Below are 68,283 nucleotides of genomic sequence, written 5' to 3'. Positions count from 1 at the left end.
ATGTCAGCATAAGAAGCAAAACCTAAATTCTTGCCTCACCCCCCCACGTGAGCCTATGTTGCTATATTTCAGTATGAGAAATTTCAGTTATAACTTTAGATTTCACTCAGGGGGTCTCCAGTTATGATCAGTAAAATGAATTTCAACAACAGATACAACAGCAGCAGATAAAAATTAAATGTAAAAATGGAACACAACTTCCTGCATCATGCACACTTTTCCTTCTTTCTCTCATTATTCACCTACCAGTACTACATACAGTACATGTCTTATGTAAAAACCCACATTTGCATCTGTGTGTATCCCATGCCATTGTGGGTTGATTGCAGTGGAGGAAGAGGGTAAAGGTAAGCAATTTTCTTCGAAGGACCGATCACAATGTATAAAATAAATGAATATTGAAATCTATAGAAGAGTGGTATGCTCCAAAATATAACAGTACTATTAGCTCTGGTTACATTTGAAAAAAAAAAAACAACACAGGCATAAAGGAAAGCAAAATCCAGTGTGGCATGTTTAGACCACACAGGAATGGTGTCTGCACTGGGGATTTTCAAAGATGTGGACAGGGAAGGTAAAAACTTCTCAGCAAGCCTTGTAAGTCAGGGGAAGTTGCAGATAAACAGTGCTAACAATTTTAAAGCTGGTACTGGCATGCTGTATCACTTTCACAAGCATCGTAGCATTACTGCTAAAATGCTTTATGGGAGGTTGGGCCTATAGATGCCTCCTCTTTCTAGCAAGTGACTGAACAGCAAAGCATTAAAAAAATTACTTACACTGGTTTTATATAATGCAGATGAGGCTGGCCTTTCTATTGTGTGTCAGCATAAAGAATTCTAGCTGGAAGGGTTGATTGTTGTTGGGGCTGTGGGGGGAGGAAGATTATAAAAACAGAGCAGTTATCATTACCATTGTGCAATGCAAGTGGCACAGGTAAATGGAAGTTATTAATAAACTGACAAATACAAAAGGCCTAGGCACTTTGAAAACATGAACAGTTGCATTGTAATTGCTGGTCTAACACAATTACATAAGTGACTGTAGAGCTGTTCAAAGATGGGCTTCTCAGTCTGGGCTCCTGGATGAAAGGCAGGAAAAATTGCTTTGTCTATGAATAACTGTTCTGCCCATAACTTTGTCTCCAAAGACATTAGGAAAAAGTGATGGATAGAGTTCTTTTCATCCAACTTTTTGTATCTCTGTGTTGTAGCCACTAGGTAAAGGAATCATTCACGCTACCAAGACAAATTAGAGATCAAGAATGATTTGAGAGTTTTTTATTAAACTTGGAAGTGAACAGATTTCTCACACAAATGTTCTCTGTTACAATGCAAATGGCAGAAGTTGCCTGGAGAAATATGTTAACTGGTTTTATTGCCTGCCTTGATTTTGCAGTTGGTATATCATCACTGGAACCTCAGCAATAAGATGATGAACCTTGGCCAAAATGGAGGTGTGATGGTCCTATTATGCACTAAAAAGGAGATGGAGGTTTTTGAGAGAACTAACACTCAGATTACATCAACATGGGTAATTATACTCAGGCATGAGAGATGTCCAGTGACACTATTAGTCTTGACAAAATTATAGGTGTGAAAACCCAGAATGGAGAAGAAAAGGAAGGTAGAAGCAGCAAATGATATGGAAGTACCTACATCTTGCTTTTCAACATTTTCTCTGTAGTTAACACCAAGGTACCTTGCTCTGATGTCCCTGACAACCTCTTTGAGTGCACAAGTGCGCTACAACCTTACTTACATGTGCATGTACAGATAATAACATGGCTATGTGGAAGATAACCAATTTCATCCACCTGAATAAGTTGCATAGTATTACTATAGCACTGCATTTTGTATTAAAATAATATAGTAAGTAAATTAGGCAATTTGTTTCTGATTTGGTTTCATGTTGGGTTCCTGTGCATTCATTGTGGCCTTCCTTGAGCATCTGTGGACCATCTTGCACTCCAGGGGCCACGTCCACATGAACATAAATAGTTGGTTCCCTGGGGACAACTAGCAGTGACACACCTTGTGCTGCCACTAGTCCCTGGGGAATGCCTATGCCATGTACCCTCTGGCATGTGGCAAGTTACCCCGGGTAGAGTAGAGGAGGTTGGGGCCAGCACTGGACTGGCTGCAGCAGCCTTATCAGGTGTCCTGGGGGCTTCCTGGGGCTGCAGCAGTGACCATCTTGCTGCTTGGAGCCTGGCCAGTAGCTGAAGCATGGCTCTGGCTGGTCTGGCTCTGGTTTTGAGCAGTGTACATTCCCCCCATGTGCACTGCTCTGCTTTTTTTTTTTGTGGTTTTTTTTTTTTTTTTTGATCCCTGGATATTCAGAGGTCAACCCCCCCTCACCCCCTGCTCCCTTGCAGTGCAGAGAACACCTGAATACGTGGTATGTGGCACCGCAGACATATCTATGGCACCAGATACTGCATGGCTGCACTCATCTGGACATGGCCCAGGTGTCTTTTAGAGAGAGCTTTTTGAAACTTCAGTTTAACAATATTTCACTAAAACAAACTGCAAGTGCGTGTCTGATGGAGTTCACTATACTGATGTTTCACCATAGTGGAGAGAAGTTGGCTTTACTAGAGTAACACTGGTTAGGACACTTCAGAAGCATGGCTGTTAGTATCCTGTTTGATGTAATGTTTTATTTGATAAGGTTATCGAGTGCTGCCTCTTATTGATAGTGTTCACCACATTGAACCAGGCACCCCTATGACTTGTAGAAACAAGTTTTAAGTGAAATGATATTGGAGAGAAACTAATGTTGTGCCTTTTCATTCTTGTATCATTTAAGTCAGTATAGTAGTTAATAAATAGATCCTGTCACTGTATATTCTGTAATTCCAGATGCTCACTTGCAGTAGGACTTCAAGTATGCCTTAATGGGATCCTACAACAGGAGCCAATGTCTGTGGCAAATATTGTCTTATGACAATTCTGATCAACTTCTGATGTTATAAAAGGGCACAGACTCAGCTTTTTACAGTTATCAGCCAATATCAAAAAAATGTTCTGTTTTTTAGTTAAGATCAGATCTTGTATCTTTGGCTCCTGTGAAAGTTACTCTAAATCAAAATGTCTTCACACTTACTAAAATACTTTTCAGTGCCTTTGCTTTTTGCTTGCCTTTTATTTTCAGCAAAGGGTATTAACGCAGGTCTCCATGTCTATACACTTCCTTTGTTGGCTGTACACTTTATCATGAGGGGGATTTTAAATGCAGCTTTCCTTTCAGTGTATTGCAGGTTAGTGAAGGCAAGTTCTAGATGTATTAATCACTTATTTAAAAAAATGCTGATCAGTTTAATTAAATTGACTTCCCCACTTTAACATTGGGCTGCGTTTAGGCTCTTGTGACCTGAGATGCCTGCACATCTATGTGGTATACACATGCATATGAAGATAGCCTGAAGTAACCAACAAGTAAGTTTACTTGTTATGCATCTAGTCATGGCTATCTAAAATTAATTTCATTATGCAAGTGAAACTAATAATGCAGTCAGTATTGGTAAATATTTAGAAAGCGAAAGTGCAATTGTGCCTGTAACTGCTGTTAACTGATAGAAAATAGGAGGATCTTGTTTGTTAATATCAGACATCAACAGCTAGAAAAAAGTAGAAATTTTATAGTAATGTCTTGCAATTGAAAATCAATGCCTTAGTAAATTGTTGCAGAACACTGGCTGGCGTGTGCTATGGTTCTTCCTTTGATGAAATCAGAAATTCTCATTTGTATCCATAGGCTCTCCTTTGCTAGCATCTAATGAAAATTTCTAACTCATATGGTAGGTTGTATTTACAAAATACCAAAACTCTCTGCTGTGTTTCCAAGTGATGCCCTGAATCAGCTACATATCTGTCTGTAAACAATGCTGCATTTTAAATTCTTTCACTTCAAACATAAAGGATGAAGCGGTGAGTGTTGCCACCTAGGAAAGTGATGAACGATGGTAATGAGGAGGAAGAATGATTGTTATCAAGTGGAATCTGGTCTTTTAATAGCCATACGCTACAAAGTTGTGAATAATGGTAAATATTTTGGAAAACAGGAGCAAAAGCATTCAAGTGAAATAAATTTGGTGGGGGAGGCTGATTCCTGCCCGGTGAAATTTAGTAAGGACAAATACTGCAGGAAGAACTAATTCAATGTTTGAATGTAGAATGAATTAGCATTTTAAAACTCTAAGGTTTCTCATTTTAATTGGCATTATCATTTCATTGCAAAAACATGCTGTTTTGGGATAGTTTATATAAAAACAAGGAGTTCTTCAGTTTTATATTTAGATTTCAGCAACTTGCATTCATTTTTAGGTATCGTTTTTAAGACAAAAAGGGTGAAGTTAGAAGCTAGAACTTGAGATAACTAAGGAAATTATTTTCTTTAGTCTAAAGACTGAGGGGGACAGACTGTTCTAATTGCTTGCTAAAGAATTCCTGTACACTGAAATAGAAACATAAGGCAATAGTGTGAACTGTGCTTAGGCATATTTAGATTAAAAAGAAAGGCCAATGTCATTGTTGACGGTCAGACAGTGAAATAAACTGATAAAGAGGAAAAGAAATTTCAGAATCTGGACACACACTGATGTCTGAGGCCCCTGCTAAACATTGCATTACAATTAACCGGTTAATTGTGCAATAAATTTAGACAGGGCAAGCAAATGTGTAAAGTAAATATCATGCCATAAAAATGTCCATTTAGCTATAAAAAGAGCCAACCAGCTACCAAGTTAGTGCTTGAAGTTGGTTTCTACTGAGCTTTAATTTGAACGTGTGGCAAGGTCCTGACTTAGATTTTTTTTTTAAGTTACCAGTGCTGTATGAGGACATGTGATGACCTGGAGCATGTGAGTGTGTATGTTCTGCTTGGTAGATGTAAGAATCAGTATCAGTTTAATTTAAGAGTTTTTACTGAATTATAGACTTGCAAATATTGGACAGTAGACACTCATGTTACACAAACCTGTACAAGGTAACCAGAAATGGAGTCTGTGGCCCAATTATGACCTGTTTTCTTTCACAGTTTATCCCCAGCTATGCTTAGGCTAAGGGACTTATTGACTATGACCAAACTGAGCCAAATGGGAAGGATTTGAATATGGAAAACAGTCACTGAGAAGGGCATCTGTTAGCTTTAAAAAGTGGATTGACTTGGTAAACTTAGAAGAATGTTTGTATATTTTTATTTATTTGATTTATTTGCTGCACTTCTCAACAAAGGCTCAGCATGGCTTACAGTAAGAATACAGAATAACTTAAAAAAGGGTAGTGACAAGAGGACCAGAACAATTTACAAGGGAACGAGAATGTCAAGATAAAACCAAGACTCCCTGAACAACATCTCATCCCAGTTTTATTTGGGAAATGCCTGCCCAAATAAGAACAGCACTTTTGAAACATGTCTAGGCTTCGGCTCTGGCAAGCCTCGAGAGGGAGGGAATTCCAGAGCCGAGGAGCAAACGGAGGAGAATAACCTCACGTGGGTTTTAGTCAAGCAACTTGGCATCCTGACGGTGCGTGTCCAAGATTGTTCTTGGCTGCGCTTAAGGACTGTGATAGGGCGTAAGGGTGAACACACTCCGTTAAGTACAGAGGGCCCAGACCATTTACAGTCTTATACATCAAAACTAGAACCTGGAATTGTGCCAAGAAAGATATTGGGAGCCAATGCAGACTCTGGTCTTGACAACCCGCTCCTATCAAAAGGTAGAGGCTACCAGATGGTTTTCAAAGGTAGCCCCATGTAGAGCATATCACAATAGCTTAGCCTTGCAGTTGTGAAAGCATGGATGATGGTGGCCAGATCAGTCTAAAATAAGGATTACAGTCTTCTCACCAGAGAGAAGTCCTTAACATTCATACCGAATTCCCCTCAATAGTTGTTGCCTGTACTTAGAATGTCCTTCCTGGGACTGGAAAGATTGGTTTTTGTTAATTGTTTTGCCCAAGATATGATGCTGACATTGATATCTATCTATCCTTTGCTCCTCTCCTTAGCTCCACTAGCATTCTTGAAACTCCTTGTGATTGAGAGAGTTGGCTTTGGGAAAGAGGGATCAGGGTGTTTTTAAGCCTCCCTCAGAGGCACTGGGTGTTGGCTACAGCCAAGCCTCTGGACTTGGACTGGGGTGTGCCAAATTCTCCTTCTGGGACCAAGGCCAGAGGTTCCTGGCTCCAGGGTCTTGCCCTCCACTCAGGGTCAGACTATTTGCCGTATTTGAGGTCAGGAAGGAATTTTATCCCATGGACAGATTTGTACGAGCTGTGGGGGTTTTTGCCTTCCCCTGCAGGGGGTGGGGGACATGGGCCTCTACCCGGGATTTCTTGAGCATATATTGACAACATTTCATAGAAGCAGGATGTTGGCTGCCATGGTTCCCCTCCTTTACCTGTGGCAGGTCTGTGTTGCGTCAGGGTTGATGGTAGACTTGTGTACAGTTTAGATTATGGTTTGTACGGGATGGTTTGGATAGGGACAATCCTGCCTCAGGCAGGGGGTTGGACTAGATGACCTCTGGAGAGCTCTTCCAGCCCTACTTCTTCATGACTGAGTCTATGATCAATATGTCCTGGTGTTTACAGTATCCTGCCACTTCCTTTCTGGTGGGATGGTCTTTGACCACAACTTGGGTTCCTGCAGAACTATGTTGAGAGAGGCTATGCCACTTCCCACCACACTCAGGGCTAATCCATCTATGAACTCACTTTATGCTTTCTTAAACCAGTGCTGTCCAACTTGGGCATGGCTGGGTTCCTTGTAATGCTGGCACATGTCCCTGGGGCTAATCACTGTACAGGCCACACCCTGCCGAGGCAGCCCTCGCAGGCTGCACCAAGAGTCCCCTGCTGGCAGCAGGTGGAGCTCTGGTTCTTGCCACACAGGTCGCACACTAACCCCTGGCTCTCTCCCTGCTGCCTGGCAGTGAGACAGGGATGCTAGGGCCTGCAGGCTAAGTATTAACTGGTCACAGGCCACCAGCTGAACAACCCTGGCCTGGACCATGAATTCCCCTGGAAGACAAGTTACTTGAATGAGGGCATAATTTCCACTTTCCTGCCAGGTGTAGTTGACACTAGCATCCACTCAGTGTTACAATGAAGGGTGGGGACTGAGCTAAATGTGACATAGCAGTGAGAAAAGGTTTTGAAGGACAGCACCAGAGGAAACTGCTGCTCTTAATGAGTGTACTAGCAAGTTTAACTCCCTCCATGTTGGAGCCTAAGCTTTTTGTTTCATATAAACATTTGAAAAAACAAGTTCTCTGCAGTTCACTATCAAACTGGTATGAAGGGCAATTAGTTCCTGTGAAAATGGAGCCTGAGGACTTGAAAACAATATAACTGGATCTGCAGGGAGGGTGGTTATATGATAGTATTACCATTGAGATGGCACTCCTTCTGCCCTTAAGGTTTATATATAATGTGTCACTTTGAGTCCAAGAATCTCAAAGGTCAGGAAGAAAATGCTTTAGTTCCTGTAACGGTTTAAAAAATTGTAGTTAAACTGTACATGGTGTGAAAGAGTATGGGATGGCAGGGTCATGGAAAGGTGCCCCATTTCTAAGAGCTTTGGTCTAATAAAATATATCACATTTACCCAAAGAACCTTGTTGCCTTTTCTCAGTAGGATATTTTTCATGTCATTCCTTTGGGGAAAACAGTTACCCATTTCCAGCTAGGATGCTTGCATCCTGAAGGTCATAATAAGCAGAATGTAAAAAGCCATAGAGATGTCTACTGGTCATTCTAATGACATGAAATGCCATTAAGGAAAATTAAAAATACGTTTTTTAGGTATCTTACATGGTACTTCTCATCCAGGATGATCCTAAAGAGCACGGAAATTGCTTTGCTCATCCCCACTATGCAGCTACCTTTGTGGAGCAGGAAAAAGAGACCTAGTGAATGTAGGCTTTGAGTTGAAGGCATCAGATCTCAAAAAGCCTACTGTGGAACAGTAGGCAGTGACAAAACCGTGTCCAGCTGAAATAAATGGGGATGTAGATTTGGTAAGGATGTCAGGGATAGTATTCCTTGTGTGAAAAAATTCTGTGACCTATTTATTGATTGCAGTCAAGATCTTGATTACATGACTCATTCAAAAGACGTGGGCCTCACAAACAGTATTCCTGCCTACAGTGCTGCCAGGTGTTTTAAAGATTCTGTGATGAGGAAAGAAATTTGAAAAGCCAGTGCTATTTTTATTAAACCTGGAGTATCCTTGGGCAAAAGCTAGTAATAGGTCAGTTATATATGTTGTGGCAGGGTAAATGTAGATGATAAACTACTATAACTTGGGCTCCTTTGTACTAGACTCTGACTGGTCATGCCTGACTCCAAGCATAATTAGCTAATCACTAATCCACCATTTAGGTGGTATCAGGCTTAGCTGTATTGTTTCAAGGCAATGTGTGATATTTTAATAGGTTTGTAGACTGCATCAGTTGCCAGGAAGTGTTTTCAATTACTATGTCACACAATAAAAATATTTTTCCTTTCAGACATGACCTCTACTTTCTGATTGAGAATGGAGTTGGAAGACCCCAGGGAGGACTAAGAGGCTCAGATCCTGGCACCCATTTCCCAGCATAGGCTCTTGCTTACAGAAGCACTTTAAGAGAGAATTGAAGTATTAAGAGGTAGTTTTTTTCCTCCTGAGACTGTTTTTTAATAATAATTTACCCTGTGGTTACTGAGAGTCTGACTAGAGTGACCAGTCAAAATGGCTTTAAGGAAGAGGAAGAAGCATGGATGCTGTTAAGCTGGGGCTATGCTTAAAACTATATTTATACTAGCAAACATGGGAGCTGTAATTCATGAGTGATGACAGGTGTATTGTACAAGGAGTGCCCATCAGCTTGTACTGTAGGGTTGTTCTGCTCAGGCTTCGATATGTGCTGCTCTCTGAAGGTGCAGACAGAAGTGCAGCTCCCAGGTCTAACTCGTGGTTCTTCACAGAAAGTGCTGTGAGTTAAACCAATCCTTCCAACCCAACAGACCCTAGCTCCAAACTCCAGTTTGGAGCCAATCCAAGGAGAGAGGCTATATCTCTGAAACCTCTTCCCCTAGCTCCACCACCCTCCCCAAGCTCCTGTTTTATCTCAGGATGGGAGGGGGAGAAGGCAAGGGAGAGAAGTCTGTTCTGGGGTTTCCCCAGCCATGCTGGAGTGGGAGGGAGGGTGGGTGGATTGGAGCCCCCCCAAAGTGGCCCTCCAATGTAGGTAGATTGGAGCCACCTTGGGGGAGCTCTAATCTATCCACGCCACCCTCCAGCACCAACTGGGGAACCCTCAGAATGAGCTCCCTCTGCTACCATTCTGAAAACAGTGCCAGGTTGGGCTGTGTTACCTGAGCCCTGCTCTTGGCATGTGCAGACAGAAGTTAATGAATGCACTCCACTTTGGATTGTGTGTTTGATCACGGCTGTAAAGCACTTTCAGGGGCCAGATTGACAATTTTTGCCCTCTTCTGTCTCTGCATTGAGTCCTGCCTAGAACAGCTTTTCGCCTATGCAGCTGAAGCAAGTATTTCCATTTTTGCCAGCATGGGTAAGATCAGTAGAGGAAATATAGGGCCCATCTGCAACAAAAACTTACCATACCAGGCAGTGGTTTGCTAAGCCACATTGCACTGTACCAAGTTTACTTCTGGACCAGAAGCTAGTAGCCATGTTAGAATGGAAGTGGTCCTGCATAAACACAGTTATGCTGCCTCTGACTTGGGAGGTAGCACAAGTGCATCATCTTTGTGCACTTTGCTGCCTGGCACAGTAAGCTTGTAATGCAGACATGCCATTAGAATGAAATATGGAGTAATGGAAATTTGGAATCCAGTTCTTCTTTAGACTGAGTAGGGAGGCTTTTCATGATGATGACTTGTCTCCTGCTTACTGGAGCTATGTCAAAGGTGGGCCCTGCATTTCTCATTCTTTCTGCTCTCTTCTCACTCTATATAAAAGCAGCACTGTGAAGCATGCAACTGAGAGTCTGAGTGATGGGGGCCAGTTTCTGCTTCTCATCCTTTATGGTTGAGAGGTACAAGAGTAAGGCATGGTTTAGTTACCATGGCATTAGGCTACACTGAGAGTCCCACGTGTACTTTGACTTGGGAAAGTTAGTTAAACTCTACCTCAGTTTTGCCTGCTGCAAAATGGGAACGGAAAGGGGAAAAGGAAGTTTGATGCTACCTGTGTGCTTCCTTAGGTGGTGAGATGACTAGATCGTTACGTGTTTGAGAAATGGAAATCATTGTTTACACAAACACTTCAAGTAGTTTTGTTTGAATCTTTCTTTTTCATATTTTCTAAATGGTAAAAATTCAAAGCCTCTCCCCTTTATAAAAATGGGAAAATGGGTCACAAGATTACTTAGAACTTTTAAGTTAGTAATTTTCCAGCATTTCTAAAATTCCCTTAATTACAAAGAAGTTGTTTCCCAAAAAATATTTTTGTAGGTGAGAGAACTCATCCCAGAGAGCTCTTTTTCAGACATGCCTTGAATTTAACACTTTCTAACAAAAAAGCTCACAAATCCTTGCATTGTTTTGGCACTGCCAGATTGAATACATTTGGTGCAGTTCAGGTTTGCCTACGCCTGTTTGTGCCAGATACTGCTCCAAATTATGTGTGACCCAACATATGTCATGTTACAATTGTTGCTTTGTCCACGATAAAAATAGCACATCTCCTCCAAGTGCTGATTTCGACAGCTCAGTGTCATTCTAAGAGGACTTTCCTATCCACGCTAAAGGGCTGAACCTCCTTGTTCTTTACATCAAAAGGGTCTAATCCAAGCATGTCTTCTGTTTAATATTGTAATTAACTTTCTTAGTGTGATGTATAAAGCTGTCATGCTCTTGAAAGTTTGCAAGTTGTACTAAGCTAGACAGGTGTAAACAACTGAATATTGTGGAGTAGTTCTTCCCTTCCCCCCTCCCACCTTGGGAACTCCGTAGGTCTCCTAATCCTCCTCTGAAGTCATGATGTGATTGCTCCTTACATTACTATAACCCTTTTATAAATGCTTAAGAAACGGTCCCAGCCTTCAAGAGGTGTAAATCTCAAGAGAAAAGATGGCGAAGGGTGATAGAATCATTGACCAAGAACACTCTCTCTCATGGGCACTGCCACTTGATAGCAGACAACTAAGGCATTAAATGCAGGTGTCATTTAGGGACAGGCAATCTCTGATTTAACTGGGAGGCCAGTTAGGGCATTTCTACATAGCCTCTGGCTGTGACAGGAAGTGCTGCCATGAAAATATGCCTCTCTCTACTCAGTCCTATATGTACCAAATGCTGAAAAAATGCAAAGTAGTTCCTGTTTGCTGGTCCCCTGTGAGGCTCAGGCATGTGTGGGGGTGTGCTCTGTGCCACTCTAGTGATGGCTATGTTACATTAATTTATTTTAGTATTTGGTACTTGTGCATCAGGAGCAAGTGGCTGGTATGTGGTTTCACAGCCGGGGTCCCCAGCATAATTGGAGGCAGTGTAGACATGCCATTTAAATGGTCTAAATCCCAGTTACATTGGAGACTGCCTCTGTCCCTTTATAAATGACATCTGTCTTCAACACTTCATTTGTCTGCTCTTATGTGGCACTGTCCAGCGGGCAGGATACTCCCAGTCACATGCAGTTGCCTGTGGAGTCTATTACCATAAATGTCTGGGGCCAAGCCAGGTTGATTTTAGAGAGCAGTTTAAGATGCATCCCATTAGCCAGGCTTTCTGCTGCCTGCCTGTTGAAATTCCTCTCATCTCGAGCTGTCTGGTTTCTTTTAGAGTTTGTTTATTAGACATCATGGCATACTGGGAAGCGTATGGTCATAATTATGAGGAGAATGCAGTTTGCACCTAATTTTTACACTGTAAAAATTATATTAGCTGTTAGGTTTGGTCCCCTTAAAAAATGGGGATAGATGGAAAGAAAATTTAGCACTTCTACTCTTCCAAGATCCATCCCTTTAGTTTGCCACTGACAGACTTACCTGATCTTCATTATATGGTCATTTATTTCCTGTCTTACATGTCAGAACTGGCAGAGAAGTAGTTAGCAAGTACCACAGCTTGAACCATTAGACTTCTTAGGTCATCTGCTGCTAAAATGACTGGAGGCAGCTCACTGAGTTGTTTGACACAGCAGTTGGTCTGCAAAGTTCAACCATCACTGCTCTAGCATGGTTTGTATGTGGCTCAGATTTGGCTTGTTATCTTCAAAACTCATCATGACTAGAAGCTTCTCATTTAATGATCTATGCTCTGGAGCACAAGATGCAGGAACTGGGGAAAGATAGTGGCTGCTGCTGTGAGCTTAATTCAATCCCTCTTTGCAAATATGTATAAAATGCAAATTGTTATTTCACAGTAGATTATTCAGTTTTTGTCTTGTTCCAAACATATACTGAAGATAAATTCCCATAATGTATATGTTACATAATGGCTCCCACCATGTCTGTTAGTAAAAGCCAAGCTATACAAATGAAAGTGGGCACTTGCAAGGTAGAGGCAGCTTATAGAGCACATGAAGACAGCTCCCCTTACAATCCTGACTTTAATGTGAACCAGAAGGGCTGTTCTGACTGAATTCATAGATAGCCAAGTGGGAAGGGGAGGAGTAAAATGTAAAATGGTGGAAAAAGTACTGGGGAAAGCAAGGGAAAAACCTTGTTAATGCAGTCAGCGTGTGATGGTCACAAGTTCCTCCTTTCTAGCCACTTAGGAGGCCTTTACAGTTATTTTGCTTGTGGTAGTGAAGCATATCTGAATACAGACCGCAGCTGGATTTCCGAACTCCACAGAAGCACAATCTTCTGCTGCTGTGGCAAATCCTCCCCCATTTTAGCTCTCAGATACTTGGTAGAAGGGGCTCAGAGTCTGAACTCTGTTTTAGGAGAAATGGAGACTTGAAAACAATTCCACCATTTTGTAGGTAGAAGGGAGGGAAGGCAGAGTGGTGATAGTAAGTAGGAAGGGTTATACTCCAACATCATCCAATGCATTGAGAAACACTACTCATTTTACAGACTGAGGAAAAGTAGAAACCCTCCTGTTCTTGGTTGCTGTTTGTTCTGAATAGAAATAAAATAAAACCTGTTCCAAGGTTTCCCATCCCTCCATCCTTACCACAAAGATAGTGGTAAAATGCATATGAGACAAACAGCCCTGCTTAACCTAACACTTCTACAGCGACAGATAGGGGCTGAATGCTATCACTGCTCTTGTAACATTTCTCAGCACTAATTCAAATTACTCTTCATTATCCTCCCCTTGGGAAAACTCTGTTCCTTATCTGGTTCTGAATCATAAGAGAAATAATGAGGCTCTAGTAAGGTTTTGCTGTGTTACCAACTAAAAAGCCAAGATGGGAATGATTAGACCAGGAAGAACCATTCCACCAATAATTAAAAATGGGTTACCAGTCAAAGCAGGGCTTAAATAGTGTTGGATTAATCTTAGTTTTTTCTGACCCATCTCATGGTTCATCTTTCAGATGGGAGGCTTTAAGCTATTTGTCATAACTTGATTCTGCCATTAAGTGCTTTGCTTTTGGCATCGGCGACTAAGCACAATTCCAAAATAAGGATTCCATTTCTTGAATGGCTGCAGACCATCCTGCAATTCTGTCCTACAACTGTTTAAAGGCAGGAAGCCTGCCTCTGTCAAAACCCATTCAGTCGATGAAGATATCACTTAGTTAGAATTAGAATCAGGCCCCCGTAGATGAGTATTGTATTCAAGATTATTTGTGTTGTTTCTGTTCCTGTTGAACTATTTCAGGCCCCTGTGCCAGAATGGATGATTTTCAGTGCACTCTTGTGTCCTTTACTCTACTTCTTTCTATGACAAATAGGAGATTTGTGGAAGTCTCTGTGTCAGTTGACCTCATTATATCTACTAAGCCAGACAAGCAGTTCTTCCACCTTCGCTTTCCCCCATCCCTTGTTAACATTCAGTTTGGTGTTTCCTCACTCTCAGGAATTCCTGCTTCCCTCCTTACTATAATAAATTCCTCTTGTGCCTCCTATCACTCCTTCAAAATACTGTCTGCTATTGCTGCTTTGTCCTAGTTTTGTCCTACAACATCTCTAGAACAGATACCCACTCCATGTTCCTTGCCATTGGCTCAGTCCATTCCCATTAGTTTTGTTCCTGATGAATGTAGCATGTGTCCATGGGCAAATGACACCACTTTGCTGTGCTTCAGTTTTCTATCTACAGAACAGAGTTAGCTCAGAGATTGAGTTCATCAGTGCCTGTGTACAGCATTGTGAGCTAAAAGAGAGGCTCTGTACAGCAACAATTTTTAGCAGGTTCTATTTGTAGATCTCAAGGCACTTTACAAATCAAGGTGAATGTCACTCTCATTTATACAGCTGGGAGAACTGAGGCCTAGATGTTAAGTGTCTTGCCAGAGGTCCATATTAGACTTGGTGACTCCTTACCGGAGTGCTTTATCTGATTGACCAAAGTGGTGCTCTTCTGAAGTATGGTAGAGAGTCAATTGCTGGAAGGTTTTGTGTTAATAAAACCATCATTCCACAGTTGGGTTTTGCTGGCTGGTGAGATGACTGTGCACTGTTTACTTACAAGTGCTTTGCAGTTTTAGAACATTACACAGTACCACACATTTATTTTTGGGGGGATTTTTTTAAAATATTTGCCGTGCGGTAATTGTAGTTTCCAGCACTTCATTCTGTGATGTTTACCTGGAATAACTGACTATCTGGAATGATGGTGACACTAATTTCTGGATAATGGATGTTCTTTTGTAAAATAATGGTGATACAGTCCCTGAAGAGTGAGCTTGATGTTTGAGAGTGTTGCTTGGACACCCCCCAGGCTGTCTTCTGCACTATGCTGCACTCATTCTGAAAGTAGTGGAAAGGACATGCATGATGCGATTTCCTGGCCTGCAGAGTTGTTCCTGGAATTAGACATAAATTTCAGGTAATGATATGTGCTGCTGGAGCTGAGCAGAAGAGGGGGTGGTGCAATTCCTGCCATGCATGGTGTTTAAAGGCAGAGCCCTGTTTTCGAATGGGCTCTGTCACGGCGGAGTCCTCTAGGAGGGCCGTGATCTCCTTGAGGTCCCTCGCTCCGTGTCAGGCCGGCCCAAGGCACCCTCCAATTCTCACCCGCCACATCTTGTTGGAAATATAAGGTTGGGAGGCTGCCTATAACTCCCTGGGCACGGCTACTCGGGACTTCTGTCCCCGCGGTTCTTCCGCACCCCCTGGGGGTCTCCCGATATGGTGGGTGTTCCCCGGACACCCTAGCCTTATGGGCTATGCATGGCTCCTACCAGCCCCTAATACCACGCCCCAAGCCTCGCAGATGTCATAGACGTTGTTAGGTCTGTCCGCCCACTTCCCAGGCCTCCTCTATAGTGTAGCCCACTCTGGGCTCTCTCTCTCGTGCCCAGCCTCCTGCTGGGCCTCTCCTGATGGTGCGGTCCCGCTCAGGGACTCCCTAGCGGGCCCCGGCCTTTCCGGCCAACCGCACGGGTACCCTCTCTGACCCCGGCTCACCGCGCTGCTACTCTGTCTTCTCGGGGGCAACCGCAGCGCCCTGCCTCGGTCTGAGGGGTGTTGCCGCGCTAGCCTGCGGCCAGGCTCGCTATGCCCGTCTCAGGCTCCTCGATATGGCCCCGCTCTAGGGCTCCTCAGTATGGCGCTCCCCCTCTTTGGGGCTCACCGTGCCCACACGGGGCTTCTCAATAATACAACGTGGCGCTCCCCCTCTTTGGGGCTTGCCGTGCCCACCCTGGGCTTCTCAATGAAATTGCCCCTCGCTCTGGGGCTGGGGTCTATGTACCCCGCACGCGCTCCGGGGTCTATGTCCCCCATCTGCAACATACTGGTTGCGCCCGCGACCCACTGGCCGCGCTCCTCGCTGCCAGTCACTCCAGCACTGGCGTGCGAGCTGCGCCTTCCCTGGCGCTATGACAATAATGCGCCCTCTTGGTGCTAGGGCACCCCACACTCTCTGGGGTGCCTGTGATTGAGGCCTTCTCCAACCCCTACAGCCTCACCCAAGCCTCCGGGTGTAATAACCCAAACACAAAGCCAAACCACAAGCCGCATGGCTAAACTCTAGTGCCCATCCTCTCAGGGCTATCATGAGCTGTACTTGCACGTCCTGCTCCTTTCCACATCCTCACTCCCAGAGCTCCTGCCTCCCAGGTTGCTGGCAGAGAACTGCCAGCCTGGCTTCGGCCCTGGGCTTTATAAAGGCCAGGCCCTGCCCCCTTCTGGCCAGCTGGCTCCCCTTAGTTGCTCCAGCAACCCGCAGCTGTGCTCAATTGGCTCTGCCAGGGTTCTCTCCCTGGCAGTTTCTCCTCTCTAGGAGCAGGCACTAAGGTGCCCTGCGACAGGCTCCCTTTGCTGCTGTGGCTTGTTAGTCTGCCTTATGCTGCAGTCTCTTCTTTGAGAGCAAGCGGGTCTGTCACAGCAATGATTCCTGTTAGAAGTATAAATAATCCTTGTGCATGACTCATTACTTTTACTAGATCAGGTAGAAGGTGGGGCAGGATAATAACTTAGAGTAACTGGTTCAGAGAGGCATAAGCTTTCATAGGTGACAGCCTACATTGTCAAATGCTATGAATGGACTTACTAGATCAGATGAACTGCAGAACACATCTTCATCCCATGCTTCAGAATGCTTCGCAGTTGAGGAAAACCTGAGATAAGGCTGCAGCCTCCATTTTGGTGGACAAAACTTATACCCTAAGCCCTCCTCCATCTCTATTTTGGACCAGCATGGGGCAGGCAGTATATCTATTTTAGTGTGTTGTTCTATTGCTGGTCACTGTAGCTTGAGTATCTAAATATGCTCCTATAATTCAAAGCTGCTTCTTTAAAAGGGATAGAGAATACTTCATCCAACTGCTCTTTATCCTGAGAAGAGTTTATCATAGCTGATATCCTAAACACTAATTTAATTAATGGAACAACACAGGACAGATTTTAACAATGATAAGAACCAGGCCTCCATGTGTGTTACTTTCTTCAACCATAGACCTACCCTAGTATTCTGGGAAACAGTTAATTTTTTTTTTAAATGCAAAATTTGTGGTAGATAATTTATTTGATGATAGGAGGGAAGTGCCAGATGAGCATGTTTTCTCTGCATAGGCTTCGTATGTGTGTGTGAGTGAGTGAGTCTGTGTTTAAAGATAACATCAAAATATTTTATGTATCTTCTTCAGCTTTTGGCATTGGTTTAATATTTATTTTACTGTATATATAGTTCTTCAGAGCCTTAGCAAGAGAAGAAATGAGAAGGAAGCCTTATAGTTCTGATTTTGTCAGCCCACAAAACATTAAGAAAGCATTAGGCAGGCTGTACGGTAAGCTGAGAGATCTTGACTATTGATTGTATACACAGCTCCCACACACTTATCATGACAAAAAAATGCAACAAGATCTAAGGGCGTGTCCAGATAAGCGCAGTCATATGGGATGTGGTGCTGCAGAAACATACTGCACAGTCCAGTGTTCTCCACGCTGCAAAGGTGCTCTGCCCAAGTGTGCACTGTGCTGGTGTTTTTTTCCGTGGGTTTTCCAGGGGTCAAAAAAATCATGGGGAAAAAAAAAAAGGTGCAATGCACACTTGGCCAGTGTGCGCTGCTGAAAAGTGGAGCTGGACCTCCTGGAACCGTGCTGTAGAATCGCTGTGGCTGCAGCCCTGGGGGGAACCCAGGATCCTAGGCAAAGCTGCTGGGGCCAGCCCAATACTGGCCCCAGCCTCTCCTACCCCACCTGGGGCAACTCGATGTGCGCAAGAACAAACATGGCACGGGCGTTCCCCGGGTACAAGTGGCAGTGGTGCAAAGACTAAACATCCATGCTTGTCTGGATGCACCCTAAGGGTCCCCTTAGCTTTATTGGTGTAGTTAACCTACACTAGAGGAGTTTTATCTCTGTGTTATACTGATATCAAAATACTTTTATATTAAAATAGCCAGTCTTGTATGGTAAGGGCTAGAGACAGATGTTACATACACACTGGTTTAAGTGATCAGAAACCAGTTTAAACCTGTAATAGAACAGAAGTTCAGTGTGTACTTAAACCACTTTCAAAATGCCAGAAACTGGTTTAAGATAAACATGGTTGGATATAGTATCAGACTGAACTGATTTAGGTCAAACTGGTTTATGGAACTTCTGTCCCAAACCCTTTCCTGGTTCAAGTTAACTCAGTCCCCAGAATCCCAGGATGATTTGCAGCCCTGGGATGTGCTGTCTGCTCCAGTGCAGCATGGTTGGCTCCGCCCCTCTGCTCCCTATCTGCAGCACTATCACTGCTCCACCTGGCTGAGAAGAGGATGGTGGTAGGAAAACCTGGCTCTAGGGGATGCAGCAGTCCCTCACAGGCTTTTCTCTTGCTTGCTGGTGGAGTGGGGGGCGGAGGGAGGGGGACAGATTCCAGACTGGGCAGGCAAAATGAGGCTGAGAGCAGGGAGGGGTCTTTAAGCCCTCCCTCCCCCCACATGGGACCCCAGTTGGGTCTGCTTGGTAGGCTTTTCCCCACTCACTGCTCCAGCAGATCCCGGCTTAAATTCCACTCCCCACCTTCTGCCTCAAAATGCTGGCCTGGGCCCCACTGCCATTCAAGCGGGAGCAGGGTAAAAGCCTTTTAGGCGCTGCTCTGCCCCTGCCAGGCAGACCCTGGCTGGTGTCCTGTGTGGGAGGGGGATGGGGTTTAAACACCCCTCCCCTCTGTGTGCTGGCCCAGGTGGGTGTCTGGCCTTGCTCCCACTCCATTTGAGCAGGGAGCAGGGGAAAAGCCTTTCAGGGGCTGCTCTACTCCTGTCAGGCAGACCCCTGCTTGAGTACCATGGCGGCCAGGGAAGGGGTTTAAACTCTCCCCCCCCACTTCATGTGCCAGTCCAGGCCAGGGTCTGGCCATGCCCCACTCTCTCCACACCAGCAGGGCGGATGGGAAAAGCCTGGCAGTGACTGCTTCCTTCTCCCCGCCATGCACACCACAGCTGGGGTCTGTGCAGGCCAGGGTGGGGGTTTAACCTCCCTCTGTCATATTCAGCTGGCCTGGCGGGGCCTGGCCATGTCGTGTCGTTCCCCCCCAACTCAGCTCGAGCAAGAAGGGGTGAAACGCCTCGGAGGGCTTCACTCCCAGCTTCCCTCCAGCCACTGTCAAAGGGAAGGTAAGGCGTGCTCTAGCACCCCCAGCTTCTGGCCTGGGCCACCACAGGCACGTGGCTGCATTTCCAGAATCAAAAGTGAATGTCTGGTCACTTTTTTCTCAGTTCAATATATGCAGTTTAGACTAACCTGCAAAGACTGAATCAATTCAGCCTTGGGCTTTTTGACTGTCTCTACTTAGCCAAGGAGATCAAGATCTACTGGTGTAAATGTTTGTATATTAATACAACTGCATTTATGATATGAGTCTTACTCATGTAATTATTTCAGTAGATTATTACACTCTTCCGGGGAGGTAAAGACTGATCTTTTCAAATGAAAGTATTTGTTTTATGTTCCTAATTGAGCTTGAGACTGATCAGAGCTAGTTTAGTTCTTCGGACCCCCTGCAACCTCATTTGACTGGACTCCTCAAACAATTCTTTAATCTATTAAGTCCTTCAGAGGCAAGCAGGGGAAGGGATGCTGAACCAGCTGGTGGGGGTGGGGGCAGTTACAGAGACTGTGGGGAGAGAATCTTGGAGCTGTTGCTTGAGGGGAGAAGGCAATGGGAACAGCAGCTCTCAAGTGACCCTGAGCTGGAGCAAGCACACATAGATGAAGGAGGGATCCATTTCTCCAGTATAAGCCAACAACCATCACAGAACTGATTGTGCACTCTCTTCACGTTCGCACAAGCAATTTCTTTTCTGTGGGGCTGAGGGGAGGGGTGGAAAAGGTGGCAATGACTGTTACGGAAAGGAAAGGCCAAGGCCAAAAATAGGGAAGGGGAAGGAAAGGGATGGAACTGAAATAAGAAAATAGGAAGGGAAAATAGGGTAAGATTAAAAACTAAAAGAGAAGCCAGGCAAGAGATTAAGAATTAATGTAAATAGTGGGTGTGGGTTTACAGCCAGATTCTTGGCTGCTGTAAAAGCGGATAACTACCACGGCATCACCCTTGTTGTTTTCCCCTTTGAGCCTAATCTAGAGACTTTTAACAGGCCTATCCCCAGTTTCATATTGGAGCTCTAAGAAATCATACAGCAATTTTACATAAAGAACAACAACTTCTCTTCTCCCCCACCTATCCTTCCATGACAGTGCTCCGGTTATGCAAGCTATCCCACCAAGTCTCTGTTACTCCAATGATGTTATTGTTATTGGACTGTGCAAGGATTTCCAATTCTTCCTGCTTGTTTCCCACGTGCCATGCATTCATGTACAGATATCTGATGTAACTAGCCCTACAGTCTGGAAGAGTAAGAGTAAGAATGCTTCCCATGTTGCCTCTCCTACTTGCACTTCCACCAGGACATCTGCTTCCTCACTTAGCTAAGGCCTTTGGTCTCCACCCCCTGGTGAACCTAGTTTAAAGCCCTCCTCACTAGATTTCATGTTTCATAGTTGTTAGGGTCAGAAGGGACCTTAGACTGAGCCTGACACCCTGCCCTGGGCAGGAAAGAGTACTGGAGTCATATGCCCCCAGCCAGGTGCTTGTCCAGTCTTCTCTTAAAGACCCCCAAGGTAGGGGAGGGCACCATCTCCTTTGGAAGCCAATTCCAGATTCTGGCAACCCTCACCATAAAGAACTGCTTCCTGATGTCCAACTTAAATCTGCTCTCTATCAATTTGTGGCTGTTGTTCCTGGTTATTCCAAGGGGTGCCCTAGTAAACAGAACATCTCCTATTTCTTGCTCCCCCACCCCAATGAATTTGTAAATGGCCACAAGATCCCCTCTAAGCCTTCTCTTGCAGAGGCTGAAGAGATCCAGGTCCCTCAGTCTCTCCTCATAGGGCCTTACCTGCAGGCCCCTAACCATATGAGTGGCCCTCCTCTGGACTCTCACAAGATTATCCACATCCCTCTTGAAGTACGGCACCCAGAACTAGATGGAGTACTCCATTGGCAGCCTGACCAATGCTGCGCAGAGGGGAAGTATCACCTCATTGGATCTGTTCATGATGCACCTGCTAATGTATGATAGAGTGCAGTTAGCTTTACTGATTACTTTGTCACATTGACGGCTCATATTCATCTTGGAGTCAACTATGACTCTGAGACCCCTTTCTGTTGCTGTGCTGCTGAAAAGGTCATCCCGTAGCCTATAGGTGTGGTGGTGATGCCTTCTCTCTAGATGCAGCACTTTGCACTTGCCTTTGTTGAACTGTATCCTATTCTTTTCTGCCCGCTTTTCCAACCTGTCCAGTCCTACTTGGATTTGATCCCGTCTCACTAGTGTGTTTACTGTACCCCATAATTTCGTGTCATCCGTGAATTTGGACAGAATGCTCTCCACACCCTCATCCAACTCGCTGATGAAGACATTGAATAGCGCAGGTACAAGGACCAAACCGTGGGGGACCCCACTGCCCACATCTTTCCAGGTCGATACTGACTCATCCACTGCCACTGTCTGGGTGCAACCCCCTAAGCCAGTTTGCCACCCATCTGACTATGCAAGCATTTATGTCACAGATGCTCAGTTTGTTTATGAGACTAGGATGAGATACTGTATCGAAGCTCTTCTTAAAATCCAAGTAGATGACATCTACCTCAGCTCCTTCATCTAAGCATTTTGTAACCTGGTCATGAAAGGAAACAAGGTTAGTCAGGCAGGATCTACTTGCTATAAACCTGTGCTGGTTGCCCTTCAGCATTATTTTTCCTGCTGGGCTCCCACAAATATGATCCTTGATAATTTTTCAAAAGGTTTTCCCAAGGATAGAGGTGAGAGTAACTGGCCTATAATTACCCAGATCTTCCTTCCTCCCCTTCCTGAAACTAGGGACCACATTGGCCCTTTTCTAGTCCTCTGGGACCTGACCTGAGTGCCAAGAGTGCTTGAATAGCTGTGCTCTGCTATCATTGGTGACACACAGGGAGTGCATGTGGGTGCATGTGCAACCCCTGTGATCAGCTGCTGCTGCCAATGCCAGAGGTGCCTGCAGGCAGTTGCTGTTCACCACCCCTCCTGGTGTCTGTGGGCGGTCGCTGATTGCTGTTGGCTGTGGCTAATGCTGCCGGCGGTGTCTGTGGATGGTCACTGACTGATGGTTGGCACTTGCTACCCCCCATCACCTCCACTGCTAACACTCCTGTGGCCGCCTGCAGGAGCTTCCCGCTCACTGCTGCCATGCCCCTGCTGCCACCACTATCGCCACCACCTGCGGGCGGTTGCCATGCCCCCCCCAGCCTCTGGGGGCATGCGTTGTTCATGTCTGCTATGACACTGGCCATTTCCTTCAGCACCCTTGGATGAAGATCATCCGGGTCTGCTGACTTAAACACATTCAGGCCCTCCAAGTGTCCCTTTACTAGGTCAGTGCTGACCGTTGGTGGGCAGGTGCCTATCTATAATGCAATTGGGAGATTGTCTTGATCTGTGTTCACGAATGCAGAGGCAAAAAACTCATTGAAGAGTTCAGCCTTGTTCCTCCTATCTGTCACCAATTGCCCTAGCCTGTGCTGTAGGGGTCCTATGTTACCCTGCACTTTCTTTTTGCTCCCTATATACCAGAAGGACTGTTTGTCGTCATTAATTTTTGTTGCCAGCCTGAGTTCCATTGCTGCTTTGGCCTTTCTGACTGCCTCCCTGTAGCTACCCCCAGCTTCCACAGTCTGTATGCCTCTTTCTTTGCTCCTAGGTTTTCCTGGATTTCCCTGTTCAGCCAAGAGGGTTCCTTGGCCCCTTTGCCCCATATTGTGCACAATGGGATTGTCTCCTTCTGTGCCCAAAGGATTGCTCCCTTGAGGAATGACCACCCTTCCTGAACTCCCATCTTGCCAATGCTTTTGATCTTCAATGCCTCACTAACTAATCTCCTGAGCACACTGAAGTTAACCTTTCTGAAGTCTAGCACTTCTGCCCTGCTGGTTACTTTTCCCACCCTATGCCGGATAGTGAATTCAGTCAATTGATGGTCACTATCTCCTAGGTTACCTTGTACCTGCAGATCCCCCACCAGGTCATCCCCTGTAGCTAGCACCAAGTCCAGTAAGGCATTTCCCCTAGTGGGACTGTATACCTCCTGCATTAGGTGGAAGTCCTGTATGCATGTTAGTGAGCCTGACTGCAAAGATGCTCTTCCCTCTCTTTATTAGGTGCATCCAATCTCTTCCTAGCAATCCTTCTTCTTGGAACAACACCCCGTAGTCAAGAAAGCCAAAGTCCTGCAAGCGAGAGCCATGCTATATGCTCTGGTCCATTCAGTGGAACTATTTCAAGGGCACAAGAGTCTGAACCAAGTGGATTGTATTGCATAGTTAGATTCTAGTTAGCAGTGTAAATGTGTACTTTACTGACATTTCTCAAAAATGCTAAAGGCCAGATCCTATTAGGCACCTAAGCACAATCTTGTTGTATCAGCCTGAGTTCATGAAAAGCATCTCTTGTATAAAACACCTTCATTTTTCAATAAATTCACAAGCAGCAGCAAGAAGGACCTACCCTCCCACCTTTTGCGCTAATGGTTTTTAAGGCACTTGAGCTGGTTGAAGTAGATGGAACAGGCTTTGACAGTAAGTGTCATTTTTGTAGTTTTCCTGCAGACTTCCACATCCATGTAAAGCCCAATTGACCAGAACAAGGAAGGCTTTTTCTGATACAGCAGTCTGCCTATTTTCTCCCTAGGGCACAGTCAAGGCCTTGATTACTCATGCATTGCAGCTGGATGAAACTAGGCATATTGCTTTTTTGCCCTTTTAATGGTTTCTGTTTTGAAATCTGTAATAAAAAAGAATCGGGATTTGTCAAACTGCAGGGAAAAAAAAAAAAGATTTGTAGTTCTTCCACGAGAAGCAGGTCAGAAAGTCCAACCAGCACCACCCTGGCACACCCAGCTGTCAGCATGCTCATCCAAGAAATTTGCTGTTAATGATGGACATCCATGTTTTGAAAGAGAACTGTGCCCCCCTTCCACAACTCTTTTTTCTTCACCCTTTTGGCTTTTTCTTGCTTGTTAACATGACTTCAGCCTCACTGGTTAAACCTGTTGTCTGCTCTGGGAATGGGTCATCATAAACTCCCTGTCTGTCTGGTTTGAATGGAAATGTTATCCATAGAACAATATCCTTTTAGAGAGTGAAACTGAACGGGCTCCAGTGGCTTCCACTGAGACACTTTGTGCTTGTTTATTATAACAAAATTCAGGGGCAGGTGATCATCTGGCTGCTAATACTGATGCTGATGGAGAGCCTGGAATTAGCACTGCTGCTTTGCTTCTGCTATGTTCTAATTCATGTAGATACAACAGTTTTTTGTTTAGTGAACTGTTCAGTCCAGCTATTGGTTTTGTGCATGGCTAAGAGGCTGATCCTTCAAACCCCTTCCTGGTGTTTCTGGGTGTGTAGGACTGATTGCTGGGTCTCTTGACTTGGTTCATTCCCCCCCCCCCCCCAAAAAAAAAAAAAAAAAAAAAGTGTGCCTGGTGGAGAACCTGCCGGCAGTAAGGAGAACATAGTTCATTTTCTTTCCTTCACCAGGTGTGATACAATTTATATTAAGCCTATTACCCCTTAGATTGTGATCAGATATCTTGAATTAGGCCCCAAACTCCATGACTAGTCTCAAGCAGAGGTGCCATGTACATGGGGGCCCAAGGGCCCTGGTCCCTCTCATGAAGAGGGCAGTCACCTGAAATGCATACAACTTTCCATTATGTTCATCATCTTAGTCCTCCCTCCTCCCCCTGCAAAAGTAAGAGTCCATGACCCTCAAGCATTCAACCCCTCTTCCACCCTCAAATAATTATTCAACTGACTTAAATATCACAATATAAATACATTTGACTTGTGAATACCATTTACTGAATGCCTTTTACTTGGTGGTGGTGGTAAGAGTTATGGTTTCAAGCTTTGCTCTATAACAGCAAAGGTTGAGAGCTTCTTTTTAAATTAAAATTGATATGTTTGGGTTATTGCTTGACTCCATGAGCTCAGGCTTCAAGAAAAATAGTGGGTAAAACACTAGGGCTAAGAGGGAGTAGAGAGGTGGGTGTGTTTCACTCAGTAGGAGCTCCCACATAAACAAAAGGCTGGATGATGAAATTCAGCATGCTAAGGTGCCAAAAGCTGCCTCAAAGCTGTAACCTCATGACCAAAAGGGGCTGCCTTGTTTCAGATTGGGAAAGCAAGGGAACTGCACACTCTTTTCAACTTGGAAACAGAGCAATGCATTTGTGATGTCTCCCAGGGACAAAACAGATATTAGTCATTTGGCCCAGTTGCTGTCTTTGGCAAAAACAAATCTTAGATTAAATAAGAGTTTGAATTCCAGAGATGCATCTTGATTTTTCAGTAGGAAATTATTATAATTTAGAACCAAGCCCTAAAAGCCTGTGTCTTAATTTCCATATTAGTAGGAAGTTGTAATCCTGCTCCCCCCACAGAGTGCTCAATAGAATGGACATAGAGTCTCATCCCCCCCACAGGCCTAGCACATAGGGAAAAAAGTAGGCACCCCATCTGAAGATTTTTTTAGGACAGCTTTCTTTTTTCTGCATGGCCATTTAGGCTTCTGACAAGCTCAGGCAAAAAATCTGGTTTTAAGACAACTGCGCCTGGCTATAAAATATCAAAGTTTAATTAATGTTGTTCGCTAACCTGAGCCTCTGGGGGAATCATGTGAATCCTTGTTACTGAATTATAACCACTACCCAGTTAAAGTTGCATTGGTATTTTTATGACAATAAAAAATCCTGATAAAATATTCCCAATAATATGGTGGAAATTTCTTAATTTCAGTTCACACTGAGCCATATGCTTCCTGCTCTGGGTGGGCTTGTTTCTGGCTTGGTAACTAATTAGCCCTAAACTTACTGCACTTCTGTGTTATAAAGCTTGTTCTGCCGCCTATTTGCATAGCTTGACTTGAGGTGTGGTCACAGAAGTTTTGCACAAGTGTGTGGTATGTGGTGCTAACTGACACAGTGATAGAATGGGGATTGCTTTATTAGGCAATGCTGCCAGAGCTTGGTGCTGTGAGTTTCTGTGAGCCACAGCTTTTTCTGGGAGTTTTACAGGATCAGGTCCCTAACAAGAGCCCTGAAGTAAGCATAGACAGTCATCAGTACAGTTTTATTTTGCAGTGTGTCTTTCACCTACCTTGTCCCCCAAACGACATCTATTCCAGAAAATGGCAGTGCAAAGGTGTTAGGCCTATTAGTCAGGGAGGTAAAAGTAACTGCTCCTTAGTTTAATCTGTGGTCCAGCCTATGTCCTTGGGAGAAATCATGCAGTGGATTGGTCTTAAACTTGAAACCCTGTTTTCCTTGAGCTGCCAAACTCTTATGGACTAAGTACAACTAGTCAATAAGCCCGAGGCTGAACTGATCCAATCTCCGCAGGTTAGTCTAAACTACATAGATTGAATTTCTAAGCAAGTGAACAGACATTCACTTTTGATTCTGGAAATGCAGCCACTTGCCTGCAGTGACTCAGGCCAGAAGCTGTGGGTTGCTAGAGCATGCCTCCCTGCTCTGCTGGAGCAGACAGTTTGGGCCAAGGCTAGCCTTCCCACCTTGCAAGGGGGAGCTTGTGAGGATGCTGCAAAGCATCCTGGGATGCTGGGGGGCTGTGAGTTAACTTGAATTTGATGGGGATCTGGAGCAGAAGTCCAATAAACTGATTTAACCTAAATTGGTTAGGTCTGATATTACATTCATACAGACTTATCTTAAACTGGTTTCAGCCATTTTGAAAGCAGTTCATGTGCACCAAACTTCTGTTGTGTTACAGACTTGAGCCAGTTTCTGATTACTTATGTAGCAGGCTTACCTTTCAGAGCTTGGGTTGAACCCCAGGCTTGAGATCCTGCTGTTTTGATTGCTGGAGCCCATCCACCAATCAGGAGGCAGCAAGAGAAATAACATCATGCCTCTTTTCTGAGGGGAGGGGGAGAAGAGCTTTCCCAGATCTGATTGAAGACTGCAAACTGTCAGGTCCAGCAGACTTCAGGGGTGGAGCCCTGGAGCCTATAAAAGGAGCTGCGTGCCCAGCATGAGGGAAGATGCATCGAGGACTGAGAAGACAGAAGAGTGGGGTTTAGAAGAGCTGAGGAGAGCTGCTCAGCAGGGTGAAGCAGTAGCCCAAGAAGAGCCCCCAAAGACTTCTATCAGCGGGGAGCGGGGGACAGCTCCAGTGGTTAGGCTCTTAGTGTGCAGCAGGGCGCATGGTGTCTGGGCCCTGGGAGCTGTGTGAGGTGGCTCGGGTCTGCAACCTCTGGCGTGTGACCAGAGACACGGTGCACAGGCTGGTGCATGGAGCAGGATCTTTGGAGCCCCTAGGGTGGCTCAGGTCCTCAACCCCCAGAGTGAGGCTGGGAGTTCGGTGCAGGAGGCGCTGCACAGAGGGTGAGAGACCCTAGGAGCTGCTTGAGGTGGCTCGGGTCTACAGCTGCTGACACGGGGCAGCAGCTCAGTGCAGACAGCGCTGCCTGGAGGGTCTGGGAACAGACCAAGCCCTGGTGCTGCACAAGGCTGTCCAGGCCTCCAACCCCTAGCATAAGGTGAAGTATCCACTATACACAGTGGTGCCTGTGGCCCTAAGCCAGGATGGTGGTAGCAGAGTCGGCGGCAGGAAAACCCGGCAGGGACAGAGCTTGACCTGGAGAACAAGAGGGAACCCTCCAGACTGTGGAGTAGTAAGTTACTCTGGAGAGAGTGTCCCCACAGGGGAGCCCCCCCCAAAAAAACTGGGTGTGGTATATGTGTGTGTGTGTGTATAGATATAATAGGATTTATTGTTTTGTAAACTTGTACATAGATTATATATATATATCTATATATATGTCCTTACCCTTTAATGGTTTTGTTGTGATAATAAATCTGTATATAGTTAAGTAATTGATTGACTGGATCTGACTCTATAGGGGATGGCGGTGGCCACTGAGCTGTTTTGTCCCTCCACAGCACACTGCCATGCCAATAATTCCCTCAATTGGAGAGGGAAGTACAAACCCGTGTACACCCGGGCTACACTTATAACGGGTTATGTGTAATTTCTGTCCCTAGCCATGCTGTTGGCCATGTGTTGGAAGGGATGGAGTTTAGCTTCCACAGAGAAGAGCTCCCTAAACCTTGTTCAACCTTTATGATGAGGCCACATTGGTTCTGCTGCACAATAAAAGAAGAGACATGATCTGTCTCCACATCTGTGCCGGCATGCTGAGAATACAGAGTGGAGAGCAGTGGATGTGTGTGGTGAAATCTGTTTACAGTTTCAAGGCTGTTGGTTAAGAGCTGCCCTGTAAAACTTACATGCAGCAACACTCCTAAAACCACACATTAGAAGTTTGCTTCTAATTCAGACTAGTCAGTAGCTTTTTTTATTTTGGGTTTCAGAAACAACACTTCATATTCATGAGATTGCTCACAAGAGTAAAACAAGAAGGATTTGGCCTGAAGACCTTGCTGTGTATTGTACTTCCTATTTCTACTTGCATTTATTCTTGTAGAGTAATGAAATATTGCAACTTTGTTTCAAAGTGCAAGACAGTTGCCCAGAGAGAGAGAAAGCAGGAGTGAGCTGATTACACCTCTAATACGGGTATCATTAGAGTATGGTATGCTGGTATTCTGCTGGATGAGTAAAGACTTTTAATGTACGTGGCATTAAAGAATCTGGCCCTAAACTTAGCAAGAAGAGTTTTCAAGTGTACTTTTTTTTCAGCACCTGGAGGTGATGGGGGAGAGGATTCTTACCTGGTGGGGTTCTCATCCCTCCTCACTTGTGCTGCAGCTGCTGCTATAACAGCCCACCACTGAGGAACAGACAATAGCTTGAACTGCCCAAGAGCTGCTCCTTTGTTCCCCTCTATCCCTGGGGACAAGGCTATGCCTGCACATGGCAAAGTACCATTCCACCACTCATCTCCCTGATTTCATATAACATGTGGCATAGAGACAGGAAGAGCTATCTCTGCTGTGGTAGACTCCTATGGGGTGGGGGCCATGCTGGTACACTGCTCACCCCACCCTCATTACACTACTGTCTAAAGCTACTGATCGAGCCCTTTAAAGCTGTCTGATTACTTGCAAACTGGGATTGTTTTCACCCTGTTTCACATGACCTTCACAGATGCTGGTTAAAGTCATACTCATCCTCTCAGTGAATTTTGCTATGTTGATAATCCAATTACAGCATATGGTTCTTAGCCCAGACTTGCTCCCTAAGCCTGTTTCTAGGATTTCCTGCAGGAACCCTCTGTCCCTATCTCCCTTTGATTAGCAGGCAGGTCCTGCCCATGTCTCTCGCATACTAAAATGATTAATAAACCACATCTTCCACTGTGAGGGAGTACAATTTACCCAGTAGTTTTAGACAAGGCTGTAATTCACAATACAGCTGAGTGCAGAAAGATTGGGGCCCTGCATTTTGGTGTGGAGTTGTCAGCCTGCCACCTTGTTATGCTGTTCTAGAGAGCAATCTTTTCCCCTAGACTTAATATTTGTATTCTGTTTTACTATGAAGGAGTGTGAGTCATGGCCCAGGACAGCCCATTGTATTAAGTGTTATACAAATAAAGAGCAAAAATCTTTGTGTGAAATCAGTTTAAATAGGAATGGCAATTTTAAAACACCCATCACAGCATCTATGCAGCCCTATAATTCTTCACAAATTACCTCTGTACCTAAGTAGTTTCAAGCCACTTTATGCACAGTTCATCATCAAAGAGTTTGGTAACTTAAGTGTATGCTAAGTTTTAGAGCAAGTTCCTATGAAAACACCTCTGAATTTTAGCTACTATGTCACTTGACTGCAGTGTGTGATATGCTTAGGTGGAACTGATAGTTAGACATTTTTAGTCCATTCTGGCTTTTTTTTCACTTGAAGAGAAAGGTAGTACGTTTATGATAGTTAAAGCTGGATCATAAGTAGCTTGACCTAGTTGTGAAATACCATACCTTTTCTATTAACTCACCAACCCAAAGTATGAGCCAAGAGAATTATGCATTCAAAACATCCATGTTCAGAGGAGATTTCAGCCTTGAACCTACTGTGTCATTTTAACCCCAGGGCAATTGGTGGAGCCCCAATGAGCAAATGTGAGTACATCTCTAGAAAAATAGACTCCCTCCAATTTATGCACTTGGTGTTTATTAAAATAACAGGAACTGTAATAAATTAGTATCATGTTAAGGCAACTCTATACTCACTTCCAGGAGAATTGCACAAGGAATCAGCAAATGAGTCTTTCCTCTTTTGGTGTGGAAAGAATGTGGAGATAACTATGTACAAGGAGATACAACTACTGTTACTAATTAACAAAGCCTGTTCTTTATGAGGTTGGCTTTCAGTTGGGCCCACTAAAACAGATGTAGGACCTGATTCAGAAACATAGTAACACCACTAAATGTTTTGGGATTTTTTTGTTGATTAAGGGTGGAATTATTTCTTGTGCAGTCAGCACCCAGTTTAGGAACCATTTAATGCCACTTATGGCAAAACAGGAGGCCATCTATGGTACCTAAGCTATACAAGTCATTACTCCTTGTGTCCAAGAACATGGTGGAGTCATTCCTGCATAACTAAAGAAGCCTGCCCTGACTGCAAGTTTATGAATTTAGAGCTAGAATGAACTGATACAAGAGGCAACATGCAGCTGTACTATCCCAGCATGAACCTTGGGAAGAAAATATGAATCAAATGGATGTGTTCCTTTGTTCTCAGGTGGAAGAAATACATTGCAGTTTACTGCAAAATTCAGCTTGACTTCCTCCACTCTGCTCTGGGCGGCCCATTCTCCTGCTCTCTCTGCAGTGTGTAGGGCTAGGGACAGACATTTAAAAAGCCTGAGTTGATTCAATCTTTGCAGGTTAGCTTAACTTGGCTAGGCTAAATCAGTTTTGTAACTGGACAGACATCCCAGAAATGCAGGTACATGCCTGCACTGGCTCAGGCTCGAAGCTGGGTCACTAGAGCAGCCCTCCCTTCCACAGCATGGAGCTGAGGGGGCAGGATGCTGTGATTAGCCCAGCAGGGAATTGATAACAGTGTTTATCACCCCATTAAGAAAACAACAGAGGGACATTACCAGCTACCTGTTGATTCTACCTGTTGATTCAGCACCTACGGTAGCCAGCATGTGGTCTGCTATCTAATACACAGACGTCTCCTCAGCAAGGCCGGGGGGGGAATTCCTGCTTAGTAGGGAGTGGTAACGGGGAGGGTGCAGGGGGAGTGGGGGGACTGCAGCCAGGGAGCAGAGTGGAGGGGCCAGCCTTGTTGTGGAGTGGACAGCCCCACCCAGCCCAGAGAGCATGCCGAGATGCTTGGCATGTCTGGTTTTCCTTAAACCAGCAAGGGGTCTGGGACAGACATTGCATAAACCGATTTGAGACAAATCAGTTAAGTCTGATACTACATTGAACCAGGTTTATCTCAAACTGGTTTCAGGCATTCTTGAACTGGTTTATGGGCACTGAACATGCGTTCTGTTACAGATTTAAACCAGTTTCTGATCACTTAAACCGGTTTGTGTGTAATGTCTGTGCCTAGCCTAGAGGTGAGATAAGATACACAGCCCTGCTGTTGAGTTCATTTCACCTGAGCCTTGAGGCTGACTGCAGTGAAAAAAAAAGGCTCTTTTCTCTTTGCCTTGCCATGCACAGAGCTGTGTGCATGGCTGATCAGTGTCCCAAGTTGTAAATATCAAGGTTAGCAAGGCTTTTGGACAATGTTGTAGCTCTGGATGGTGTCTCCAACTTTCAGATTCTCTCATTAATATGTACCCTACTGTGCCTGTAATTTGCTTAGTTTTTGTGTTGTGATGAGAACTTGTGTCACTTCCTCTTTTTTGCAACCGCTACAACAATAATGGAGTTCCCAAGTGCACATGCCTCAGCAGAGATGCAACAGCAGACTCTATAGCTGGGCTATTTTCTCTCATGTTATATCTCAGACTTGTGAGCCCCTTGGCTGAACTGATCTCAGGGGTTTGCCCCACTGAAAGTGTCCTTCCTCTAGGTTCCTCTTGTGTCCAGGATGCATGGCTCTACTGCTAAACTAATTTCTGGTTCTGGTTTTTGTTTTCTCTTCCTCTCGCTCAGTTTCCAGTTCTTGGTTTCTGCCCAGTTCTTCTTCCACCTCCTCTTCATGTTAAGCATCCACTTAGTAAAAATCCCCTGTTACTCCACAATCGTATAAATTGCTAAGGGAGAGGAAGAGGGGAAGAGGCATCTTGAGAAATGGACATGCAGATATAATTTGTGTGTCTGACTGTAGGTCCTGGTACTAGAACTTGGATCACTTAAAAGGCTCCCTTAGAGGTCACTTGGACAATAGCATCCTAAATCAGACAGTACAAATGCTCTTTCTCCTTACAGGTTCTTGTCTCACTTTCCTTGCTTTGAGGTCCTCTCTGTATATTGATTTCACTGTTTTCCTACTCTTTCATGTAACATTATGCTCCTGTTACTGCTAAAAAGACTTCCAGATCACTGCACTGCAAGTGCCAGGAAATGTGAGTATCTTATTTTTGATGTCCCCAGTCTCAACTCACCTAGAAAATAAGCATCTAAATATAGACTCTCACATCCTTTTTAAATCTGTCTTCGAATGTCAGTGCTTGTCACATGTAGAAGCAGTTTCAGAGGTTGTGATCAAAAGGCTACTTTTAGAATGTTTCAAATTAATGTCAAATAACTCTGTTGTCATGAAAGTCTTGTCAAGAGAAGGAAAATGAAGAAGAAATTAGTTTCTCTTCACTTTTTTCATTAGCAGAAGACGTTTCCTCTAAAAATAAAAATAAAGCTCAGGTGCCATAGCCAAGGAAAGAAGATGAATATCAAAGGATAAAGTGTCATCTGCTTTGGCACCCTGTGAGCAAGCCAAGTTCATAGTCATGAGCTTAGACATGCTTACCATAAAGGAACTTTAAAGAAGAGAGCTTGTTCAGGCTTAAGAAAACATAGATCCTGATCTGACAATGCACCAAGTAGCTTTTTACCTCCCAAGCTTGAAGTATTCAGTGATAAGTCTAAGGCCCCTACCATGTTCAAATTAAACATGGATAGAAACCAGCTATGAAGTTGTAACACATCTTCAAGCACTAATTTTGTAGCTAGATGGCTTTTTTATAGTTGGATGGACATTTTTATGGCATGATAGTTACTTTACACATGTGGCTGGTCTAAATTTATTGCACAATTAACTAGTTAATTGCTAATATATGTAACATATAGCAGGGGTCTAAGCATGTCTAGAAACACTGAGACAGTAAATAAATGTGGTGATATATGTGGTGACATTTAATTGGGTATCTTTCAAAAATGATTGCAGATGTTTATTTCTACGGAAGAAGAACTGATAAGCATCCTTTACCACAGAAAGGAGAGGTGTAGGAGTGAAAAGTTGGGCTGCTACTTCATTCAGTTATGCACATGTATAACCTTTTCCTGTGAAAATGCTGAAGATAGCAGATTCCACCAATGGAGAGGGGGCTAACCCAAGTAACTGTGTTTTGTTGGTTTGGGGATGAGTGGTGTTCTAAAACTCCTTTAGCTGAATTTGGAGAGAATAAGTTATATAGCCATGTTCCTGATATGTAATAATTATTTTGGAGGTAAAAGGGCAGAACTTTCTGGAAGAAGGGAAGAAAGATATTTCCAACTCAGGAAGAAAAGGTGAGGGGAGTTGGATATACTGCTGAAGATAGTTCCACCCGCTTAACTGATTATTAATAAATAGCCCATAACAAAAACATGTTATCTGAGTGTACAGAACAAATGGCAACTTGACAGGTGATTCTGAAAGGTTAAAGCCTGAAAACCTACAGCTAGATAAAAAACTTTACAAATCTAGCACTCTTTAGCTTGCTGTTTGTCAGCAACTTTACGAAAAAGACATTTGAGCATTAAAAAAAAAACATTCCATGGATGCTGGAAATGGTGAATGCCAGGAAAGAGGCATTCCTGAGAGAAGAGGGTGTTGTGTGGCTATTAGGCACAACAACTAAACTGTGAAGCTTAACACACATCTGGCTAGCTTTAAAGACTCTGTGGGACTGGTGGAATTTTTTAGCAGTCTGATATTTCAATGTGGAGTTCAGAGTTCAGTATTTAAAAATAAAAAATAGTAATGGAAACAATTTTCTATAGTCAAGGGTATTATCTTATCAAGCCCTACGACGAAAGACTAGAGAAACTGGACCTTTTTAGCCTCCGCAAGAGAAGGTTCAGAGGTGACCTTGTGGCTGCCTATAAGTTCATCACGGGGGCACAGAAGGGAATTGGTGAGGATTTATTCACCAAGGCACCCCTGGGGGTTACAAGAAATAATGGCCACAAGCTAGCAGAGAGCAGATTTAGATTGGACATTAGGAAGAACTTCTTCACAGTTCGAGTGGCCAAGGTCTGGAACGGGCTCCCAAGGGAGGTGGTGCTCTCCCCTACCCTGGGGGTCTTCAAGAGGAGGTTAGATAACCATCTAGCTGGGGTCATCTAGACCCAGCACTCTTTCCTGCCTATGGAGGGGGTCGGACTCTATTTTCTATTGAGGTCCCTTCCGACCCTAACATCTATGAATCTATGAATCTATGAATCTGATGTTCCTGGTGTTTGGCTGAGCACAAAATGCTTGAAGAGGTCTTGGCACAAGGCTGAGTGTGATTTACAATAGTAGGCACAGTTTTTGTTTTGTTTCTTCCTGTCGTAATGCACTACTGACCTTTACTGCATTTACTTGATTTCAAGATGAGATTCACCACCCCCCACATAACATGGGGACAAGAGTTCCTCCTCTTGGATTTGAGTATTTGGTGGGGGGAAGGCAGCAGACAGCTGCTACAGCTCCAGCCCTGCCTTGCCCTGCCCCCGCTGTTCCTAGTCCTTGCTTTCCCCCCTGCTTCCTGGGAGGGGGGGCAAATGCGTGAGGGGACAGGTTGCAGTAGGCAAGGTATGGTGGGGGAAAGGGGCAGGGATCAAGCTGCTTGACCCCTCTCCCCTGCCCCTGCCCCTGCCACTGCTTTCCCTGCTGCAGTGATGGGTAGGGGGGGATGAGAGGGGTGCACTGAAAATGATGATCTTTCGATAATTAGATTCTAGACATGGAAAATTATCACAAATTAAAAATGTTTCCATGTATGGAACCTAATTCTGGGGTGTCATCTTTAATTCAGGAGAGTCTTGGATTTGGATAATATAGTTTTGTTTTTGCTTTTTTTAGTATCTGCATTCTTTTTTGATGGAGGTGGTCATGCATCCATTCAGCATGGTACAAGAGGTTGCTGAATAAAGAATCATAGAGAAGACATCCTCAAATATCAGCCTATTTGATTCTCTTAAGTTTTATTGTAATAATGCCTATGGCATCTGACCCTTCATTCAGGAATATGAATGTTTCCACTAAGACTTGGAAAACTCTCCATCTCCTGCATAACTTATCTAAAAATTTCCAGGGCTCCTGGTCTCTTAGGACAGGGGTTTTCAACCATTTTTAACAAGTGTACCCCTTCTGGATGCATGGGGAATGCATGCCACTGGGTCTGCATGCAGGGCATGGGCAGGCTGGGACTGGGGCTGCGCAAGGCTGCTCCGGGGGAGGAGGGGGGCTGGGCTGGGCTGGGCTGTGCTCGGGGTGGGTGGCAGTGGTGCTTGGAGGGAGGCTTGGGGAGGGGGGCTGCAGCCACCCCAAAATTTGCTGTAGCCCTCCCTGACCCCCACTCCCAGTGCAGCCCGGCCCAATGCCTCCCCACCCCCCCCACCAGGAACAGCCCGGTGCTGCCCTGGCCCCAGCCCACCCTGTCCTGCATGCACATCGAGGGGCATGCACACTTGATGCCCTCCTAGGGTGCGTGCAGTGGTGGGAGCTGCCCCCACTCCCCCAACCCCCCGGATGAGCCACTCTGCCCCTGCCCCTGCCCCAGCCCCAGCCCAAGACCCAGCCACAGCCCCAGCCCCACTTCCTCCCTCACCATGGGGGCCTATGGGAGCGGGGCCATGGGGGGGCTGCAGCCACCCCAAAATTTGCCATAGCCCCCACAACCCTCTGTCCCAGCACCACAGCTGCCTGCCCCAAGTGCAGCCCAGCACAGCTCCCTACTGGGAACAGCCCAGTGCAGCCCTGGCCCCAGCCCGCCCTGCCCCATGCGCAGATCTGGGGGCACCCCCCCGATGCCCTCACAGGGGGCGTGTAGCAGTGGGACCTGGCCCCCCGCATAGCTCAGTCCTGCACCCTGCCCTGGCTGGGCAGGCCCTTCCCTCCCCCAGCTGGACTCCCTCCCCGCAACAAACTTACCTGCCATACTCAGCTGCTATTCACATGGGCAGGCTACATCCTGGCCACCCACATGCTGTGCTGTGTTGTGGCTGTGCCTATTCACGCGGAGTTTTGCATACCCTCTCTGACCCTTTTAAGTACCCCTAGGGGTATGTGTACCCCACAGTTGATAACCACTGTCTTAGGGCATCTCTATACGTGCTTGCGGGGTAGGGCAGGAGAATGCTTTAATTAGCGTGGTGCTTGGGAGCTGCTCTAATTAAAGCGCCTGCAACATTTCATGTATTCAGTGTCCCGTGCTTCAAAATGGCAGTGGGGGAGCTTTAACTAAAGCTCATTCGATGAGCTTTAGTTAAAGTGCCCCGGCTACCATTTTATTCAGTGTCTCTGCACTTCATACGAGATGCCAAGGCTGCTAGAGCATGCTAATTGGCTCAATCCAGCAGACTTGATTAAGTGAGTATGCTCCAATGTGATGTAATTATAGCACGTCAGAGCAGATGTCCTGTATGTCTACAAGCACCCTTTATTCCTAGGAGCTATCAACAAAGGACCTTTCCGGTTAACGTATTTGCTTGAAGCATTCCCTTATGTATAACAGGCACCCCTAAATCTGAGCGTCTCTTTTCTGAGGAATAGTGACTTCCCTGATTCTAGTCAGTATGAAGCAAGGAATAAACTAGAGAAAAGAAAGGTAGGTGGTCTTATTGTTTTCTTTTTATAACCATTCTGGAAAAACAGAAGTTCTCTGGTATAGTTAGCATTCAAAGTGCTTTGTTTAGTTTCAATCTGCTCTACTGTGTGCAGCTCCAAATGGCTTCAGAACTTTGTGGGGAGAACACAAGGCTAGAAAAGTATGATTTGTGCTGAGTAAAGGAAGCAGAGTTGTGTAGAAAAGCTGAAAGGACGGGCATTACTTTCTGTATTCCAGACCAAAGAGGAGGAAGAGACAGAAGGAATGTCTCTGAATTCATAGATTCATAGGCACCAGGGCTGGAAGGGACCTTGGAAGATCATCGATTCCAGCCCCTTACCCCAGGGGCAGGGGTCATAGGATCCCAGCAAGATAAACATCCAAATGTCTCTTGAAGGTGTTCAAAGTAGGTGCTTGAACCACCTCCGGTGGCAGTCTATTCCAAACCTTGGGGGCTCAGACTGTAGAGAAGTTCTTCCTTATGTCCTGCCTGAAATGGTCATGGAGGAGTTTGTGACCGTTCAACCTTGTCATCCCTTGGGGCGCTCTGGTGAACAGACATTCCCTTAGATCCTGGTGAACACCCCTGATAAACTCAGGTGGCCATCAGATCGCCCCTGAGCCTGTGCTTTTCCGGGCTGAAGAGTCCCATGGCTCTCAGCCTCTCATCATAAGGTCTGTTTTCCTGACCTTTGATCATGCATGTGGCTCTCCTCTGCACTCTCTCAAGCTTCTCCACACCCTTTTTTGAATTGTGGAGCCCAAAATTAGATGCAGTATACCAGCTGCGGCCTCACCAAGGCCAAGTACAATGGGAGAATGACCTCCTGGGATTTGCTTGTGAAGTATCTATGGATGCAAGCCAGTGTTTTGCTTGCTTTACTAGCTGCAGCATCACATTGAAGGCTTATGTTCATCTTGTGGTCAGTCATGACCCCCAAGTCCCTTTGAAGAGCCATAGGTAATCTAATGGACCTTGTGTAGTTTGTTTACAATGTAATTAGGCATCTGTTAAGTTAAAATGAAAAGGAACACCCATGAAATATTTCTTTTGAACCTGTTTGCCTGGATTTGAAAATTCATAGGTAGCTTTAATCTTCAATAACATCTACAGCTCTATACAATAAATGATAGATAAAATTCAAGCCACCTAATACAGGATTTCACCTGATAGCTTGTGGGAGTTCAACAAAGAATTCATAGACCAGGTATATTTATTTGGTTATTTCTCTGAATTGCGTGCTATTAGCTACTGTTGAAGGAAAGATACTAGTTGAGATGGAGCTAGGGCAAAATGTAGTATGGAAGCTCTTGTGTATTTGTGCAGTATGTTGTCAGTACCTAATGACCTGTGTCACAGTAGGCACATCTACATGTGCCATTTTATGCACAGCAGCTTATTTTACTGAGTATTAAAGTGTCACATAAAAATACATGCAGTTACACTAATGTGCAGTAAAACAGGCTACTATGCATGAAGTGTTACTTAAAAACCATGCGCTTTCGGTACTGCGTATTATGGCAGCCTAATGTGCATTTATGTAGTACCTCACATTGGAGGTACTAAATAAATGCGCATTCGGAAAAGTGTATTAAGGCATGTGTAGACATGCCCAGTGACAGCACACACAACTTAGCTTAACTTAAAATGCAACATAATAAACCAAAAAGACTACAGAAAGCCTTGCATAGATCTTATGTAATCTTGAGGGAAGAGTGTCTCCTTGTAGCCAGGTATTCAGAAAGTTTTCCTGGGGGACCCACAGGTTGTCTTAAGTGATGAGGAAGTGATCCCACAGACCTCATCTTTGCCTGGGTTTTGCTAGGCAAATCTGCACCTCCTTCTCCCCCTTGGGTGCCTTGACCATTGCATGCTTTTCACGTCTGCTGTATATTGCATACCCCTCATGAGTCTCATGCATTCAGTGCCTCTGTCTTTTTTCACATATTCCAGTCTCTCACTTTTGCAGGTTCTTCTTTGAAATTAAAATCTAGCTCCCTGTTTTTTTAAGTCACACCAGCCTGTTTAAGCAGTCTGGTGACCTTCCTCTGCTACCTCAGGTCTGTCATGTAGCTTCAGAATCAGTTAAAGGGCCTACACTGTGATGATGACTGTTAGGTCTTTGCCAACACCTAATGGTTTAGCCATATTACACAAAGAGTCTCCCATAACTCTTCACTTATAATGTTGGCTTACTCAGAATAGCTGTTAAGCCACACCACAGGGGAATGTAGTGAGGAAATGGTTTGAATGGAGCTGAAAGAATTGACAGCTGGAAAAGCAATTTAATTTGAATAGTTATTCTCAGGTGGAAAGCAATGGAGATTCAAGAAGGTGGCATAGGCTCTGGACTAATCATAGTTAGCTCTTGTAATTATTTTGTCTTTTAATAGAGGTGCTGCTTCAAATCTCCAGGCACCTGAAGATATTTTAGTTTTTGTCATTTTTTAATTATAGCCAATGTCAGTTCATAACAATCCAACAGCATGTTATGTATGACACAAAATCTGGCTACATCTTCAAGGTGATACCTCAAAATTAGTCATGCCACTAAACTCATCCCTCTGACAGAGCCTGAGGAAAAAAGGCCTTGAAAAAGGCCCCTCGCAAGTCAACAAATCCATGTTTTCTGGGACAAATGGGAAGTGAGTTCCAGAGTTAAGGACTCTTTTACTTCCCACTCTATGAAGCCATTTCCTCCTGTGGAGGAAAAAATATAATTTCTGCTTTTTTAGTTTCCCTACTCCCTTTATTTGTCTTTTTAGGTTTGAAGGGAACATTGAGATGTTGGGTTCAATCCACAAAGGGTTTTAGGCTATGCATTGCTCAGTGTTTCACCAACTACATTTTAGGTGTCTGACACTAACAACAGAACTCACAGCCATTAAGTTAGGTGCCAAAGTTCCCTGTACAGTACATGGACTGCTAGGTCCCTTGGAACTGGCTCTTCAAAAATGGGCATATTGGCTGAGAAGCCACTTCTTTTAGCCAGCAGGGAAAACTTGAAGCTATGGGTTTGTCTTAAACCCTGTCTTTCTCTGAAGCTTGCATTTGGGGGATACCAGGAGGTGCCTCTATTTCTTTACGGTCTCTACACCAGAACTATCCCTTGAAGGCAGGGACCTAAGATCTTTTTCTTCCTTTTGAAATCAGAATAGGGGTCACTTTGCCTTTAGAACGCTGTTATTGCTTGCCACATCTCACTTCCTGGGCAAGTACTTAAGTTTATTCCATCCTCTCCCTGAGGTGATTCAAACCCTCATCCCCTCAAAGAGTACCCTAAGCACTACCAGGCTAGGTACTTCCAAAGTTTGATGCCAGCAAAGTGGGGATGGTGATGAAAATTGTAATTTTGGACTTAGGCGCCTAAAATAGGTGATATTTAGGTGCTTAGTCCTTTTGTGGATCTGGTCCCAGAAACTTATTCCCAGACTCAGTTAATATATTTTGTCTATCTTTGCCGGCTACTAAAATGAAGCACCTATCATTTTAGAGGCAGTTCCTGAGAAAATCCAAAATAACCTATAAGAGAAGCCAGGAAGCAGAGGAAAACATTTTCTAGCCTTCTCTTTACTCCACTTGAATTTAAACTTAAATAAAGTTCTAGGTTTTGTTGCTGATGCTTCTGTATTTCAGTCATTGTCAAATCATTTAAGAAAAAAAAAAACCCTTCTAGTAAAAAGGGTATAGATCCAGATTCAAGATTGTCAAAACTTGTTAAAAAAACATGTAATACATGGCTGGTTTTGCCTGCAGAAGAGAAAGCATGCTAACTATTGTTACAAAGGTCAACAAGCCAGATTCTGGCAATGCAATGTGAGCTTTAAATTGATGTCACTTAAAAAAGAAGCTCAAATCTTGGAGACAACAGCTGACATGGTGCAGTGCAAAGACTTATGAAGCGTTAGAGTACTTGCAAAGGACTTTGCCCTTCGGTCTTTTGTAAACACTAGAACCACTGTCACTAACAGACACACTGTGATTTTCTAAACAACACTCTTCCGTTTTGATCTTCTTCCAAAGGCACTTGTATATTATCAATATGCACGATCGCTCAGTATCGCTTGCAACTTCCTTAATTCTTAAAATAACCTGAACTCTTTGCTACCCTTTGTATTTTCTGTAAAAAGTCAAAAGGGTTTCCAAAGTCCTCTAATCACGGTCCCCATTTCTGCTCTTTCCCTCTCCTCAGTACAGTATGTGGTTTTATTTGGTACATAATTGCTGTTTCTCTTTTTTACTCCCTGATTAACTCCTCTTTTGCTGGGCTTAACAGATATGAATTGCTACCATTCAACCAGCTAACCCCCCTGAACTAATCAGATATAAAACAGAAACCAAAAGTGTTGCATCCCATGTGGAATGAACACATTTCTAAATCAATTGTCTTCTTTCTCCCTGACACTGGTAGAAACTTACTTGAATCTAATGTACTTGAGATCAGTGGTTCTCAACCTTTTCGGACTCAAGGCCCCCCTCACTCCCCACCTGCACCCCCCAGCCCTGCCACTGCCTCTCACTCCCAACTTACAGCCCCCTGGCTCTGCTGGTACCCCTCACTCCTGACCCACTGCCTCCAGGTCCCAGTCCCCCAGTATGTGGGGCAGGGGGTGGGTATGCACATGCACCCTGAGATTTCTATGCCCACAGCCGGCATGGGGCTGTAGCCTGGCTGAACCTGTCTCCACTCCCCCCAGGTCACCTGTGCTGCCCCTCACTCTGCCTCCCTTCCAGGCTAGAGTTGCAGCCTGAGGGGAGTGGTGGTGATGGCTGGGCCATGGTGGCAGGTTAGAGCTGCAGCCTGGCATGTGAGCAGCTGGTGGCAGGAGGAGGTGAAGGCAGCACCTCCCTGTCCCCTATTCCTCATGCTGCTTACGGCGCATCAAATTACATGCACATTGGAACAAGCTCCCCACCCTTTAATCAATTCTGCCTTGGGCTTTTTGAATGTCTGTATGTAGCCTAAGGGAAAAGTTACCCAAGAAATAGCAGAATTCAAATCTCCAGACAAAGAATATCCAATGTGTCCCCACAGAAAGGGAAGAAGAAAGGGAAAAAGGAGGATTCAGGGAACTACAGACTAGTCAGCCTCACCTCAGTCCCTTGAAAAATCCTGGAGCAGATTCTTAAGGAGGGAGAACAAGGTGGTTAGGAACAGTCAGCATGGATTCACCAAAGGATGTTGGACCTGGACTTAATGACTTAATTAGACAGTCCCTTTGGGGACCACCCAGGGACGACAATCTATTGGACCTGGAGACTTAATGACTTAATTCGTGCCTGATTAAGATCACCTAATTAGTGGCTGACTTCAGCCCTGTATCCAAATGGGGTGTTTTTTGGCTCTGGTCCTGCTTACGAGCTAATCAGGGCCTATCTATTCACTGCCCAATTAACCTGGCAATGGATTGGGACTTAACTAATAAAGACAATCATTCCAAAGTATAACTGACACGAATAAATGGTTTATTAAGAAGAAGAAATAACACAGGTAAGTAACCAAATACAATAATAATTGGTAACCAGTTCTATCCAAATCTATCCTATAACATCTAGCTAGCTAGCTAGCTAGCTAGCTAGCTATGTGTGTGTTTAACTTCTATACTAATTTCCTAGTCTAACAGAATTAACTTCAATTAGGTACTAGGCTTTATTAGAAAAAGGGAACACTCAGGACAGATACTATTTAACTCATCTCCAGTCCTGATCCGCGCCTTAGATGATTACTCTGGGTCTCCACTGGCTGACCTGGGAATATGGCACCCAGTATCGGAGGAGGGAGAATTGGGCAATACTCACCCTGAGAAGTAGAGGGCTGCTCTTTATGTGAGAAGCACACCTGGAGGGCAATACAGCCTGGGGAGCCAACCCTTTCTATGTCCACCAAGGAACTGCAGTTGAGGGAGAGACTGGGCAGATGGGGCTCCACAGGCCACAGGAGTCTGATCCGGTAGACCCCTCCACAGTGGAGCGATCAAACCAACAAGCTACTCCACCACAGCTCTCATATCTCTCACTCAATTTCTCTGTCCACTCCACACGATGACCCTCAGATCCATATTCACGGACCCTTCCAAACGCATCCAGTCACATACACAGTCTCACAGGCAATTTCCAGCCACACATGTAGACACCTCAGACACACCCACCACACATACCAAGTGCCCCCCCCAAGCTGTCAATCACAGTCCTTTTATACATGTGATGCATTTGGTCACTGAAGTACTGCGCACAGCCCTTAGGTCTGTACACGACACTTCATCCTGGGGTCTTTGCGGGAGGGTTACCTCATCCTTATCCAAGGTGGGACAGGAGAAGGTTACTGACTGACCTACCTTAACATAAGACCAGACAGGAGATCAGATAGCCATAACTTCAGGCCCGAATTTCTCTCCCAAAAAGGCAAGTCATGCCTGACCAAGCTGATTGCCTTCTGTGGATGCGGGGAAACCAGTGGATGTGGTATACCTTGATTTTAGCAAGGCTTTTGATATGGTCTCCCACAACATTCTTGCAGGTAAGCTAAGGAAGTATGGGCTGGATGAATGGACTGTAAGATAGATAGAAAACTGGCTGGAGCATTGGGCTCAGAGGGTAGTAATCAACAGATGGATGTGTAGTTGGCAGCCAGTATCAAGTGGGGTGCCCCAGGGGTTGGTCCTGGGGCTGGTTTTGTTCAGTGTCTGCATCAAGGCCCTGGAAGATGGCATGGAGTGCACACTCAGCAAGTTTGCAGGTTACACGAAGCTGGGGAGGAGTAGTAGATATGCTGGAGGGTAGGGCTAGGATTTAGAGTAACCTCGACAAATTGGAGGATTGGGTCAAAGGGAATCTCATGTGGTTCAACAAGTACGAGTGCAAAGTCCTGCACTTGAGATGGAAGAATCCCATGCGCCAGTACAGGCTGGGGGCTGACTGGCTGGGCAGCAGCTCTGCAGAAAAGGACCTGGGGGTTACAGTGGACAGTACCCTGAATATGTGCTAAGAGTCTGCCCTTGTTGCCAAGAAGGCTAATGGCATACTGGGCTGCATTGGTAGGAATGTTGCCAGGAGGTCAAGGGAAGTGATTATTCCCTCTATTTAACACTGGTAAGGCCACATCTGGAATACTGTATCCAGAAAGGATGTGGACAAATTGGAGAGTTCAGTGGAGGGCAACAAAAATGGTGAAGGGGCTGGGGGACATGACTTATGAGGAAAGACTGAGGGAACTGGGCTTATTTAGTCTGCAATAGAGAAGACTGAGAGGGGACTGAATAGCAGCCTTCAATTACCTGGTCAGGGTTGGAAAGAGGATGGAGCTAGACTGTTCTTAGTGTTTGCAGAACAAGGAGCTGTGGTCTCAAGTTGTAGCAAGGGGAGCTTAAGTTAGATATTAGGAAGTATTTTCTCACTAGAAGGGTAGTAAAACACTGGAACAGGATACTCATAGAGGTTGTTGCATCTCAGTCCTTGGAGGTTTTTAAGACTCAGCTAGACAAAGTCTTGGCTGGGATGTTCTAGTTGGGATGGTCCTGCTTTGAGCAGGGAACTGGAATAGACGACCACCTGAGGTCCCTTCCAACCCTAACTTTCTATGATTCTGTGTTGTTACGCATACTAGCCAAACGTGAGAATAGTCAACTGGTGTGCAGGTGGAAAAAAATTAATGATTACAAATGTTAAATCTGTAGCCCTAGAATGTTAATATCTATCTTTGTTAATCAGTGTTCAGACACTTGATATCCCAGTGTTGTCACCTGTGCCAGAAGCAGAAGTGAGTAAAGCTCTAGAAATTGTTACAAGAGGATATTGAGTCTGTGGGGAACAGGCAAAGGGTGAATTCTATTGTGACTTTTTGAAATAAGTATCCAACATAGGGAAAACAAACTGAAGGGTGGGATTCCACTTTACAGCTATTAAATCTCCACATCCTACTGGAGGGAGGCTTAGCATTTGCAAGCTGCTGTTTAGAGGAAGTTCACAAGGTGACTCCATAGGCCCTGCCAACACAAGCATAAGGCCTGATGTTGTGTTCAGAGCTGAGCAGGGGAAAAAAGAAAAGCATTGTCCAGGGTTGTGAAAAACAACCTTAAACTTTAATATAACATTCTTAAAATGCAGATAGTGCCAAATGACTCAGTAGCCAGTATTGTGTCTGTTCTAGAAGTGTTCTTTCTGGAGTCCCTGTGATCCCCTCAAATGTTTGTTCCCTTCCCACGTACTTGGAGGCTGGCTCAGGCAGGGACTGTCCCCTGGCGCATAGCTAAGACTCTGTTGCAATACAAATAATAAACAGGCTGCCTGCTATTGAACCTGTGTAAGCTAAACTGAAATTAACCTGGTTAAAACCAAAATAAGAACATTCACAGTCTCTTGCTGAGATATATGTATATGTATGAACATAGCTATGAACATAAGGTGACTTTCTAGTTAGTCTATTAAAATTGTGTTAATGTGCAATATAAATATTAAACTAGCCAATTGCCTGTCATGAATAATGGGGTGTTTCAGGGAGGGTTTACATGGCCCTGCCCCCACCCCGCTTTACCCTTTGGGGTCTGCCTTGTAAACAGTCCCTCCACTGCTGCCACCTCCTCTGGCCCCTGATGCGGCAGCTCCGTCTCCCCTGCCCACCTCCTCCCTCGGAGCAGCATGGTTTCCCGCTGCATCCCTACCTGAGGGTGCGGCAGTGGTGGCTCCCTCCCCACCTCCACCTCCTCCCGCAGAGCAGTGGGGCTTCTCTCGCCTCCCTGCTTGAGGCAGCAGCAGCGGTGGCTCCCTCTCCCCCACTCGCCTCTGCTTCCTCCTGTGGGGCAGTGGGGCTTCCCCCTGCCTGAGGAGGTGGCAGTGGCAGCAGTGGTTCCCTCCCCCCTGCCCACCTGCCCCTGCCTCCTCCCATGGAGCAGTGGGGCTTCCCCCACCTCCCTGCCTGAGGTGGCGGCTGTGGCAGCGGTTCTCTCCCCCGACCCACCTCCGCCTCCTTGTGCAGAGCAGCAGGGCTTTCCCCTGCCTGAGGAGGCAATGGCGGCAGCAGCAGCTCCCTCCCCTGTGCCTACCTCCGCCTCCGTCTCCTCCCCCAGAGCAGTGGGGCTCCCACATCCCTGCCTGCAGTGGCAGTGGCAGCAGCTTCTTTCTTCCCTGCCTGAGGAGGCGGAGTGTGTGCAGCCAATCACCGCCGGCCCTCTTGGCGGTGCTTGCGCAGTTGCCCAAAAGCATTACAGACAGACAGACAGACAAAGCCCTTTATTATATTAGAATTGTAACAACATGATTTTAGTGGATTAACTAGGAAGTCACCTTAAAACGCAGCTCCCCATTTCACTGGAGATTGTGAGAATGAGAGAAATCTACCTTTACCTCAGGGAAACAAAGTAAGGAAATAGTGATGCTGAGTCTTTTGGAAACTTCTGTGTCCTGCTCGTTATATGAAGATCTCGTTATATGGCTTTCATGCTCCTGTTAAACTAAAATGGATCATTCTTAATTGTACTTACTTACAAAATGGTTGAACGGTGTCTACACAGCCAGCAATTCTAGCATCTCCTCAGCATGACAGATGCCTAGGGAGGTATTGCAAAGGCAGTGCGTGTAAGTTTGTATTAGTTAGCCTGTGCTCCCTGCCTGCTAGATGGCTGGTTTTACCTCAGCAAAAATTGTTACATCCTAAAGAAAAGAGCCATTTTTTTCCTTGCAAATATATACTGATGCAATGAAATCTTTTTTTCTGGCATATTAATCAAAAGATATCAAAACCAGTGGACTTTTTTTAAACGAACAGCATTTTTACATGGACTTTTAGCTAAACTGTTCTGACCTAACTGTAATCCAATGGGATTATTCCAGGTTTACTCTGGATTTGTGCCAGCGCAGACTACAAAACTGGATTCTTTTTTTCACATAAGTCTTTTATGCCATTGTAACTGAATTGATTTTGAAGATAGTCCTGATTTACACCAGTGTAAGTGACGGCAAGTGATATTGGGCTTGATATGACTATGGTACATACTTTCTGTCTTTCCTACTGCAAAAGCAATTGTACAGGGCTGATCTTTATAATTAATTGTAAGGATTATTTAAAACACAATATAAACTATTCTCATCGTGATGCTCAGGGATTTAGATATAAAACTCCAAGCACCTCTGAATGAGGATCAACCTCATAAATAGTTTTTGCATCAGTCCACTAATGCTTCTTATAGCTGCTCTTCCTGGAAAGCACTATCTTCTACCTCCTGCATTATGGAACTGGTGCTCTGAAATAGGAGCAAAGAGGATCATGTCATTCAGGATATTCTTTAAGAACTAAATGCTGGTACTAGCAGTATTTAAGAAGCACTGTTGGCTTCAGTGGAAGCCATCAGAAGTCAGAATTTGATCCCCTTGGAAGGGGAAAGTTCACTTTAGTAAGCACATAACACAATTTGCTGCAAGACTTTACTGGATCTACTTCACTTGAGGCTAATCTGAAGTCAGGAGATAGCTCCCTTGATGATTATCAATTTCCTGCAGGGCAAACAGTCACTAATGTTCATATATATCTCTTGCTCTCTGTCTGCATTATTGCTTTATGTCAGAAATAGCTTAGTACAATACTAATGCAATACTTACTGGTATTCAAAACAAATGTCATGCTTATGTCACACAATTCTTCTGTTTGTAAAATCTGAAATGGAATGAACATTGGTAGACCTTATTTTAACACTAAGTAAATTGGGTTAAATCTCTGGCAGTGTTTGCATTCTGTATTTGTTTCAGGAGTCAAATATAAATATTTCCCTAGGATTAAAAGGTACCAAAGCTCTATTTTATATGTCTGGTTACTCTCAGAAGTGCACAGCTGCAACATCATTGCAAGCAAGTTGCAAGGTGTGCTCTCCAGTGGACAGCTGCCAACAGCAAGATTGGCTCTGTGTGATCAGACATGCAGGCACACACCAAGGATCGCCAGCAAATACACCAGCACTTGCTGTTTTACTTTTCAAACCCTTTCTCATTTAATAAAGAAGTACGGTGGGCCTCTGTGACTGCTCTGGCAGACTGCATGTGGTCTGTGGGCCATATTAGAATACGGGCACAAACTTTATTAAAGCAATCAGCTTTTTGGTGCTGTTCCAAAGTCCTGCTTTTAGACTTGGATATTTGTTTATAGAAGAGTGCTCTCCTTTCTGGAGATCTTGTTTAAATAGAACAAAAGCTAGTGCCCAATCATTTCACAAACAGGAAGCAGTGCTAGTTCAAAATACCAGAACTATTTTAAGACCTAGTCTTGAAGGACTTGAAAGGTAGATTTTTCAAGCAGCCAGAAGACAAGGTGGGCAATTAGGTGATTAACTTGCACATTTACATATGGAAACTGGGCAAGTAGACCTAGAAAAGCCAGTTTCTAGTTCAGCTTCAGGGCCTGGGCTGCAGAAAATCTGGCCTCTAATATTGGAATAGTAAGCACCTGATACACATTTCTAGGTTTAATGCTTTCTACAGCAGTGGTTCTCAATCTTTTTTATACCGGGACCCATTTGTAAACATTGATGGCCAGTCCCAACCCAGTAAATAGTTTTAGTAGAAAACAAAGAAATATTTTGGCCCCAAAATACTTACTACACACTACAAGTTAAAGTCACTGAACAGTCTTAATTTTAAAGACAGAAATCAGCATCAACAGGAAAACATCAACAGCAATATCAACATGTGGCCCTCCATTACTCCCAAATGACACTCATCATTGTGCAATTTGAACAATGCAAATTGCCGCTGCCCCTCACTCCAGACTCACAGCCCCCCGGCCCTGCTGGTTCTCCTCACTCCTGACCCACAGCTCCCTGACAGTGTCAGTGACCCGCACTCCCAAGCCACAGCTCCCCCCAGCCCTGCTGGTGCCCCTTACTCCTCACCTGCAGTCCCCTGGCCCCTTGAGCCCTGCTGGAGGGCCCCCCAGCTGCTTCTGTCCCAACTGGGCTAGAGTGCAACAGCTCTGGCTCGTGTGGGCAGTGGCAGAGTGAATCTAGCCCTAGATGTGGACTGGAGGGAGGAGTAGGGGAGGCCTGTGGCACCCCCCTGACCTGGGCTGGGGCTTCTGTACCATGCCAGCTGGCCTGGCCACATGCCCCCCACCCCCTGCCCCCCAGTGGCATCTCCCATCTGCCCCAGCTGTGAGCACAGGAACCAGCCCCAGCACTGCTGACCTGGCCGTGCACTGGCCTGGCCATGCAGTTCCCTGCTGCCCCCAAAGGGCCCCTTTCCCACCCTGCTGCAGGCCCAGCACCTGGACACCTTCCTCCAGCACTGGCAGGAACCTGCCTCCCCCTCCCCATCACACACCCCTGCCATACATCCATGCATGCATACACACACACACCCATCCCCCCATGCCCCTTTCTCCCCACAGTCCCCCAGACAGTCCTCAAGTCCTGGCCCTCCAACCTCCGACCCCCATAGACTTACCTGTATCTACCTGCTGGGGCTGCTTCCACCACCCTGTCTGGCTGTATGCCAGTCACATACATGTGCATGTGCAGATGCACGTGGCACCCCCTGCCACCAAATGTGCCAAGCAGCTCCTGGCAGGCTGGAAGGCTACAAGGGAAAACCCACATTTTCCTGTGTTTTTCTGTGACTGTTCACGACCCTTTCAAATATTATTGTGATCCACTTTTGAGTCACGACCCATGGGTTGAGAAACACTGTTCTATAGTATTATTCAACATGCACATTTAGAACTTGACTTGTGTCTCAGTACCTGCAGAATTAGATCTGCTTTCAAGTTCCCTTAATAAGGTTTCTGCATTAGTTGCCCTCCCATGTGTTACATCACTGAACATCAACAGGAACTGAACATGTAGTTTTTTTCTTTCCTGCTCTAGTTCAAGGAACGAGGACTGATGGAAGGAATTCGTTAACCTCTCTGAAACGTTCCGCTATGACTCACAGCGTCTTCATTGTTATGCTTAAATGAAGATAGTCATGCTGCTGACAGTTTTCCAGCCAACTTCAGTGGGTGATGGACTGAGCCTTTAAGTGTTTTGGAAGGAGAATCCTAGGGTGCCTATACATGAGCATGGAGGCTGCTCTGGCATGCTGGAATTCTAGCATGTGGAAGCAGACTTGATTAATCGAGTCTGCTGGAATGTGGCAATTGCTGTGCTCCAGCAGCTTCCTGCCTCTCATGTATAAATGTCCTTGTGCTTAAAAATGGACGCTAGAACTAGAACCAATAATAGTACAATTTTCTCACACTGACCTGCCCACTGTTGGCACAGTATCCCTGGAAGCTGCAATACCCACTGGCTTTCCACCTGATTTATAGGAGTGGCATTATATTTTAATCAGGGACTGTCATTTTTGGCTTGGAAAATCTTCCGCTTATTTCATGATTTTCCAAGCCAGAAATGACAGTCAATGGAACTGAAGTGACTAACTCACATTTGTGCTTATGAAAATCTCCCCCTATCTGTAACAAGTTTACAAGGCTGCCATTTTAAACTACTGTTTTTTCCTTCCTTATTAGTTCTAAACTTATTTAGCAGTTCAAAACTGCATTTGCTTGATCTTTTAAAAGATTTCCTGTTTGTTTCTCCCCTCAATCTGGACTTTAGCAGTGTTGGGAAACCTCAGAGTATGTTGCAATACATTTGTTGAGGAAGTTAAATTTTAGTTTCTGAATTAATCCAAACAATATCATTATCATGTTTTACCACTACTCTTCCAAACCTTATGCAGAAATATAGGCTCTCTCTTGGAGGAAGTATAGTACTCTACTAGGCCAGAAGGCTGGCTGCCAGGATATTTTGCGCTGAATCTTTCAAATATTTTCAAAAAAGACATGCAAGCCTTAATAGCAATGCAAGGGAATTTGCAAGCAAGTAATTTTCAGTTGAAGATATTTAGGTAGAATAAATTGTAAACTATATTAATCAATCAGTTGTCTACTGAGTGTTTGTGAATAAACATCTTGATTTCAGTTCATGGTTATTTAGAGGGTCCTGCTACTTATTATGCATGAATGCTCGGATGATTTTGGACTGGAAGCGTTTACCTACTACTCACTATTCTATCAATTGTTATTAAAGGTTTCAGTCATCCAATCAAGGCTCAGTTTTATGGCCATGTGACTGATTCCACAACATTGTTGCTTACACTGTGTTGTGGAACAGCTGTCCTGAACAGTTTGAGAAACCACTGGACATCTGAAAATTATTCCATTTACAGATATATTATTTACAATTAATGCATTCACAGATATCCCAAATTCTGCTATACTAAGATAAAAGAGCTTAGAATACGTTATATGTAGAGGGGAACCCCTTCCACCCCTGTACCCTGAGTCTGACAATGCCTGAGGGAGGGCAGGGCCTCAGGGACCATGTCTCCTTTCTACTACAGATGGAGAGATGCCTGGAAAGAAGCAGGATAAATAAATAATGTTTTAGAAACTATAGGCAAGAACCCCTGTTTTCTTGGTTTGGCTGAGTATGTTTGCTCTTCACTGCATTTGTGCCTGACACCTCTAGAACCAGTTTCCAAGAGTTTTGACACACCCCTTTGGCTTTTTTGCTTTTAATACTAAAATGAAATAACACTTTAGATAGCAGACCTTTTTTTTGCCTTGTAATAAATCTCATTGCCACTGTGTGTGTGCATCTTTTTTGGTTTTTGGCCTGTCACAGCTCAAACTCATCAACATTTTTTTTGCTTTCATGAATATGAATACTAAATCAGGTCCAAAATGAAACATTTGCTCAGGGATCAAGATTCATGATATGGCTTTCATTAGTAGACCTGTGAAAAAACCTAAATTCCTTTAGGGTAGATAGGGTGCATTTTAGGGTGTCTTAGCTGGTGTAGACTCAGGGAAGTGTTTAATATCACTATACAAAGGATTGGTAAGACTCTATTTGAAACAGCATTTCTCAACCTGTGCATCACGACTCAAAAGTGGGTCACAAAAATATACGAAAGGGTTGTGAACAAACTTTAAAAATGGATTCTCCCTTACAGGAGAAAAACGTGGCAAACGAGGACTTTCCCTGTGCAGGCTGGCAGAGTTCTTGCTTGCGAGGGGCTGCTTGGCACCCCTCCATGCCCCACACACAGCCCCCCCTTTCCCACACACAGGGGGGCTCCCTGCTCAGGTCTGCTGCGTACTACACACAGAAGCTGCCCATCACTGCCAGTAACAAATCAGGCTAAAAATGGCTGTCAATAAAGTCTGTAAAAAATAAAAAAGTTTAGTTGTCAGTAAAAATGCTAAGCAGCCGTAGTTTGATTAATCATAGAATCATAGAAGTAGGGTCGGAAGGGACCTTGTAGATCTTCAAGTCCGACCCCCCTGCCTGGGCAGGAGGAAAACCGGGCTCAAGTGACCCCAGCCAGGTAGGCATCGAGTCGCTTCTTAAAGACCCCCAGGGTAGGAGCCAGCACCACTTCCCTTGGAAGGTGGTTCCAGATCCTAGCCACCCTAACTGTGAAGTAGTTCTTACGGATGTCTAATCTAAACCTACTCTCCAACAACTTGTGGCCGTTATTCCTTGTTATCCTGGGGGGGCCCTAGGGGAAACAAGGTCTCCCCCAAACCCTTCTGGTCCCCCCTAGTGAGTTTATAGACGGTCACAAGGTCCCCCCTCAGCCTTCTCTTGTGAAGGCTGAACAGGTTCAGGTCCCGTAGCCTCTCATTGTAGGGTCTGCCCTGCTGTCCCAGGATCATGCGAGTGGCCCTCCTCTGGACCCTCTCAATGTTGTCCACATCCCTCTTGAAGTGGGGTGCCCAGAACTGGACACAGTACTCCAGCTGTGGCCTGACCAGTGTCGTGTAGAGGGGGAGGATTACCTCCTTGGCCCTATTTGAGATGCACCTGTGGATGCACGATAGGGTCTGGTTAGCCCTGCCGACCGTGACCTCGAATTGTCGGCCCATGTTCATCTTGGAGTCAGTAGCAACTCCAAGATCCCTTTCTGCCTCCGTGCTCTCAAGAAGGGAGTTTCCCATTTTATAAGTGCGCTGCCGGTTATTACTGCCCAAGTGCAGCACCCTGCACTTGTCCGTATTGAAACGCATCCTGTTTTTGTTAGCCCACCCTTGCAACCTATCCAGGTCTTTCTGCAGTCTTTCCCTGCCTACTAGCATGCCCACCTCACCCCAAATTTTGGTATCATTAGCAAATTTGAACAGGTTGCTTTTCACCTCGTTGTCCAAATCGCTGATAAAGAAATTGAACAGTACGGGCCCAAGGACCGAGCCCTGGGGGACTCTGCTGCCCACTCCCCCCCAGGTCTAATATGACCCGTCCACCACCACCCTCTGAGTACGACCCTTCAGCCAATTAGCAATCCATCTGACTGTGTAGGCATTGATGCCACAGTCACCTAGTTTTTTAATGAGGATGGGGTGGTCGACCGTGTCAAAGGCCTTGCTGAAGTCCAGAAAGACTACATCCATGGCGACACCTGCATCCAATGCTTTTGTGACCCGATCGTAAAAGGCAATCAGGTTGGTCTGACATGACCTGCCCCTAATGAAACCGTGCTGGTTGCCCTTGAGCATCATCCCCGATGCCGGCCCATCACAGATGTGCTCTTTGATGAGCTTCTTAAAGAGTTTCCCCAGGACTGAGGTAAGACTGACGGGCCTATAGTTGCCCGGGTCCTCCCTCCTCCAGACAGAGCACAGCAGAGCAACCAGTCATATGCTGCTGTTCCGTCCCAGGCTGCCTGCAATACTGCTTGGTTGCAGGTAGGGTTCTTTGGGAGTCTGTAGTGGGACAGGAGGAGTAGGGCCAGTGACATTAAGGCTGGGACATGGGCTGGAGGGGGCATCAAGCTATGGGGGGTGAGTAGGGGGCCCCAGCAGAGTGTAAAACCATTGCTGCAGTCAAGCAGTTTCTTGTTAACCCAAGACATTTTTTCCACTATAAACTTTTTACTTACAAGCAAATTTTTTTTACTTTTTAAAATTTTGGTTGATGCTAAACCCCTAAATTTAAATCCAGCTTTTCTAACTGGGGCCTGGCAGCCTGACACAGCATAGCAGAAGTCTTACATTTATATTACATAAAACATGTGTCAATAAAAACATGTGTCAGTATAAAGTTTGCAGACTGTTTTTTTTTCTTGGGTTGGCAACCCTGCTGCCTGCGCCCCTGGTAGCACGCGTGCTGCAGTTGGTCACCTCAGCACTACGACATTTGAGATTTTTTGTTTATATATTCTACTTAGGAAGTAAACAAATGAATCATATTTCACTGGAACAATGTTCCCACAAATATTTCCTGAACAGTAACAGTCCCAGTACATTATATAACGTGTACTTGATAATGGCTACTGCTTTTCTCAGTGGACACTTAAAAGCTAACAAGTTTTACAGTTTGCAAATTACAGTTATACAATTTAAACATTTTTTGTTGAAGGAAGGAGGAAGTCAAATAGAAAGTTGTTAAAATAGTCTGAAGAACTCGCCTATGCCATACGCCGCATTGTTTTAAATTTGTGGATCTCTATTGGGGATAAATTTAGTTTGTTATCCCTACAGGAAAATAGGTGGAATTTTATGAGATTAATATAAAATATTAATGCTTTTGGGCTATGTTCACTGCTGTTGTAAAACAGGATTCAATAGAATCATATCTGTTCCTACCCATTATGAATCTGTCCCTTTAATCTTCATATTCAATGGCCTAGCAAGAAACCTGCACTGAGTTCAAACTGAGAAAACTGTCAGTGACTGGACATGTCTACATGTGCAATTAGGATGCAGAAAGAAGTGCAGCTCCCAGCTGTAACTCAGAACAATTTTTGCAAAGTTATGAGTTATGTTATCCCAAAACAACACAAGTTCACTGTTGGTTCCAGGGGAGAGGGGAACCAGCCAGGTTCCCATAGCAATGGCCAGGCTTTCTGCGCTGTTTTCAGAATGGGAGGGAGGAAAGGCTGCAGAGGGAGCTCATTCGTGGGGCTCCCCAACTGGTGCCGAACGGTGAGGTGGGTGAATTGGAGCCACCCCCCCACCTCAGTGGTGGGGGACTGCCCTGCCTCACCCTCCAGGGGGGTTGAAAACCTTCCAGACTGAACTCCCTCTTCTCCCTTTCTGCCCTCCCATTCTGAAAACAACCACAGGCTGGGAGCTCTGCGGACACAAGTTACAAAAGATGCTGCATTTTGTAACATCTTTATATGATACCTCATGCAATGTGGGGTCAGATTTTCACCCAATCAGCCATTTTTGAAGCTGCTTGCAGTTGTGCACTTGTGTTTGGTCACAGCTATAGACTGCCTTCTGTGGCCAGATCAGGCGAAAATTGTCACTTCTGTCTGTAAATTTAATGCAAAGCAATACAGTTCAGAGCAATAAACCCTGAGTTTATTACCATTTGAATGGGCACCCAGGAGCACAACATGTTGAGCTGGATCAGCACAGCCCTGACTGGCAGGAGGCCTAGGGGTTGAGCCTACCAGACCGGGGCCAACTGCCCCCAGCACATGCTGTGAAGCGGCTGGCTGGGGCACAAGGTAATTTCAGTGTGGGGCTAGCTGGCAGGCTGCCCCCACACTAAAGCACCCTCATGCCCCAGCCAGCTGGGGCAGCATCTACATGTGTGCTGCTGCAGTTTCTTACTCTGCAGCAGGATAGTACTTGGATTTACAAGTACTATCCTGCTGTGGAGTAAATTAGTTTACTCCACAGCTAATTAGTCTATTGTGCAGTAAATGTCTTGTGGAGTAGCAATGGTGTCTGGACTTTTTGTGATGCTTAATGTGCAGACTACTTCTACTGCACATTACTGCGGTTTTTGCAGTAACATGCTAATGTGCAGTAGAATTAATCTACTGTGCATTAAGTATCTTGTGTAGACATGCCCACTGTGTGCTAATCAGGCAGGGCATAACAACAGGACTTTTGCACCTGAGGAGGACAGCTTCATATGATTTTTTTTTCCCATAAAACTCCTAATTAACGTAACATGCTATAAGAGTTTAAGCCATCGATTTAATCAATTTTAAACACTGTCCTTCAGTAAAACCTCAGCTAGAGTACATATTCTTGTTAAAAGCAGACTAATATCAGTTCTTAGGTTTTTGGGGTTTTTTTGTTTTTTTAAAGACAGGAAATATAGCTTAATTCTCTCTCTGGTGTTAAGGATAAGGACCAAATTCCACTCCTACATTTATGCAGCCCCATTGATTCATATTAAAGTGTTATACAGTGAGGTTTTCTTAGCGCAACATTATTTGTTCCATTGTGTCACTATAACTTCATACAGTGAAGCTTTGTAGAAGCTATCTGTCGAATTCACTCTCCAGTTACTTTGACTTTCATACAATCTAGATAATCTTCTAAAATGCTTTCTACGTTCATTGATGCATCTTGCTTCTTGGTGCCAAATGCTGGCCTTTTACTGCATTCTCTGCCTTTGAAAACAGCCTATTTCCACATACCAAATTACACACTATCTAAAAACTTACTGCACTTTATGAGGTCTTAACCTCTAAAACAAACTTCTACCCAGTCCTGGTATAAAGGCTTCATAATCTCTACTGAGCCATAGCAAAAAATGAAATGGGGGAGAGGGAAATGTAAATTCTATTGAAGAAGGATTGTGATGACTTCCTTGTTTGAAGATAGCAGTAAAAGAGGTGTATGCTCCTGTAGTTTATAGCTAAATGACATAGATTCAAGTGTTTTAAGGTCACTGAAATAAAACTGTTTTAACCAGGACTAAATGATTGAATGCCACATTTGTAACTGCTGTACAATAGGTGGCACACCCACCTGTGGACAGTTATCAATTTAACATTTTATGTTTATTTTAGTAACTCAGTTTCTTTTTCTAGAAAAGCCAGTATCACAGTTTTTTTATGAAGGGAGCCAAACAAGAGAGTGAAGAGGAGGTACTCTGCTCTGCATGGTTCTGTTCATTATAGTCTGGGTTAGGTAGTTATTTTTGACATGGAAAAGAATATATTCATTATGACCTCTTTCTTGAATACACTTTACTAAATGAATTGTGTTTTCCTTTCTAATATTAACTCTGAATTCTAACAGTATGCTGTCTCATAATCAAACAGGTGGTAAAAGTTAACAGTAAAATGAATATTTTTGTCTCTTCAGAGTGAGATTCACTTTGCTGATCAGTAATCATTGCATTTCTATGCTTGAACAAGCACTCTGCCCAACAGGACTTCAGCTCAACTGGAACTTTTTAGTGTGTAAATACTTATAGCTGCTAAAATCAATCCTGACCCAGGGCCCAGGGTGCAGTGTCATCTCTTACTGCCACTTGGGCAGCCTGTTAAGATTTTTGATTTGAGTAGCTGCACATACTGATGCCTTATGTGAAAATTCACTCTGCACTAGATGATATGAGTCTGGGCCAGAAACACTACTGCTCCCTCACTGCTGTGAAAAGATAAAGGAGTCTCCCTTTACAGGAGTTTGGTTTTGGCATTTTCCCCAGGATGAATCCAACACTAGTCTAGTTCCCTTTTTGCATCCATGCAACCTGCCTGCCTTCAGTGGAGCTGCATGCATTTAATAAGAGACATATGTCTGATGCATGTGACTACATCTTCCCAAGTTATTACTAATTTCATAGGCTCTCCTGTGCTAACTTGTTTGTCAGGACAAGACTCAATGCGAATGCATATTCTCTGTCTGCAATAATCTGGAAAGCTGTCCACAGACAGTGTATTCAGGAATTGGTTTCTTGTTCTAATCTTACCTGGCATTTTTTTGTAGAAGCTACTGCAGTAGGCGTAGAGTTCTCTTCAGCATAAAGCTCATGTATGGCAGCACCTGTGTAGATAAGATTCCTTTTGGATAGGGACAGCACAATAGGCTGCCCTTCACAAGTCACATCCTCTGAGAGCTGCTCTAATTAAAGCACCTTGAGCATCTCGTGTATCAGCATCCTTGCACTTCAAAATGGTAGCAATTTAGCTAAAATGATTTAACTAAAGCTCATCGAACGAGATTCAGTTAAAGTGCCCCTGCCACCATTTTGAACTGCACGCTGGTATGTGAGACACTGGAGGCTGCTGCAGCGCGGTAATTACTAAGCTCCAGCAGACTCAATTTCATAGCTTTAATAGACATTAGGGGCTGAAAGGGACCTCGTGAGATCATCAAGTCCAGCCCCCCCACCATAGGCAAGAAGTCAGCTGGGATCAAGTGACCCCAGCAAGAAAAATATCCAGACATTTTTGAAAGGGTCCAGAGTAGCTGCTTGCACCATCTCTGAAGGGAGGCTGCTCCAGACCCTGGACACATGCACTGTAAAGAACTTTTTCCTTACGTCTAGTCTAAATCAGCCTTCCTGGAATTTGTGGCCTTTAGACCTTGTTATCCCTTGGAGAGCTCTGGTGAACAGCTCTTCTCCCAGGTCCTGATGTACCCCTCTTATATAATTGTAGGCTGCTACCAAGTCACTCCTGACCCTTCTCTTTTCCAGACTCAAGAGTCCCAAATCCCTCAGCCTCTCCTCGTACGACTTGCCTGCCCTCAAGGCATTGGATCATATGAGTGACTCCTCTCTGGACTCTGTCAAGCTTTTCCACATCCCTCCTGAAGTGGGGGGCCTAAAATTGGACACAGTACTCCAGCTGCTGCCTCACCAAGGCCAAGTAAAGCGGGAGGATGACATCCCTGGTTTTGCTTGAGATGCATCAGTGGATGCACGCCAGAGTTTGCTTTGCCAGCCACAGCATCACATTGGTGACTCATGCTCATCTTGTGGTCAATCATGACTCCAAGTTTAATATCCTATATTTTGCAGGAAAAATAAGTAAGATACCTAACTAAATATTTGTTAGGTGATAATTTTAATTTACTTTTTTCTTTAATGTTCAATTCTGTCATTTTATTCCTGCACAGTTGTACTCTAACAACAAGAAGACATACTGTTTGGAAATTAAAATAGGATTATATTTCAAAGTGAATGCTTTTCTTATAGATTTATTTTCTTGAAATAAACCAGTATGGTTGTGAATACCTTTTTCATTCATGTGAATTTTTATATCCAGTGTTATGAACAAGGCTGCAGACAAGTTACTTGAAGAAATGTGATAGGTTTGAGTATTCCACCAAAACTATGTCCTCATCTTCAAATAAAAGCCACCTCAAGCCCCTAATATGCAAGCTTTTTTACTATTATATGCTTGTAGTGCATATATGTTTGGTGCTATTTGCTGGTAACTTTCTCATCCATAAAAGAACACAGTTTCCACAATTTCCTTTACTTGCAAAACAGCATGAGGTGACCTAGGAAAACAGATGATCAATACTGTAAATAGATTCATCCTTCACTGTCTTGTCTCTGAAATGTTTTGGGTTTTGTACACTTATTGTACTTTCAAGTCCCATTTGATATTTTGATTCCTCACTTTTCTCTTCCTCTCCTCCTCCCAAACCAGTAGGCTGGCCAATCCTCTCTTCTCTGCTTGTTGGCTTTGAGAACAGAGACTGTGTTACCTATTCATTTCTGTCTTTGATTCAGTTGTTCAGCTGCCTCCCAGATGCTGCTACACTCAGAAAGAAAAAAACGGTAATCCAACCCAGCTTTCCCAAAGTCCAGAACAATACCAAGACTGTCTGAAGTTAAGTAATTTATATATAATCCTTTACAAACAAAAGTATTTAACATTAGGTCCATAAAAGAGTGGTTCCTTCCAAATACAAACTTGATGGCACAGGCTTTGTAGAAGTTTCCCTGGAATAAACTGTCTGACCTAAAGACAAACAAAACCAAAGCAACTTAGCACTCTGAAGAGCTGATCAACTTCCTTTATAGGGGGAGTGTTTTTCACTAAATCAAATTATGACTATAGGTTTCTTCTCTATCCCCAACTCCAGAGTTCTCAGTATGGAAGCCTCTCAGATAATCTGAAGTAAACTCAGTACAAATCCCAAATGAGCATGGTGGTGCTCTTTATAAACAGCAGGCAGGGAAGTTGAATCTTTCCAACAGCATCAACCCAACTGGCTTATGGGTTTGCCTGTCTCCTGGAACCTGCAGTTCTATATTCTCTAAGAGCTGGGACCTTGTTCTGAAGACGTTTTTGAAAGCCTCACACAGAGGTTGAACAGATCAAATCCAGACAGAGCTAATGAGCAGAACACTTCCCAAATTTTACTTGCAACCAAAATTCTTCAGGGATGTGACAAGGCAGTTTAAATGGCTGGATGAAGATGACTCACAGCAGCAATAAAAGAGTCAAGGAAATACATTTTTGCAAATATACGCATTTCCATTTATTGGAGGAACCCATGTAGAACAATCTTTATAAAAGAGATTTTTTATACAAAAAGCCGACCAAAAATAGTGTCAGTATTATCTTGCTTCTAAGCTGTTTCATTCATGCTGCCCACATAAGCCTGGTTGTTCTTTTTTGCCAGACACCATTTCTCACATTTGTACTGATACTAATTAAAAACATGAAGGGCTTTAAAAGATGGTTTCTATTTTGTACACCTGGAATTGCATTCAGCAAACAATTCTGATGTAAATCTTACAATATTACCTACTATAAAGATATTTACATTTTTCCATTCCATGTTTTTACTTCACTGTATAAAATAGTATCCTCATGCTTTGGAGCATTGAAGTTACAGTCCATTTTTCAATATAATGATTTCCAGTATAGGAAAAAGGTGCATATTTTATATAGGCAGGTGAAAAAGCAAAAGTTTATACATCTACAGGTACATTAATAATACATTAAGCCTTCTCACCAAATAACATAATACTGGAAGCCGTTTTACAATGTTAAGGGGAAAATGCAAATAACTAGTTACAACTTAGCTGTGCATAGGTTTTTTTTTTAAAAACAAACTTAGTAACCAGAACCCCTCCAAACTCTCTCATCAAGCATGGTAGACAGTGGGACAGCACACATATCAGTGGGATATGATTTTGTCACACACTTAAATGCAACTATTTTTTCTCCTGAAACAAAACTGTTAAATAACTGTAGAACATATTAATTATTCGGAAAATAGAATTATTCTCTCAAATTATTCTGAAAATAGTACAAATTGAAGGATGCGTTGAGTACATATGTTGTTCCTTTCCCTCCAGTGTGGCCTAAAGGAGAGGGAAAGGAAAGTTCAACAAATTGACTGAAATAAACCTGAGTCCTCATAGAATACTCCTCTGGAGAAAAGGTTTGGAGGAGTCAAGAGTCTGGAGGGAGAGGGACACAGGGGACCAAGGATATGAAAGAGCACTCTTCAAAGTCTGTAAGCTGTAGTATTGGTGGGTAAAAGAAAGGTCTCTCTGATAATAGCTGGTCCTGTTCTTGTACTTTAGAAGTTGTTCTGCCACTGACTTTTGGGTAACACTTCTTGTGACCACCTGCAGGCAAGTGTCAAATTAATGCTTCCACTCCATGTAATTATCCTCCCAGTTGTGAGACTGTATCACGTGGTGCAGCTGCTTCCCAGCCCTGTCATTTGTCTCTCTTCTGGAGTTCCAGATCTTGCAGACACGGGGAACAAGGCTTTCTAATAACTCAGAGAAGCAGGCTAGAGCCTCTACTTTTCATTTTTGCTATACCCCATGCTCAGTTTCCCAGGCTTCTTCTCAGACTTGCCACTGTTAGCTTGAAGCTCTCCTTTGCTAATTTATAATTTGCATTTCCAATGTCACCAGCACCTGGTTTCTAGAGAACCAAAGACCTTCACAATGGATATTTCCTCCACTAATCCAGTTCCTCTGCACTCACATGAGACCATTACAGTGAGAAAAAGGCAATCATTTTGAATTTAGTGTCACAATCTATTTCTAGATGAAATGTTCAAGTTCTCATCTGTTCTCAGAAAACTGAGTGGGGAACAGCTTGAGTTTATGATCTGAAAGTCTATTTTCAGACAGGAGTATGTACTTAGAATGTGTGAAGACTTCATTCTACATGTTTACCACAAACCCAGTGAAGTTGCCGGTCTGTTTGGAGATCGGTTAACTCGTCAATGGACCTCCAGCTGCACTGGCAAGCATAAGCTCGGGATCCTTTCTTTTTGATCATCTTCGCTCTTAACTTGCTGAGCTCAGGCATATTATTCCTAACAAGTGCGTAAGTCCATGTTAGAATCGTGCAACTTCTTTTTAAGCATAAGATACATAATGCCTGGAGATAAACTTTGATATGGATATAATTGCTTCACTTCCACAGGACTGATGTGCGTTTCTGAGAAAAGGATTAAGCCCACAGCATTCTGCTGAAACCACTTTGAACAGACTACCTTTTGTAAAGATACCTGATTAATATTTTTTGCTTTAAACCTCCTCCCCACAGGGTTTTTCTTATAATAGATGCAGTTGTAACGCAACAGCTGCAGCTCCCTGTTGCTTCTATAGCAGTGTGCATCTGTGCAGGAAATGTCCAGGGGGAACAGCAATGACTACTGCTCTAAATTCTCTCAACCATGTTCCCTGCATCCACCTGGCCTCTTCATACCCACAGAACCCCAAGATCCCCCTACATCTCATTCTTTCACTGTCATGAGTTTTTTAGTAATAAAATATATATAGTTTAAGAACATATAGCATGTACAGACCTTCACTCTCCCAAGAGAAACTCTTCTTCGAGTGATTTAACCATGGCTGTTCCCAGATTATTTTTCTCTTGGAGCAGACATTTTTTCTCTGGAAGAAAAAGCCTGAACATCTGTACACTCATTGGGCGCCTATACATGAGCAGCGAGGCTGCTCTGATGTGCTGTAATTACAGTGTTAACTCGATTAATTGAGTCTGCTGGAGCCTGCTGGAGGATGGTAATTACTGCACTCCAGTAGACTCCAGTGTCTTGTGTATTAGCATTCCTGCACTGAAAAATGGAGGCAGGGGGGTTTTAAAGCTCATCGAACAAGCAGTGGCTCTCCCAGGAGAAACTGAATGTCTGTATAAGCAGAAATTGGGTCATTTCAGCTGTATATGCTGGAGCAATAGCTAAAAATCCTGAGGAGGACCAGCAGCACACAGGCCCTTCCATTAAAAGCAGTCCTGCTGCCCTCAAAACCAATTCCCTGATCAGTAATGGACTACTGCAGTGCATGTACTGTCATTGTGGAATCTGTGTAAATACAAAGTCTGTTTAAAAATGGGCATCATCAACAAGTACTGAATGAAGCTAGTTAGCAGGCCAGTATACTTTAATTTTAAATTTTAAACCATCATCCTCAAGGTAAGTGGTGTGCTTTTTATATTGCAATAGCACCCCTGATTTAACAAGGAGGGCTACAGGCTTAGATGGCCGCAGGCTGGTCTGAAATTTATCACTAGATAAAGTGATAAAGAGTGATGCAAAAAAAAAAATTTAAAAAATTCAAGAATGAAAAGTATTTTGAGCCAGAACTCCTTCTACTCTACTGTTTTTAATGATCCACTATACAATTACTGTGGTAACTATGATAAAAAAAAACCTAAGGGGTCCCTCCTGTTGTGAATCTATGAAGGTCTGAGGATAGAGATACTGTAGAAGCTTGGGGAGGGTAGAGAGACAGATACTCTCCACACACCATCCCTCCAGAAATCTGCAAGCAATATAAAACTGATATATATTTGTGACTGGGGCAGTACGAGCTTGTTCTCTGTCCTTCATATAAATCCCTCAACATCAGGAGGTTATGGATCAGCAATCAGAGTGCAACTAAAGCACAATAGTCATTCTCCCATGTAGTCCAAGAGTTATGCTGTAGCACATGACATAAGTCAATATGAATCCCCCAATCACAAGTATACAGGGTGTTTCAATGGGGTTTATTCATGCGTGTAGTGCTCCCTTGAGTAGAATGCTTTCCCAAGTGAGATTCTTGAGGCAGAGTCCCTGGGCCCTGTCACATGTTCACTGCAACAGTTGCAAATTACTGGAATTCTGTGCTGCATTAAAATTATTCGGGGGGGGGGGGGAGTTGGGGTTGGAATAACAGGTTCACTGCAACAGTTACAAAGCATTGGAATGTTGTGCTTCATTATAAAGTTGCAAGCATTTACGGTGGTAGCCATTGTTTTAAATCACTGGAATGCAGTTACTGATTATTGGAATGGAGTGACCTATTAAAGGTAGTATGTGTTATGAGACAACCCTTGCCTGAAAGGGAACAACTGCAACATGGATGGCACTTTACACATGCTAAACAGCTTCCACCTGTATCTGCTTGCATTTTAACTGCACTTCATGAGTGTTACATTGAACATGTGACATCACCTCTTGTCTTCTGCAAGTCTGTTAAAACCTTAATTTTTTGTACCTCATAATCCTGCCAGTTCTGCAGGAGGTCCCAACTCCCCCTTTCAAAGATGCAATGAGGGAGACATATTCAAGAATTATGTAACAGTTCTTCTACTTGGGAATCATCCATAAAGGTACTGATCTTTTCTATAGGGTATATTCTAAGTATTAATTTTGTTTAGGTTAATACAATGATTAGCTTAAATTGGATCAACTGTATAATAAAATGAGTCCCTATATAAAGTCAAATTCAACTGTAAAGAAAACCTATCCAAGTTAGCCTGTGTGGGATCTGCAATGGAAGATGATGAGGGGAGAGATCATATCACACATTACAGACTGACAGAAAACAGGAGGAACACGTAGCAAATCACAAATGACACTTCATTTAAAATCCATCAGTGCAGAGAGGCAGAAATAACCAGTGTAAAAGTTAATTTAAAACTTGTTTAAAACAGGGGGTAATGTTACAACCACTGCTGATTGTTTTTAGCCTGATCTTGCTAAATACACCAAAACATCACTGGCCGCCCCCATAAATGTTCAAATATTACACTCTTACTATGAATTAAAAATTCTTCATAGAAATCAATAAGAATTAGAAAGACTGGTGACAGATGCTAGTTTATTTATTCGTTTAATCCCCTAATTTGTTTTAAATCCAGATTAACCTAAATTAAAATAACTGAAAATCCTGTTAAAGATTATACACTGTAATCAAGATTATAATTACTTGATAACAATGCCTTTCACTTTATTTAATTAAACTACCTAATTACTAATCAAGTGAAGAACATATATTAATACACAGACAACACATACAGCCACTTCAGAAAACTGTCAGTCCAGAGTGTTTTTTACTAATTTGCATTACTGAGAAAAGCAGGAATCTCTCTTTAAGAGAGATTCATATTCTTGATCAGAAAGAAAACAAGAGAAGGCCTACAACAAACAGTATGAGAAAGATTATATAAAACAAGATGACCCAGTAACATATTTTTATGACTACAGTGAACTGTTTAGTGTTCTATGCAAGCTATAGCACACCCTCTACTGGTCACACAATCTGAACATCCACTTAACTTGATCCACATACCACAATAAAAGAGATTTTATCAAAACAAATGAAATGCTCTATACCTAAATTCAATGTATAAAGTAAAATAAAACCTCTGTTGGTAGATATAATCCAATAGAGAATTTAGAAACAGAAAATGTCTAACGGGTAAATTCAGACTTCACACTTCTTTGAAAAACAAAATAGAACAATTTTAATCAAGAAAGCAAAATCTCTTTTCAAAATGGCTAGTCCAAATTCTTCCCTATGGAGAACTTCTGGCAATTTGATGGGCTTCATTTAAAAAAAAAATCAATTTAAAGTTAAACTATTAGTATCTCACTGAATATCTTTTGTAGACTGCACAATCACAATTACAGTGGAGGAAAAAAACCTGACAGAAGTAATGACAGTCTGTGACAATAAGGGAATAAGAATATTCATTAATGAATTAGACATACTGCAGAAGAACAGCAGGGACCATATTTCTTCATTAGTAAAAAAAGTAGCCATTGCTTTATATGAAGTACCATTTATTGATGCCAGCAGTAAATATGGCCTGGACTTGTACAGTTCACATTTCTGATAAGCATATTAACCCCAAAGTACTAATTACAAACCCACCTGAGACATACCTGAAAAACAGGTAATCACATGACTTATCCCAAAGGTAATCATCATAGTGTGCTACACGGAAGTCACAGGCTGTACAACGTAGCTGATCACATGTTCTGTTCAAAACAAGAGAGTCAAATGTCAGTACTGTTACACACAAAAAGCTACATAAAAAGAATATTAATATTTCAAAATTAAGGACTTAAAATTAGGAAAATGCCAGAATTTAGGTTGCCTGTTCAACATTTATTTGTGCCCCTTATGCATATGCTTTATGACATGTGCTTTAATGAAATGACTTACATGCACTTTAAAAGGATTCCTAACTCATTCAGTAAATAAGACTTTTCTTTTTATATAGTTAGCATTACATTTTAATCTCTTCATTCAGCATACTGCCATACCTTATTTGCTCCTCATCATTCAACTCTGCACTGAATACAGAAATGTAATTTTCCTTATAGGCCATTTTATGGCAAACATCACTTTCTATGGCATCTAGAGGCTTTACAAATGTAAATTAATTATTTTGACAACAATCTTGTGAAGTGTAGTACAGAGGAGTGAAGCTACAATGATCACTCGCATTTATTAATTTTAAGTAACCAATCTGAGACATCTAGGATCTGGTATTTCAGATTAAACAGATACAGTATTGTAAAATGTATTAAACATAAAATAGGTAAAAAATAAAATTACAAATGTACTTATAAAAATGTGCATTAAAAATGTGCGGCTGCTCTGTTTGATTTGTTACAGCACTGGTTGCTCAGCACTGCTATAAGACAGTCACCTAATTAATGCAGAACATGCATGGTTGCCTGTGAAAATATTAAAGTGATTTGCTCAGTACCACATAGGGATACTGTGACAGAGCAGTGACAGAATCCAATACTTCAGGGTAGTATTCAATTTCTTTAAACATGAGACCATGCTTTCACCTTTAGCACTCCTTTGCTTCATTCACTAAACACCTTCTAACTTCTGCAACAAATGAGGCAAGTAACCAACAGACACCAACTTTATTTACTGCATGACTCTGATCCCTAGAGCGTCATCCATCCTTGTTCACTGTAGGAGAAAGGCATTTTGTGGAAAATACAGCATGTGCTCCTGTGCTTAGACTATCTCATAATGAACATACCAGTTGGGACCAATATAAGGTTGCATAAGTAACCCTGCTTTTTACATTTTCCAAACTGCATGCTTTGGCTTTACAACTTCTGTGTTCTTTTAATGGAATTATTTTGCATGTAATTTTCTAGGTTTTTAAAAAGTAAACAATACTCCCCCCACCCACAAGTTTCAGCACATGAAGCAATTCTGACTTCCATGTCAATAACCAGCAAGGCTAGAACTTTCAGACACACAGCATGGAGCTGCTCACTTTGCACTAATAGAATAACTGGTGGTAATAACAAGTTTAAGCAGTTATCTTTCCGTATCAACCATCAGACGTGGTTAAAGTACGTACTTTCTCAGTGGGTTTCACAAATATTTGCTAACAGTGGACATTTATTAGGACTTGCTACTGATTTTGTGAGGAAATGAAGCCAGGTTAACAGCTGGGAGGCACCTGTACCAACAATGCTCCCAGACAGTGGGGGACAAATTGGAGAGAGTCCAAAGGAAAGCAACAACATTTTCAGGGGTATTGGGAAACATGGCAGATAAGGAAAGGGTGGAAGACCTGAGCTTAAACTGCAGCACAGGAGACTTAGGTTAGATATGAGGAAGAATTTTCTAATTCTGATGGTTAAGCAGTGGAACAGACTGCCTAACAAGATGTGGAAACACCATCATTGGAGGTTTTAAAGTAAAAATAAGACAAGCATTTGTCCAGTATGGTATAGACATGAGTGACCCAGTCTTTAACAGGAGGCTGAAATAGGTGAGCTCTTGAGGTTCCCATTGGATATTTTTCTATGATTCTGACTCAGGAATCTGGGCTCTGGAGGACCATGTTCTTCAGTGGCTGTTTACAAAGTTTGGTTTGTTTTTTATTAACCTTTCATTGGAATGATTAATCATCATTCTGGAGCAAAACGTCTTCACAGATTCTACACCTTCACTCCTTCAATTAAGACATTAGAGTACAAAATAAACAGTCCTGAGGTGCCCAGAGCTCCTCTAGTAAAACAAGAGAAAACTAGCTTTGACATCTAAGAGTGAAAAACAAAGGACAACTTTCAAACTCTTTAAGGCCTTCTTTATACATCATCAAGAACCAAAGGGCATATAAACCAGAGTTTAAAAAAAGTCCTTTAGAGCTCCACTTAAAGTTCAGTGAAATTGCAATCTGCTGATTTTTAAGAGGTAAGTAGGGGAAAATGCAGTGTATGA

At 43.8% G+C, this 68,283-nt stretch overlaps 1 protein-coding gene and 1 long non-coding RNA gene across 3 annotated transcripts in view; one reads left to right on the top strand and one right to left on the bottom strand.

The window, feature by feature from the left end:
- The first annotated feature begins 8,513 nt into the window (after positions 1-8,513).
- Positions 8,514-59,030, top strand: LOC132249262 (uncharacterized). The gene is made up of 2 exons (XR_009460671.1): positions 8,514-8,656; positions 58,492-59,030. It is a non-coding gene; the product is annotated as an uncharacterized LOC132249262 (long non-coding RNA).
- A 1,235-nt stretch (positions 59,031-60,265) lies between these two features.
- CFAP418 (cilia and flagella associated protein 418) overlaps positions 60,266-68,283 on the bottom strand; it is an 18,083-nt gene continuing 10,065 nt past the window's right edge. For both annotated transcript variants that reach the window (XM_059723866.1, XM_019495771.2), the window contains exons 5-6: positions 65,961-66,056; positions 60,266-62,099 (exon numbers count right to left, since the gene is read on the bottom strand). In XM_059723866.1, the coding sequence (XP_059579849.1) occupies positions 61,940-62,099; positions 65,961-66,056 (256 nt within the window). In that variant the 3' untranslated portion in view covers positions 60,266-61,939. The remainder of the gene's footprint in view (positions 62,100-65,960; positions 66,057-68,283) is intronic.

The sequence above is a fragment of the Alligator mississippiensis genome, chromosome 3, assembly GCF_030867095.1.
Source record: "Alligator mississippiensis isolate rAllMis1 chromosome 3, rAllMis1, whole genome shotgun sequence".
Classification (NCBI taxonomy): domain Eukaryota; kingdom Metazoa; phylum Chordata; order Crocodylia; family Alligatoridae; genus Alligator; species Alligator mississippiensis.
The sequence above is the reverse complement of the archived record's forward strand: the minus strand, read 5'-3'. Positions and strand labels throughout refer to the sequence as shown.